The 54,420-nt window shown below is 36.4% G+C and overlaps 3 protein-coding genes across 3 annotated transcripts; 2 read left to right on the top strand and 1 right to left on the bottom strand.

Moving 5' to 3' along the window:
- Positions 1-7,325: 7,325 nt before the first annotated feature.
- LOC121967540 (isoamylase 2, chloroplastic-like) lies at positions 7,326-10,138 on the top strand. Its single transcript, XM_042517836.1, has one exon. The coding sequence runs from the start codon at positions 7,533-7,535 to the stop codon at positions 10,098-10,100; it is 2,568 nt and encodes an 855-aa protein (XP_042373770.1). The 5' UTR covers positions 7,326-7,532; the 3' UTR covers positions 10,101-10,138.
- A 1,438-nt stretch (positions 10,139-11,576) lies between these two features.
- Positions 11,577-44,300, top strand: LOC121967539 (transportin MOS14-like). The gene is made up of 24 exons (XM_042517835.1): positions 11,577-12,050; positions 12,135-12,233; positions 12,485-12,709; positions 12,796-12,915; positions 13,440-13,523; positions 13,601-13,660; positions 14,300-14,428; positions 19,719-19,780; positions 19,969-20,025; positions 20,949-21,069; positions 22,467-22,598; positions 23,132-23,212; positions 24,904-25,017; positions 25,144-25,223; positions 25,323-25,458; positions 26,923-27,072; positions 29,819-29,904; positions 33,844-34,028; positions 34,108-34,200; positions 38,969-39,156; positions 39,258-39,369; positions 39,773-39,930; positions 40,507-40,623; positions 43,559-44,300. Exons 1-24 carry the CDS (start codon positions 11,832-11,834, stop codon positions 43,781-43,783), a joined length of 3,033 nt encoding a protein of 1,010 aa, XP_042373769.1. The 5' UTR covers positions 11,577-11,831; the 3' UTR covers positions 43,784-44,300.
- A 1,111-nt stretch (positions 44,301-45,411) lies between these two features.
- LOC121967538 (acetyl-coenzyme A synthetase, chloroplastic/glyoxysomal-like) lies at positions 45,412-51,857 on the bottom strand. Its single transcript, XM_042517833.1, has 18 exons — positions 51,493-51,857; positions 51,028-51,171; positions 50,798-50,953; positions 50,595-50,717; positions 50,343-50,511; positions 49,812-49,894; positions 49,531-49,632; positions 49,367-49,455; positions 49,156-49,246; positions 48,832-48,945; positions 47,909-47,985; positions 47,741-47,819; positions 47,473-47,541; positions 47,218-47,393; positions 46,778-46,834; positions 46,551-46,641; positions 46,351-46,449; positions 45,412-45,828 (listed from the first exon to the last, which is right to left on the bottom strand). Exons 1-18 carry the CDS (start codon positions 51,712-51,714, stop codon positions 45,643-45,645), a joined length of 2,127 nt encoding a protein of 708 aa, XP_042373767.1. The 5' UTR covers positions 51,715-51,857; the 3' UTR covers positions 45,412-45,642.
- Positions 51,858-54,420: the final 2,563 nt, after the last annotated feature.

Below are 54,420 nucleotides of genomic sequence, written 5' to 3'. Positions count from 1 at the left end.
GCGACGCACGACATGATCCATCCTCTCCTCCCTACGTGCCCTCTCACCCGACATGCTCCTCTCCTCCCCACTGCTACATCCTGTGAGTTTACCCTAAAATTTTTAAGCCAAGTAATTGACAACTCCTATAGAAAATCCACTAAAATTGAGTCAAGCACCAACATTTTGGGGATGGCAAACAAAGTTCTAGTAACTTAGATTGGGTTCACGATGGTTTTGAATGCAGGGAAGTTCTAGTAACAGAATTTTGGGTCAAAACTGTTGGTTCTAGCAATACGGTGTCAAGCACCAACATATTTCTCTTCCAACATTTTGCTCGCATTTGTAACTGCCTTATTGATAGTTTAAGATTACCTTTTACTTCACAACCTATTGTTATTTCAAAAATCCTCTGACTATGCTCCTGCATATTCTATTATTGCTATTAGTTAACCTAGATAAATAGTTTAAGGTTTTACTTCAGAGATTTTCTGTCCGTACTTTCACATCAAGTTGTGCTTTATGGTTAAGCACAAGGCTCCTGTGATTGGTTGATTTTGATGTCTTCTCATATGATAAGTTATCATGAGTTGTTTTACACTACTCATCTTTCTGTATGGTTAAGCACAAGGCTCCTGTGGTTTGTTGATTTTGATGCCTTCTCATATGATGAGTTACCATGAGTTATTTTACACTACTCATATTTTTGTATGGTTAAGCACAAGGCTCCTGTGGTTGGTTGATTTTGATGTCTTCTCATATGATAAGTTACCATGAGTTGTTTTACACTACTCATCTTTCTGTATGGTTAAGCACAAGGCTCCTGTGGTTGGTTGATTTTGATGTCTTCTCATATAATAAGTTACCATGAGTTGTTTTACACTACTCATCTTTCTGTATGGTTAAGCACAAGGCTCCAACTTGTCTTCTTTTTGAAATAAACATAATCTATAGTGTTAGTTCCATAACAAATTATCTTCAATGTTCCTTCTGCAGAATGTTATAATTTTTTTAAATCTAAGTAATGAAAATTTGGTTATTAGGTTGCTATTTCATGGCATCATCAAGTTTTAGCAGCATCGAAAATACAAGACTTCAACCTATAACATGCAGGGACTATTAACAAAGAACATTGGTGTGTGTTTATAGATCAACCAAGAATCCTGGAAGACAGTATTACAACTGTAGGCAACATGGATGGCAAAAGTGGGTGACACCCGATACTAGTTCATCTAGTAATATTGAAAGTGAACACAATATTTTTCATGGACATAACCCAAGAATAATCCAAGTACCGAAATTCATTTGGATATTAGTGATGGTCAACTTGATTCTCTTAGCCATAATCTTGATTGTGTTGTTAGTTCATCTTGTTAGTTAGTGTTAAGTAATGTTCATATTGTAATGTAACTGGCTAAATGTTTGTAATTCTGGACGCAAAATTAATTTGTTAGTTGGTGTTGGAAACATTAAGCACTGTTGCATATTGTTGGTGTTATAATTGTGATATGATAATTGTGTTTGTGTTAAAGATAAAATTTATCTGAGTTGAAGTTGAAAAGGGCAATTAGATAAACTTATTCGATGTTGATTGATGAGTTCCGTGATTTCCAGACTTCAAATTCCAATTTTTTTTCTTCTTCTTTCTTTTCTGGTCTGTAGTTTGTATAGTTTACTGATGGAGATCAACTCCAATCCTTAATATCTATATATGACTATTCTGTTCTAGCAATCCAAATCTTCTCACTTCTCATCTCGAATGATGAAGTTTATCATCATCATCATTTACATTTCATCAAACCAATCGCTGAGCTCGCTGTCGCAGAACAGGGCTTCCACTGCATTGTCGATGAGGGAATCGACAAAGTTGTTGCATCCAAGCGTGATCATCTGCCTGATTCTGGTACGAGCACTGCGCAGGCGATGACCGCCACGCACACCCCCGCCGGCCTCTGCTATCTGTTGCAAGTCTAGCTTCTTGAAGATGGAGTTGCCCGCCACCACCTCCACGAACACCTCCGCCGCGAACGCAACCTACCAAAGCCAATATTTGATTCCCCTCTTCTTCTTCCATGAAAAAATCACAAAATTTAACCTTTTTGAAAAAAATAGATCATATCGAATAGGATCCAATTTAAACAAAGTGCAAGATCAGAGAAATAATGTGAAGAGAGACAAACAACATGAGATTCATCTTGAATAGGATCCAATTCTAGTGCCAACGATGAATATCGATGGCAATTAAAGAAGCACATTGAGTATTGCAAATTAAAGAAGCACATTGAGTATTGCAAATTAAAGAAACACATTAAGTATTGCAAATTCTAGTACCCTTTCCTCGTCTGGCCTTCTTGCTTGCAACTGTTATCCCAAAGATGTGCTTCATATCTACCAAAAAAGGAAGCACATAATAGCTAGCTGAAAATATATAGAAATCCAGAAAAAGGAAGCAATATATAATTAAGATATGAATGCATCATAAATTAACAACAAGTGATCTTAGTGAATATATATTTTGAAAGAACCACACTGACCACAGGCATTGAAAATGTTCAAGCTCATATTGTAAACGCTAGGGAAAACAAAACATGCAAACTCATCTTGTTCTACTCATATATTGGATTAATGCATGAAAAATACTTGCAGAAATCAACAAACCAGTGCAATAAAGATGCTCACATAAATTACCATGAAAAATACTTGCAGAAATCAACATCCTAGCGCATGTTGTTAGAACCTGCAACAATAAAGATAATTTATTAATTTCATTTTCTCAATAAACAATAAATCACTATAATTTAACAAATTAAAACTTTGATAGTACCAGCTATAGATCCCAAATCAGGTTCATATGTGTCGTCAAGATTGATATAATTATTATCTTCAATTGTTCTGATAATTGACACATTGTCATATACAAAATATATTAAAATATAATAAAAATGCAAAATTAATAGATTCATACCCTTGTTGTAAATACGGACAGTAACGTTTGTCATGTGATACTCCCCGACGTCCGCATCCACGATAAAACCTGGAATTTGAGGTTAATGTCTCCTTTGATGAATTTAATCTCTTCTCACATCTCTTAGTTCTTACTGTAGAAGGATCAATAATACCAATGCTCTCATCAATGGATTTCTTTCTTTGACTTCTATCACTGAATGTTGTAATAATGGACATCTCTTGAATTTTGTTGTAGATATAATCAAATTGTTCATCGAAGAAGGTTGCCCTCTCATTACTCAAAGATGCATCATCAACTAATACTGAAGTTTTATAGGATAACCTCGAGTGCCTCGACATTAAATACCTTTCTGAATCTGGATCATCAATGAAATTTTGCTCCCCTAAAGTATATATTGCTCCAACTTTTGCATCTCGTGTCCATCGTTTGAGTATATACGTATCAAGCAAAATAAACACTTGGTTGATACGAAAAAAAGCTAATATATGTCTGCATGGAATGCCCTCAAACTCAAATTTCGTGCAGCTACATGATATGTAGTCTCTTTGTTTGTTATGCATGAGCACTCTTGATTTTGAGGAAGAAGAACTTTGAAATTTTATCACATAGTAAACCGTTGAGGTAACTCCTATAAATGTCTGTTGCACATAATAACTATGGCTCTCGGTCATTTTACTTTGAAACTCCAATCATTTCTATTTTGTGTATAGCTTAACCATTTGAGTTTCCATTGGCCAGGTTGTCTTAACCTTGGGATGCTCATTTATATCAATATGGTCTGCAACTAACTCATTGTGTCTTTGGTGTCTCAGTGCTCTATTAAAACGGGTGATAAAATCAATTAATGAGTTCTTATTTGATATATATTTCTTGAAAAATGTATGTGAGCCTTCAGATCTTTGACTACTTGACATTGCTGCAGAAAATACATGACTAAAATATACTGGAACCCATCTGTGTCGTAATTCATACATCAAGGATAACCAATCATTTTTCTCTAGGTTAGCACACTTGATAGTCTCTTCCCATGACTTCTCAAAATCATTAGGTGTTATAGAATTTATAATGACATTCTTTATGCTGTGATAGTGGTTTCCAAAAGTCAAAGAGTCTAATTTATCTGAAAATTTGTTCAATATGTGTCATAAACAATATCGATGCACTGTTTGAGGGAATACCTGTTCAATAGTTTTTGCCATAGCAGGATCTTGATCAGTGATGATAATATTTGGTGCACCTTTAGGCATGACTTCTAAAAACTTTATAAGCAACCAAACAAAAGAGTCGGGTTTCTCATCACTAATAAATCCACAACCAAAAAAAATCGTCTGATGATGATGGTTAACTCCTACCATTGGTGCCAAAATCAAGTCATATCTGTTGGTGTTATATGTAGTTTCAAATACAACTGCATCACCAAATACACTGTATGCCCTTCTTGATACATGATCAGCCCAAAAACACCTACTAAATTTGTTATCTGAATCAGTCTCATAATCAAAGAAAAAAGCTGAATTCTTTTCTTGCTCAGATGTAAAAAAACTCAATAAGTGTTTCAGCATCAATACCCTTTTGTTCATCGTTAAGATTTCTCTCAAAGTTTCTAATATCTTTTTCTGTGCAACCTACCCACTTAGGGCCTCCATTCTCTATCTCTAATAAATGCATTTGTTGGTAAGTTGGTACATTGGCTTCTGAAAACTGTTTTGTCAATGCTTTCTTGGCTACCGAAACACTACGATGTGAGCGTAGCAAATGCACCTTTGATGGAGTCAAAAGTGGATGATTATAGGTTTCTATGAAGTTACAGACAACCCAATTAGGACCTGTCTATTTCTTGGCAAATGTAATATTTGACTTACAACCCGTTCTAACTGCACCACGTGCTCTTTCCCTTGTTACTTGATTAGGGTTTGGATGTTTATTGTTCCGCATTAGATCTGTATGCCCTTCTTTAAAACATACAATTTGTTTCCATGTTACTTCATTTGTCATCTTGTTTTTCCTGCTCGTGCTATTCCTTGAACTAAATCCGGCTTCTCGAGCATATTGGTTATAGAACAAATATGCATCCTCTAGTGATGGGAATTTCATTCCAATGTTTGGCTTTCGAGGATCTACAACTTGGGGAATGAATTATTGATCATCAACTCTATTTTCTTCCATTCCTGTGCGCCCTTGCATTATATTTGACAATAGATAAATAAATAATGAACAAATTATGCAATTTCTAAAGCAACACAAAGCATGTAATTTCTAAAGCAAAATAAAGAAGCAATCTAACAGTTTTCTAAAGCAAAATAACATAAGCAAAATAATTTAATTTCCTGTTAGTATAATTGTATAAAGCAGAAAAAAGATCTGAGCAAGAACAAGTGGGACATTGTCAGTGACATGAAATACTCAAGAATATAGATTCCCATCGATATGAAATTTATTTCCCTGCTATGACAGAAATACATATCAAGATCCTGCATCACTATTTGATACAGGATCCTACTATGACAAATTTATCACAAGAATTTATTTCAGTGATGTAGGATCCAAAAAATATAGATTTTGGAAATTCAAAATAATACTCATGTAGCTAAGACTGATGTATCAAATATTTGTTGAAATTTACAAAGTAGTAATAGATACTTAACAAATTATATCAAGCTTATCGTCTTATGGAGCAGTGTTGTCAACTTCTATAAAATCTTCAACCACTGCTTGAGTTTATGTTTGTAGCTGTTGCGAAATGGAAAACATCAATTTCTATTGTAAGCAAGGTGTCACATACAACTCGTCCAACTTGGAAAATTTTAGGGTAAACTCACAGGATGTAGTAATGGGGAGGAGAGGAGTGCGTCGGGCGAAATATGTTGGTGTTTGACATCGTGTTGCTAGAACCAACAGTTTTGACCCAAAATTGTTACTAGAACTTCCTTGCGTTTAAAACCATTGTGAACTCAATCTAAGTTACTAGAACTTTGTTTGCCATCTCTAAAATGTTGGTGCTTGACTCAGTCTTAGTGGATTTTCTATAGGAGTTGTCAATTACTTGACTTGAAAATTTTAGGGTAAACTCACAGGATGTAGCGGTGGGGAGGAGAGGAGCGCGTCGGGCAAGAGGTCACGCAGGGAGGAGAGGATGGATCACGTCGTGCGTCGCGGTGAAGGAGCTCGTCGTGTGTCGCGGCAAAGTTGTTCTTGTGATGGCGAGAGAGGGAGGAGCGGCTGCGAAACGGCAAGCTTCGACGATAGAGGGAGGCGGCAAGATTCTCGCCGAGAGAGGGAGGAGTGACGATAGAGGGAACGCGCAAGCTTCTCGGCGGAGAGGGAGGAACACCGCGACGCACGAAACCTAAATGGCGGCAAGAGAAGGAAAAGAAACCCTAGGTCGCGTCTTTGGTTTTTTGTTTTCCATGTGCTTTTTTTGTTTTGTCTTTAACTAAGATGACGTGGCATGTCCAACTCACCGTTGCCGCACCAAACCGCAAGGGAGCAGTTTTGCATATATATATATATATATAAGAGTATTTTTTTATCGCAACCTTAAGGATTTAAGTTGTTGGTAGTCAACTTCTGCGGTCTTCGACGTCTCCTTCCTTGTAAGATCATCTAAAGTTGAATTGGTATTTTGGTTGTGAAGGTAAACTCATGATTTTACTCATGATTTTTTTTCTTCTGTTTGCGAGTATTTCGGTCCACGCTCGTCTAGTTCAATATATCCACTAGTATAGTACCATATATTATTTAGTTCTAGGAGTTTTCCTAAATATTAATGTAAAATATTTCATTGGAGATTTGATCTCTTATATAAAGAGTTGGTCTCTTAGAATAAAATGTCTTTCATAATTTATGTGTTTATTTATTGTGGCCTAAGATATGCTCTAATCATCCACTAATTTTTCTTTCCAAAAATATATTTTTAACAAAACTATTTTAATATTAGTTAAAATTATTCCACTTTGATTAAAATTAGTATACTGTTCCAACATTAATTAAAATTAAATTAGTTAAAAATCTCTTAAAATTATTCTAATGCTAGTAAAAATTACTTCAATTATCATTGTTGAAATTTCTTTAATATTATCAAAATGTTTTAATACGGATAAAAATGTATCTAATATTAATCCAAACTATTTCAATATTAGTTAAAATTTAAAATAATTTTGATCAACGTTGAAATAATTTTTATTAATTTAAAATAATTTTGATTAATATCACAATCATTTTAATTGAAATTATTTTATGTCAAAAAATTGTATTAGAAAAATTCACGAGTAGTTTTGATTATTATCGCTACAATACAAATAAGAAGTTTAGTTTGAAAAGAAGAAGAAAAAATAACGCAGATATAATAGGAGTCCTTTTACTATTTGTATGTGATATGGCAAAGGTTTAGAAGACAAAATAGAAAATAGAAAAAAAATCGCCCTCGCTTGGCGTTGTCTTCGTCTTCCTCCTCCACCGCTACCTCCCATGATCCCTTTTCCTCTCGTCTCTCCTGTACAATACTGCTTCTTTCCCTTATCGCTCCCCCTATACGCGCTCCATCCATCGCTTTCCTTGTTTACTCCCAAATACCCATAGTCTTCTTATGGCGAGCATTTGGTTGCCTACCGCAGCGGCGCAGGCTCGCGGCGTTCCAATTGCTGAATTCTTGGGACGGCGCCGTCCAAATTTGACACCCCGCGGAAGATGCATCTATAAAGATAATTTCTGCCTCAGAGCTGCAGTTTTCGGTACGCCTACATCCCCTAATTCAGTATCTTGCGCAGCCCCCTTGATCTCTCTCCGCCAACAGCGGATCATGGCGAAGATAAGAGACGTAGCTCAAGAAGTGAAGACGAGGGAGTTCTCCTACTCCTTCAGGTCGGAAAGAGGGGACCTTGTGAAGGCGGTGGTGGTGGGAGCTGAAGGTGTGAGCTTTGCGGTGCATATTGAGGTTTCCTCCAGCTTTGATGATGGCCTAGTCTTGATTTATCAAGTAGCCGGGCCTGGTTCCTCGCGGTCAGTTGTTGAAGATGCCAAAAGTGAGACGAATTTGATTAGCGTTCCTTTTGTTCGAATTTCTTTTGGGAGGTACGCATTGGATTTGGAGTTTGCTTTCGCAAAAGCTCCCTTTTTTCTGTCATTTTTGCTGCATTTATCTTCTGGCGACGCGGAGATTAGAACTCATAGAAAGACGAACTTTCGCGTGCCTGTGGGCTTTGGACGAGGGTGTCCTGCTCCCTTGGGCGTATCCTTTTCTGATCATGGAATGGTCAATTTCTCTTTGGTTTCAAGGACTTCTGAGAAGGTTATACTATGTCTCTATGATGAGAAAGCCGAGGTTCCATCACTAGAGATTGAATTGGACCCTTACGTCAATCGCACAGGCAATGTTTGGCATATCGCTGTGGAGAGCATTGAGGGCTATGCCATCTACGGTTATTACTGCAAGGAACCATCAAAAAGAGGAGATGCATTTCATACACATCGCCCGCTGCTAGATCCATATGCAAAAATAGTTCGAAATCTTCATCCTCAGCAAGGTGAATCTTTGCTTCTCGGTTCACTGGAGAAGGAAACCTTGTTCAATTGGGATGGTGATTCCCATCCATTTTTGCCAATGGAGGAACTGGTGGTCTACAGATTAAATGTGGAGCAATTTACCAAGGGTAAGTCTAATGGGCTATCAGAAGATCTTGCTGGGACTTTTGTTGGTGTGAGCAAGAAAGTACAACATTTTAAAGAGCTTGGTGTCAATTCAATCCTGCTAGAGCCAATATTTCCATTTAATATTGAGAAAGGCTGTTACTTTCCATATCATTTCTTCTCAGTGGCACATCAGTATGGTGAAGAGCGAAGTGCAGCTTCATCCACCAATTCTATGAAGGAGATGATCAAGGCACTGCATGCTGAAGGTATAGAGGTCCTGATGGAGGTTGTTTATACTCATACTGGGGAGGGATGTCAAGTAGTATCACTCTGTGGCATGGATAGCTCTTTGTGTTACAAAGTTGATAAGGGGAAGCGTGGATCAGAAACTAATACTATACTGAAATGCAATAATTCCTTCATCCAAGAACTGATTATTGACAGCCTCCGGTATTGGGTGATTGAGTTCCATATAGATGGCTTTTGCTTCCTTAATTCTTTTTTAATGTCTCAAGGAGAACATGGGAATCACTTATCGCGGCCACTTTTGATGGAAGCTATAGCATTTGATCCTGTGCTGTCAAAGACAAAGATTATTGCTGATTGCTGGTCTCCTCTTAACATGTCATACAAGGAATTCCAAGTTCCTCACTGGAATCATTGGGCAGAGATGAATGTGAGATTTTGCAATGATGTGAGGAACTTCTTGAGAGGTAATGATCACTTGGGTGATTTTGCTTCTAGACTTTGTGGTAGTGGTGATTTATTTTCTTCCAGGGGCCCAGCTTTTTCTTTCAATTTTGTGACAAAGAACTTTGGGCTTCCTCTTGTCGATTTGGTCAGCTTCAGCGGTGCTAATCTTGCTTCAGAACTAAGCTGGAATTGTGGTGATGAAGGTCTTACAAATACAAGTGCTGTGCTTGAAACACGCCTTCAACAAACAAGGAATTTCTTGTTCATCCTGTTTGTTTCGCTGGGTGTTCCAGTGCTGAATATGGGGGATGAATTTGGTTACTCTACTGGAGGTTCACCATTATACAAGGACAGGAAGCCGATAGATTGGACTCGTGAAGGAACAGGCTTTAGTAGACAAATAAGACAGTTCATTGCATTCTTAAGCTCACTTAGAGTGCGGCGAAAGGATATTTTCCAGAGAAAACACTTTCTGGAAGCAGAAAAGATTGTTTGGTATGGAAGCAATCAATCTCAACCACAATGGGATGACTCGATATCCAATTTCTTGGCCGTGGTCTTAAAATCAGAACTGCAATCTGATAACTCAAATTCGAGTATTGGCGATTTGTTTATATGTTTTAATGCCAGTGATCAACCAGAGACTACTGTTTTACCCGAGCAGTTGGATGGAAGCGTTTGGCTTCGTCTTGTTGATACTTCCCTTGAATTTCCTGGATTCTTTTCAAGTAGTTCTGATACAAATGTACACGAGTACGAAGGATCATCATCTTATGAACTGAAGCCTCATAGCTGTGCCTTATTTGAAGCTGAAATAAGTACTCCCAAATGAGGGAATAACTAAAGAATCGATAGTACATATCCGTTTTCTTTTTGGGTTAAAAACACCAGTATATTTGTTCTTTAGATTGCAGAAACTGTTTTTCTATATTTACTATCTCTTGCTGCCAATAAATGAGCTTTCTTGCTAATAAGCATTGAATATGTACAAAAGTCACAGCTATCAACAGAGATCTGCTAATCATGCAACCTTGTGTTCTTGTTTCATCATGTTAAGGGAGTTATTAAGAGTAATCCTTAATTCCATGTTCTTTGTATAGAAATCTAATGGGGGGAAATTGTTTGGTGAGGTTACAATGCTTCCTCTTTAATTTCAGTTTGAAGATTAAATTCTATCAATTTGATCTTTGTAAGATTTAATCTAACTTAGTTCTGAGTAATTGATGATTTTGAATTAAGCAGGTTGAATTTTTAAGTATAGATAATGTATCAAATTGAAGTTTTGTGACTTAGGTCGGTATCTATTGGATAGTGTATTTTTGGTGTCATAAGGCTAAGGCGGTAAACGAACTAAATATTTGTGAATTTAATATGTCTAAGGTCAATTAAATGAATATTATTAAACAACTTAAATAAATTTGATTTTATATATATCATGAGTAAAATTATAAATTATCTGTAACTAATATTTATGAACCATGATGATAAATAAAATTTATAAGGAAAGTTCTTAGTAAATTTTTAAGACTAAAAAGCCCTCATAAATAAGTTTTAATATAAAATTTAAGATGCACTTAGGGCTACGGTGCAACGGCAAAATATCCAGATTGTCATCCAGACGATATGAGTTTATCATTTTTTAATATAAAATTTAAGATAATGAGTCAATATTTTATTTTATATTATATATCAAGTATTTAAATCTTACGATTTAACTAATTTTATAATAGACGATCCGATTTCACATTCTGCGAAAAAGTACCGTGCCTCCTGAAGTAGTGCATCAGCTTCATCAATACACTGCACCAGCTTCATCAATAGTTCAACTGTAGTAAGTGTGTCTTGTATGATAATTGAACTCTATTTGAGTATGAATTGAGCCTAATGATCCAAAATCATACCGTATGATCTTATTTGATTCATTTAATTAAATAAAAAATATTGAATTAGATAACATCGTATTTGGAGTAATCCATGGAAGTATCCCATCGATCATCAGAGTAATCAGGAAATATTCATGATGGGTGATCTAAAAACCTAGCTCTCTGTGATTGTAAATATAATTTTTTTATGATTACACGTCCTATTTGAAAAATATAAATATATATAAATATGCTGTATTTACTACATGTTTCTCTACGTAAATATTTGTAAAATAATTTAATATTAATATTAAAATAACAATATTAAAATAACAAAAAAAGGGAAGCCGTGGTTATTAATATTCAGAAATATTGAAAATATAAATATAAAAAAGAAAAAATTTGTTGAAAAACTTTTATATTATTTGCGCCCGATCGACGCGTAGGAGTAAAAAGGGTGGAAGAGAAGCCCCAATCAGGCGACAAGAAGGTTCATCAAAACCCTTGGATGCCAGAGAAGCGCCTCTCTCTCTCTCCCGCCTCCGCTGTCAGCAAAGTCTCCGATCCCCAACCGTCCGATCCTTTCCCCATCATCTCTCCCCTTCCCTGGCAATTCCTGATACAATCTGGTAGCAGGAGGGCGAATCCGGAGCTTCGGCCTTCCGTACGGCTTCTTCCGTCACTGCCGCTGGATTCGTTCCATGATGAGCAGCGGCGAGCTGCAGAGGAAGGTGGCCCAGGCAGTGCACGTCCTCAACCACGACGGGGAGTCCTGCAACCGGGTGGCGGCCAACCAGTGGCTGGTCCAGTTCCAGCAGTCCGACTCTGCCTGGGAGGTCGCCGCCTCCATTCTCACCTCCACCACCGCCCCCTCTGACTTTGAGGTCGAGTTCTTCGCTGCCCAAATACTTCGCCGCAAGGTGCCTCTGCATGAACTTTCAACTCCTCCGCTCCTCTTCTCGCGTCGAAGGTGCGATACTGATGACGATGCCCTTGTTTCCTAGGTTCAAAATGAAGGCTATTACTTGCAGCTGGCTGCCAAAGACGCCTTGCTCAACGCACTTATTCTCGCTGCGCAACGCTTCTGCTCGGGACCCGCACAGGTGTGCCTATATATCTGGCTCTCTTCTTCTTCTTATGGGAAGAAGACACGTATTGCAACTTGATCCTCAACAGATGTCCATTGGTGCTTGCCGTCTCTAAACTGTTTGTGGATTTGGTCCATTGATGGTTTTCTCGGGATCTGATAGTCATAATAATTGAAGCATTATTGTCTGTCATTCGTTCATTCTTTTGGTCAGGTTCAAAAGTGCAAACTTTAAGGATTTGTTTCGTCTTCTCTTGATAATTGCAGCTTCTAACCCAGATATGTCTCGCACTTTCTGCTCTCATTCTACGGTCAATTGAGCAAAGCATGCCCATTGACCAGCTCTTCTCCAGCTTGCACCAGCATGAGACCCAGGAGAATGGGAACCTTGCAGTGCTAGAGATGCTCACTGTTCTCCCTGAGGAAGTAGTAGAGAACCGAAATTGGGATTGCAATATTAGCACAGAGAAAAGAAGCCAATTCACACGAGAGGTTTGATGAAAGCTTCACTCAGTAAGTTGAAGTTGCAGTCGTTTGTTTTAGATTCTTGTCGTCAATGAACTTTCTATGTTTTGCAGCTCCTCTCTCATACTCCCACTGTTCTTCAGTTCCTTTTGCTTCAATCGGAGCAAAGATTAGACAATGAGATTAAGCTTCAAGAGAAAAACAGGAGGGTATTACGATGCTTGCTTAGTTGGGTGAGTGCTTGTACCGTTGTCGTTCTTAATTGCATTGTGGTCAACCATTATGAGTCTATCTGATGTTTGCTAATTAGGTTGACAATCAAGAGTATGCTGAGTTAGGCCAATTGGACATTGTTTTTCTTTATGAGTTGATCTCCCAAAACATTAAACATTTGAATTTGGACTTCACCCAACTTACTTCTAAGAAGGACATATGACTACTCCTCCTTACCTACTTAGTTAAGTATGTCATTAGGGTTAGTAATATTCCCCAGAAGATATGTTAACCTTTCATTTATTTTCTTCGACAAGCTTTCTACTCTATGTGAGTTTCACTTATGCTGTGAACTGGCTAAATAATTCTGCAGCATTCATAATTTCCTTAATTTTCTTGGATCTACCTCTGTGCTAACTGATGTATCTACTATTTCCTTTATTTCATGTCTTTGTTACCTGTTCATTTTCTTTCTATAAAAATCATAAAGTCTTTATTCTACCTTTCCTTCTTATCATCTCTGTAAGATTTTTATGGACTGCAGGTACGTGCGGGATGCTTTTCAGAGATTCCACCTGCTTCCTTACCCACACATCCACTACTTAGCTTTGTATTCAATTCCTTGCAGGTTAACTTTTCATTCCCATCCACAGTAAACTAATGCAGTACTCATTCACTTAAACATGTAGGCATAATTTTGGACAGGTTTCATCCTCATTCGATGTGGCTGTTGAAGTTTTAATTGAGCTAGTTAGTCGGTATGAAGTAAGTCTCCTTTGCATTTTATATGTTTATCAAAGAATTTTGAGTTCTCTTGAAGATTGATTATTGGAATTTATTACAATTCTATTTCTATATTATGATGTACTGCTTTTTAAAACCATGTTAGTCTGAAAGAAAAAAGAAAAGTTTCATCGCTCCCCTCCCTCCTAACTTTACCAACTTACACAAATTACGCTCATAGATTTTTTAAAATAATTTCATCTTATACAAATAGAAAACGTATGGTCAATGCTGACAAATACTTGTAGATTTAGCTAAAACTAATATTAGTGGCAACCCTGGAGGATGTAGGTGTTAGCCATGAAGTGGGACACTTGGCAAGTTAATAATAGTCTCTTGTGATTAGATAATTAATTGAATTGAAATTTTAGGGAAACAAGCTATCTAAAATAAAAAAATAAGTACTTGACACGTGTTGTAGCATGCCAAAGTGTGCCAAGTCTCAGCATAACCTGTACTCATCAGCATGAGCGACATAGGTTGCACATGCGAGATTACATGCCAATCATTATCAAATTTTGATAATTTACGGAATGGATACAGGATTTCAAGTTATAGTTTTTCTTTCATCTGCTGCTAGTATTCTGACTTTAACTGCTCAACTTATCTTGATCTCTACAGGGCTTACCACAGGTCTTATTGATTAGAATACAATATTTAAAAGATGTGCTTCTGAGATCAGCTATTCTTAATAAAGATGAGAAAATAATTGGTGGCCTTGCATGCTTGATGTCTGAAATCGGACAAGCTGTGAGTCTTTTTCTTTTTTAAATTCAAATAGTACATGTTGTATTTACTTTCAACGGAAGTTCATTTTATTGGATTAACTTAGTAAATTATTTTACATTTACTAACTGCCTTTAACTGGAATCACTTGTAAATGAGGTGGACTAGTTGGTTTACTGATTCCGTCTAGAACCTAGCTGATTCTCTGAAGGCAGGAATACATTCTTATTTGATTAGGACAGAAGTTGATGCAACTGATTGAACATGTTTTCTTTCGATGATAGTTTCTAAAGGGACCAGAAATTTGTAACATGCTGAATTATATATGGGACAGCATAATGTTTATTTATTGTGGTTTTCTCCAGAAAACTTCACCTTTATTTCAATAACCTTGCCTCCTTTTATATACAAATTACATAAATCCTTACCTCCTTTTATATACAAATTACATACTCCTATTTGAGAAATTGAAATCACATAATATCTCTTAATCAATTACAGCTATTATCTAATCAAATCTTCCTAATTATACAATATCAAATCAAATCTGTAATAATCAAATCTGTGCAATAAATTTGCAACAAATTTACAGTAATTTGCCTAGATTGGTTCTCCACATTCCCCCTCAATCTAAGCGGTAGATGCTTTCCAACCCAAGGATCGTGTTCATCTCACTTAGACTAGGTCTGAACAAGGCCTTGGTAAGGATGTCAACTAGCTGCTTGATGCTTTGATGGAATGTAGTTTAGGGTGATTGATTTATCTTCAATTTTCTCGCTAATGAAATGTCGATCAATTTCCACATGTTAGGTACGATTATGGTGGACAAGATTCTTGGCAATTGTGATAGTCGACTAGTTGTCGCAAAAGATTTGAGTAGGGTTTGATGTCTCAACTTTGAACTCGTTGAGCAGCCGCTTTAGCCATATCCCCTCACAAATACTCGAGGCTAGTTCTCTAAACTCAGCTTCTGCACTGCTTCTAGCGACCACAGTTTGCTTCTTGCTTCGCCATTTTACTAGGTTTCCCCATATGAAAGAGCAATATCTTGATGTAGACCTTCTATCATTTGGAGACTCTGCCCGCTCAATCAGCATTTGTATATACTTCTAAAGATCTGCTACCTGATTTCCTAAACATAAGACCTTTCCTTGGATCTTTCTTCAGGTATCTCAATATATGATTCACTGCCTCAATGTGATCTATAGATGGATTACTTAGAAACTCACTCATCCGACTCATTGAAAAACTTACATCGAGACGTGTATGAGTTAGGTAGATTAGCTTACCCACTAACCGTTGGTATCGGCCCTTGTCAGCCGCTAATTCATTAGTTCTAGGCATAAGCTTAGTATTGGGATCCATGGGAGTTTCAGTCGGCTTGCACCCACTCATTCCAGTTTCACGCAACAAATCAAGTATGTATTTGCGTTGGGAAATAGATATGCTTTTGTTGCTCTGGACCATTTTCATTCCCAAGAAATACTCTACGTGCCCCAAGTCTTTGATCTCGAATTCTTTGGACATGAGAGACTTGAGTCAATTAAAACTATGAGAAGTACTTAGTGAACAAAGTGTGATCAACTTGTGACTGAGTATCCATCATTCTTTAAGACTTTTGTGAATATGCCAAATCATACTCTCGGTGACTTTCAGGCCATACAATGCCTTTCTAAGTTTGTATATTTTTCCTTTTGTATCACTTATCTCAAATCCTGCTGGCATGTCCATATATACTTCTTCAGTCAAGGCTCCATTAAGGAAGACATTTTTAACATCGAGCTGATATAGTGGCCACTCCAAGTTGGCAACAATGGATAGTAGAGTTTAACCACTAGCGGAAAGGTCTCCTGATAATTAATTCCATATGATTGAGTATATCCTTTCGCCACTAGGTGTGCTTTGTATTGATCTATGCTCCCATTTGCATTTTGTTTAACTGAGAACAACCACCTACACCCATAGTTTTCTTTCCTAGTGGTAGCCTTGTTATCACCCATGTGCCATTCTTTTCTAGTGCATTATATTCCTTAAGAGTCGCCTTCTTCCATTCAGGAATGTTAAGAGCTTCATCCACAGAATTAGGAATATTGATTCTGTCTAAAGATATCAATAGGAAATGCAACTGTGAAGAGGGTGTTGAGTGCACGATCATCTTTCATGTGTGCAAGTGCAATTGATAGATTTAATGTAAAATTCAGCTATCGGCTAGAATCTGTTATCTCCTGTTGTGATTCAAGTTCAACTTGGCTTGGGGAATTCTCTTGGAAGTGTTGAGATAGTACCGACACTCGATGTTTCCTTCTTTCATACACCTGGCGAATGAGGAGGGTGACTATCAAGATTTGGAGATGGTGGATCACTACATTTTGGGGAAGGCTAAACAGAAGACTCAAACGATGATGACCCGAGAAGGGTGTCCATTCCCAATACTGCAATTCACTGGTATTGTCCCCCCCCCCCAAATTGTAGTATTATAGTAAGGAATAGTCTCAAAGAATGTAACATCCATAGTGTTGTAGAACTTTTTGGACTGGTGAATAACATTTGTATCCTTTTTTTTAAAGGAATAACCAAGAAAGATACATTTATGAGCCTGAGGATCAAACTTGCTTTAGTATTGAGAGTGAATATGCACAAAAACAATGCAATCGAAGAGTTTGAGAAGAAGTTAGAGATAAGGCGAGACCGGGGAAACAATTTTTGTAATGTCTGCAATGGAGTGTGATGTTTGAATGAGGATTGCTTCTCCTCAAAATGTGATTGGGCCATTAGCTTGAAATAGTAGGGATCAGGCTACCTTAAGAATGTGATGATTTTTCCATTGAGCCACCCCATTTTGTTGCAGCATGTCAGCATAGGAGCTTTGTTGGACAATTCTATGAGATTTAAGATATGAGCCAAGTTCAAAATTGAAAAAAATCTTTGGCATTGTCGGTCTTGATTATTTGAATATCACTTTTGAATTGGTTTTTACCATGACATGGAAGTTTTGGAAGATGTGCTTGTCTTCTGATTTGTCTTTCATTAGGAATGCCCAACATAATCTAGTGTGATCATTAGCCAATAGTATGAACCACCTTGAGCCTGTGACTCGGGGTACGAAATAGTCCCCAGATGTCATCATGGATGAGAGAAAAAGGATGTGTAGGCTTATATTATCGGGGAGAGTAAGTGTTTCGAGTATGTTTTGCAATTTGACAAACTTCACTGAAATAAACTTAGATTTTTATTAATAAAGGGCAAGGGAAATGAGTACCTTAAATATGAAAAATTGGGATGACCAAGTCGAAAGTACAACATCATAATATCACTTTCTTTATTGGACTCACCAGGACTCAACTCAACTCAACTCAACTCAACTCAACTGACATTTGTGACTAACTAAATGACTTGAAGATAGATAGGCATTAAGGAAATAAAGGCCGTCACGAAATTTAACACTACCAATCGTCTTCCTCGTGCTCAAGTCCTGAAACACACAAGAGTTTTAAGGAATTTAGTCTCAGTTGAGATCTTTATTTAATCTATTAATAGACACAAGATTACAATCAAGTTCAGGAACAAATATCACAGAATGTAGAGTTAGTGTGCTTGAGAGATGAACGGTTCTTGTCCCAACTACTTTAGCACATGTCCCATTTACTATACACACTGATTGGGGTTTGTCACATAGTGAAAAAGTGGAGAAAAGTGATCTATCACTTGTCATGTGTTCTGAAGTGCTAGAATCCACAATCCAAGGGAAGTGGGTAGATATGTGCATTTCTGATGGAGGTGATATGTTTGCCTTCTAAATGAGCTATTGGAGAATATCAAGTTGTTCCTTAGAGAAAGGAACTGAGTTGTCACACTGTGTTATGGGTGTGACTACAACATTTCCCTTTGCTTCGCAGTCTGAGGAGAACTTCTAATCCACCTGTTTCCTATAAAGCTTCCAACACGTGTCTTTTGGTGTGTCTTTGCTTTAGTCACACCATGGGTGTCCCTTCTTCGGTCGATTGTCATTCATGTTGTTAGCGGGATTCTGGGTAGCGAGAGTACTTGCTTCAGTTGACTTGAGAGACTGAATTTGGGGTTTGGCTGTCCCAATACTACCCACATACGACTTTCTTCCTTTTGGACTTCTGAAAATGCCTCTCGAAGACTTGCTAGTGGTTTTGTGCCGAGGATTCTGCCCCTTACTATATCCAGAGACTGATGAAGTCGCATCAGAAACTTGAACACTCTCTTGGTTTTCACAAATCTCTTGAAATATGTTTGGTCTTCGGAACACTTCCAGTTATTGGTTTTAAAGAGATCCACCTTTTGCCAATACCGATTGAGAGTTGTGAAATAGGTAGTTACTGATGATTACCTTGCTTGAAGTCTTGGAGAGTGCTTTCAACATGAAATAATTCAGCAATGTTGTCTTGATTAGAGAAAGTACCACGACGAACTGCCTCCCATATATCTTGGGCAGTTGTCAACAATAGAAATTTTTTACCAATTTCTGCATTCATAAAGTTGATTAGCCATTATTAGGAATACAATCAAAGTCCCACGTTGAAAATATCATATCATTATAGATATATGTGAATTCTTTTGGCCGCCATGCCATAACAAGGTTGCTTTCGGCCTTCTAGACTCGATACTCCGGACTGCCTTTTTTGGTTCTCGAATACCCATGAGATAATCATCTTTTCCTCGTCCGCAATGAGCATCATTGCCGATTGTGACCATTGAAGATAATTGTGGCCATTCAGTTTGTCAATGGTAATTGAGCCAAAGATAGTTTCTGGTTGAATTCGAAAGTGCGGCATGATGGGGTGATTTGGAGCAAAGTTGATTGTGGAAAAGTTTGTCGGCATCATGGGGTGATTTGGAGCAGAGTTGACTATGGAAGAGTTTACCGGCATTTGCTCGAAGTCCGACATGATTGGCTGCAGTCTTAGTAAGTAGGTGGAAGAGATACTGAAAGCATTGTTGCCCTCGAAGATCAGAATCCCCGATGGTTGATGAAGACCAAAACCCTAGAGGCGGCTGGGCAGCACAAGGAAACTTCGCTCTGATACCACGTGGTTTTCTAAAAAAAAAGTTCACCTTTATTTCAATAACCTTGCCTCCTTTTATATACAAATTACATATTCCTATTTAAGTAATTGAAATCACATAATATCTCCTAATCAATTACAACTATTATCAAATCAAATCTTCCTAATTATACAATATCAAATCAAATCTGTAATAAATCTGTGCAATAAATCTGCAACAACTCTGCAATAATCTGCCTAGATTGGTTCTCCACAGTTACTGACTTCTGCTCACATAGCAGGCACCAGCTCTTATTGCAACAGCTACTGCTGAGGCACTGACACTTGCGGATGCACTCTTGAGGTAATATTGTTATAATTTTGAGATGATATATTATTACTATACACTTGATTTTGACCAATATTTGTTCTGTGCATGTTGAGATGGAATGTCCTAGCATACTTGGCACTTGAATCTTCATTTATCAAGTGAACTTTACTTTGTTTTCTTTGTGCTGTCAGCCTCTGCTGATAATTTCTCTTTCATCACAGTTGTGTGACTTATTCTAGCTGTGACTGGGAGATTGCAGATTCAACCTTGCAGTTCTGGTAATATCACATCATGCGTCTTCATTATTATCTAAGAAGTTGCAAAGTTAAGCAGTTTCATTGCTAGTTCCAAGTGGCTGTGGAGTTTCTCCTGCTATTGAATTAAAGCTCAGATAATTTGATTTGTGATCTATTTATACTTGTTTTTAGACTACCAAGACTAACATTCTGGAGTACCCTATGCCAGACTGATTTTGTAAGTAAATAGGCCAATCTCGAGTAAAAGTTTGCTAAAGAAGTATACTACAAAACTCATATAAGATTTGGCTCAGAAATTTTCAACTCAAGCTAATTCATATTTATTCTATGTGGATGTGCACTTCTGAGTATCAGAGGCTATATATTGTTCCTATCAAGTTAAACACTTCTAGATGCTATCTTGGTCTTGTGCTTTAATCTTCTAATGGTCAATATCATTGGCATCTAAATGTGATTCAACATAAGCCCAAATGGAAGCAAAACTACAATGAAAATTGGACATCTTGCACACCTTTTGCAAGAGCACTTTCATTCTTCTCTCATTATTGGTGGAAAAAAACAATGAAATTCCCATGTTTAGTGCTTTCCAAACACAGACTATTGAACACTTCCACAGTGAGAAAATCCACATTCATATAAAAAAAAAGCCAAAATCCCATTAAGAATAACTCCAAAAAGGAGTTTCCACTTTCCAAGTGATTGGGCCTTAATTGCAGTACAGGCCTAGGGCTCTATGCCTGTGCACATCTGAAGCTAGTAGATGAATTGTTGATCCAGTCTATCTCACCTATTTCCCCAATAGTTATGATCAATATCTTTGTTTCAAAAAGTTGTAATATGAAATACTGAGATAAGCCCTATGCTGTTAATTGCTGATGGATGATTAATTATGTTCATTCTTCTAGACTGAGATATTTAATATGGTTATGTTCTTCTAATTTCAGGTGCTGCTTAGCAAATTATCTTCTGGGAGTAGATTTTCAAAATGCAAATAGGAAAACTGTGGAAGACATGTTCTTCCCTGTGTTCTCAGCATTGCTAGATGCAGTGTTATTGCGTGCCCAGGTTTTATATCCTTTTCTCCCCTTTGTTGTTTTTCTTTTTGTTGAAATTGTAATCGTGCTAAGAACTTGCAACTATGTCGTTGTTTTTTCTATCATGTAATTCACCAACTATTTTGCATGTGGTACTATTAACAATAGCGACATAATACTGAATTTATCTGTTGTTGGACATGTCATTCTTATTACAGTTGAGAAAAATAAGGTCTTCCTCTTGACTTTAGTGTGACTCATTTTAGGTAACGTGTTGACTATGATTCAAACTTCAAAGTATATAGACAAAGGGTATGCACCAAACAGTTCACAGTAGTTGTGCTCGCGATAAAAAATTTAAACCAAATAATGTCTAAAAGAACTCTATGTCAGAGTGTAATGTGTTTTTTTGCACCATATTGACACTAATATCCATCTATTACAGGGGAGCTTTGGCGCAATGATAAATTTATTGCCGTGTGACCTTGAGGGGTTTGTGTCGCAGAAATAGCCTCTTGCAATGCATTGTAAGGCTGCATACAATAGACCCAATGTGGTCCAACCCTTCGTGTACCAAACTACCCTCTATTAGACCATGCGCCTGAAATTAACGATTAACTGTACCAATAAAAATGACAAATGTCATATGGTGAAGACTCATTTCTTTAAACCTTGCTTGTACTGATTGAAGGAGGGATTATGTTGTTCTTTATTCTGTTGCTACTTTTGATTAAACATGGTCACTTGCCATCTTTTTAATAACAAGGAAATTGGACAAGAAAATTCAGCAAGAGAAACAATCAGGAGAAACAGGGGGATCATTTCCGGACATAACCACCAAAGCATTAGTATACCAATCATTGCATGTGTACATCCTTTTCCCTGACTCTAGGTTTCTCTCAACTACTACCTCTTATTCTTCCTTTCATGCTTTGCTTCACCTCTTAGGATCCATAGCAATTCCATGGTTCATCCTAATGAGTATTTAGAATAGTCTCGTCTTACCTGAATGTGATTTTGTATGATAATATGCAGCTGATCAAACAAAATGGCAGTTTTTTACCTGATATGATGAAACATTTAATTTTAATATCTGAAGATGTGACAAATTCTAGCTAAATCATTTTACTCTTCATCGCATAATCTTATTCTTGGCATGAGTCTTCCTTTGATGTCTATCGGACAAGGTTTTTGAATAAAAAACGTATGAATTTTAACATATTCCTTTGGCTTCTATCTTCTTGATTTTTCACAAAGAATATGTCTGGCAAATGTGGGCTTGGGTCTATATTTTTCTAATATTGGTGGTTGTGTAATCTCATTTTGTTGACTAACATAAGCCTTGAATTTTTTTTTCCATAAAAAGGTTTTTCTAGTTTTAATAATCTTATTCTGTTGACTAACATGGATGTGCTATCTTTCTGCTAGGTTGTTGGTACTGGATCAGACAATGGTGATAGCCTAGACATACCCGATGGGTTGGTTCACTTCAGATTGAACCTTGAGGAACTTTTGATTGATATCTGTCAAATTCTGGGTCCTGCTGCTTTCGTTCAGAAGGTGAGAACATTATTTTGCATGGTAGGAAGCTGAGATGGCATGCCTTATGTCAGGTTTGGTTTACCATTCCAATTAAACCATTCCAATGCCATTTGAATTGATTCATATTCCATGCTATTTGCGTACGCTAAAAACACATGTCAACTTAAGTTGCACAATGCAACCATAAGACTTGCTGCCAAAGCTATTCCATTATTTTTTTAATTTATATGGTTAAAATGCCACTTCAATTTAGATAAATCTTTAACTTTAACATTAAAGAATTTAAGATAGTTGGGACACATGATTAATTGAAACAGTAAAATAAAACTGAGGTTCAATCTAGTTGTTTGAAATTATTTTGCATTATTAAAATTAAATCCTTCTACTGATACCTAGAATAAAAATTCAGTTACTGATACGGCAATGTCCATTCATTGCCTTTATGTCTACCTATGTTTAAATCTGAACATTTTCTTCTTCTTCTTCTTCTTCTTCTTCTTTTTTGAAAACTAATACTAGTGCAATAACTATTTCACAATCATTTGTTGCAGCTTTTCTCAATTGGATGTCCTTCCTTTGATTCATTTGTCCATTGGGTAGAATTTGAAGCTAGAATGTTTGCCTTGAATGTGGTAAGCGATTTGGAAATGACTGCAATATCCTTGATCATATAACATGCTAAATAGATTATGAAAACAACTGCTTGATTTACCTTGGTTGTGCATTTATATAATTATACCTTCTCAAGTCTTGACATAGAAGCACAGTGCAATATCTGCAACTGGAATATTTTTTTTTCACAGTAGTAGTTCCAGGAAAATGTTAATTAAGTAGTTTTGGGAATATGATAATTATCTATTTCATCGGTAAATTTATTAATCATGTCATGATAGGGCAATTTTATTGAACTTGACAATTATTTTTATTCCTATTGACACAGCATTTTCATATCTTTTATCTTGGAGTGCATTTGTTGATTGATGGTTTGTATCAATGTAACCATAGTTTATGAAATCTGTAATGATATGATAAATCCAGAAATTTATTTTCCTTTTCATATTGGTAGGATTAGTGATATCAAAATAGATAACAAAATTTTTAAAAGATAGTCAATAGAATAAAATTGTTTGATGTGTGATGTAGGAAAAGGTTAAAAAATTATAACAATGATGAACATTGTGCTTCACCAAATGATAAGAACACTATGCTGATATAGAGTTAATATATTAAGTTTGCGCCTTTCTCAAGTATAGTACAAACTTTCGTTTTTTCTCTAATGTAGCACGATGTTCTTATTTAATGTTAAAATCAAGCATATGTTAATTTTCCCTCAATTTGCCACTTAAAAAATGATTTGACATCCACACAACATCTTACATCTAGAATATGGAATATTAAGGTGCCCATATGGAATATATTTGTAAACTCTTCTCCATTCACTTCCATTGTGTAGCAATGAGCCTGACCACTATCATTCCCACAGACATGAACATGCTCACCTTATTCTTGCTCCTCTCGGTTGTTGTACCACTGAACAATTCCACTAGCATACTGACAAATGTCCACAGGTAAGATAACACTTTTTTTGAATGGGACAATCGATCAACTTCCATACCTACTCCATCATCACCTTAAAATCCACAAATGCCCTTCCCAGCCGATGCGCCACTGTCATACTCCCTCATTGTAGGCTGTATGATCTCACCATATCCAGATGTGTCCCAGTCTCGAGTTTCCCTTTTTGGAGGATCATAATCTTGGAGCTTGTGGTGCAAGTCATTATGTTCCCTAGGGCAATCACCTTGTCGGAGGACTCCTCTTATCAGCCAAGATTCAAGCTATATATGGGCTTTTGATGCCGATGCTGACCCTTTTGATGCTAGCTTGAACAATGTAATTGGAAGCAATGAGGTAGGGAGCTAGGGCGCTGATGTCGACAATGACAAGGATGCGTGAATTGCTTCGGGTGAGGAATTAGGCAAATGGTGGATACAGTGATCATGTTGAGAAGAGTGAGTTGAGATCCATCTAGGTAGGAAATGGGAACGTGAATGGTGAAGTGGAAGAAGGAATAGGAGATGTGGATGTTAGGGAGGTGGCAGATGGTGGAGTTGGAGGGGAAGGAGGTGATAATTTTGAATGTTGCCCATAGAATCGTATGTGTCTGTCTTTTCAGTATTATGCAGTATATGCTCTTTCTAGTTTCTTGTGAATGTGTTGTAGAACTATTAAAAAAATAATCACTTGTTGCAGTATATGGCTCTGTTATATGGAGCCCATATTAAATTATGCCGGCACATAGATCTTCACCATCTTATATCAGGTTGCAGACACGGTTGTCCGAGGTAGAGATTCAATTGACTTCTCAATGGTAATGCAGCTGGTATCTATTCTATCAAGTAAAGCATCCGATGGGCATGATGACTTTTTTTTCTTTGTAAGATTTACTCTCAAACTGCCTAGGAAAAACCTTTTTCTTCCGCTGCATTATCTATAATTCTATTTATCATTTTTTTGATGTGACACATTGTACAGAGCACTAATGTATCTTGTACCTAGGTAGGTGTACAAAGCTGTAGCAGAGGTTGTTGGTTCCTACTCTAAGTGGATATCTTCTCCCTCAGCCAACATCAGAGTACTGCTGTTAGTATCTTATACTATATCTATTTGAGAACAATCAGGATTGCAGCTTTACTTAGTTCTCATAATTGCAACATCTGCTTTTCTAATCATTTTTTGCAGTCTATTTTGTGCCTCGGGGATTCAAAAATCAATTTCTTCAAATGCTTGTTCCTCAGCATTGCGTAAGCTTTGTGAAGATGCTTCAGCAGTTATGCAGGATCTACAAAATCTTGAAGTTTTGATCTGGATAGGCGAGGTAACAAAATACTATAGATGTAGTTGTAATACATGCAATTTAAGGTGCAACAAGAAACTGCATGATCTATAGCTTGAAATTTTTGTCTGATGCTGATATCCGTCTGCAGCCAAAAATGTATTCATGCCACTATACAGTGTTTTGATAATAAGCAATGAGGATTACCATCCTTGTTCAGAAATGATTGTAAGTTGTAACTGAATTAACATCCGCTATTGCTAGTTCAGGCCATGTTGCCAAGAAACTTCCAATGTATCTCTAGTATTCACTGTTTTACAGTATGTAATCTGTTTGAATAGTTTTTTCCACCATTAAGTTTAAGTTCTTTATCAGTATTTGATTGTAGATGTTGAATGTCCATCTTGTTCTCTGCTGTGAAAGATTTATTGCTGTTAATTTTATAGCAGTACCATATACTTGGGTTCTGCATGATCTGAATGTATCTATGTTATATTCCTTTCACATGAAAATTGGCTACAGTGGCAATGTAAGAATGTGCTATACAGACAGATCCTGTTTTTTTCCCCTCTAAATGAGTATGAAATGATGAGATGCTATGCTTTTACTGCAATTTCCTATTAGTTTTAAATCTTTTAAGACACAAAAGCTACACTTTTACTGATCTTCACATAGATTAGAATATTTCAAAGAATCAAAATCGAACTTGATAGCAGGAAACAATTTATTTTGTCAATTCCCAGAACTTGATAGTAGGAAACAATTTATTTTGTCAATTGTGGCATTATAGCTTGATAAAGTTTGTTGGTATTTATTCAATCTGGAAAACTTTTCATCGTCAATCTTTGTAACTGGATAATCGCAGATGCTTGAGTTAAAGACATTGAGTAAGAGCTCTGGTCCACAAACATATATGTGTGGAAGAAACTTGTGTGTGCTTGTCAAGAATTTTTGGTTTATGGGAGTATTCGATGAGTAATGGGGCCTAGTTATGTCACCTAGTGCCTCATTCATGATGGAAGCAAAATGATGCTTGTCACATGTAGGCAAGGCAGACACCTTCATGCTCATCTAGTGAAATTGTGGTTTTCTGTCTTCTAATCCTGTTGTTATAGGGAAACTGCATGAAAAAATAGATTTCACCGATTACCCAAAAAGTACTTGTATCTTCTAGATAGATAGAACCATTGACAAATTGTAGGCCTGTAAAGATGCTGAAATATCACTTTCATAGTTGTACATGTATTGATGAAACCATCCTCCTAAAGCCTTTATGAATATTTCAGAAGGGGGAGACCATCTGTCTTGTAAGCTATGATCATCCAATGCTTATAAGTCCAAGATTATAAGGCATGTAAACAATCAAGAGTGTTTATCTAAAATATTGGAAGATGTTTGGAAGCTTTCTATTTTTTAAATTTTTATGTATTTGGGCAATCTTGGTGTTTTCTTCAGAAATTGATATTGATCGGTTATTTGTTTTGTGTAACTTCTTTTCATATCTAGGACTTGGAGAAATGGAATCTTTCATATGAAGAGGAAGAGGAAATTGTTAGTGCAATAACTCTTACACTCAATACAATTGTTAACAAGGAGCTGAAGAAGAGTTCACTGTCTAGATTACTTTCTTCTAGCTACAAAGCCATTGAGAAACTTGTATGTTATTTAGCTTGCATTTTTTCCCCAGCTTGTTTCAGGCATTCCTCTCCCTAAGATGTGTTAATTAAAAATAGGTTTTGCAAATGGACTATGGTTGAACTATCCCGTTCCTTATGTCTGAAGATACAATGATTCAATTTAGCAAAAATCAAGAAAAGGTTTAGATGCAAAAATTGATTTGGAAGAATGCTCAATATGCTTATAGGGGAAATTTTCATTGTCCATTTTTGTGTCTACTTGAAACTTCTGGCACTTGAAATTTACAAGACACTAAAAATAATTTTCCAAGTATTTATGAGTTTATTGTGGCAAAAAGGCGAATACGGAGGAGGTAAATCACAGGCGGCTACTAGCCTTTGGAATAGTGACTAGCACATAAGGGAAGTATTTACCTCGGCTTTGCCGAGATTCGAACCCCAAACCTCATTGTGGCAACACCTCATGCGCTAGCCACTAGACCCATCCGAGGGGACTAAGTATTTATGAGTTTATGATCATAGAGGAACAAATGTTATGTAGTTGTTAAATTTTAGGTATAGATGTTGTAAGCATAGCAAACTTTAAAACATAAGTTATATCATGATCTAGGAAATAAGAAAAGGAGAAAGATATTTATTAGATTGCTGATTCTAGTTAAAGATATAGTAATTTAGGTGATATTTGATGCATAAAAGATGAAAACCAAAATGTTTGTTGATTAAGATGTAATTAAGGAAAGATGAGAAGGAAATTATTTTTGCACGTTTTTAATTACGCTACAGAAAAATCTAGCTTTGAAGATTGGAGATTACAGAAGGCTTAGGAATCATTGATATATTTGAAATATTAGATCAAATGTGATATAAAGAAGTTCTAAAGAAACTTGTGGAAAGTAAAACTGTAGTTTAAGATGATATTCCTCTTGAAATAGCTTAGGAATCATAGTATAATTTGGTTAAGGTTGGTATTCAACCGAAGTTTGAGAAATGAGATGCCCAAGGAATAAAGAAAAAAAAATTATTATCAATTTATGAGAAAAGAAGTGATATACAATATTTATCTACTGTAGGGAGATTAAGTTAATGAGTAATGCCATCCAACTTTGAGAAGAGAGTGTTGCATTCAATTTTGAAGAAGAATTATTCAGAGGAGAAAAAGATATGAACAATTATTTTTGTTTTTTCTATTTAGAATATCAAAGATTTTTAGATGACAAGATAACTAATTCAAAAGTACAAAGAAATCGAAAAGATTTGCATATGATTTTTACTGATTTTGCAAATACATGTGATTAGTCCCTAGAAAATTATTATCTTGAATTTTTAGAAGAATAGTAATGATATTTTGTGAGAAAGAGAACGTATGATAATGCCATTATTAATGTTAGAGCTATTGAGAGGGTTTTAAATTACTTCTTTAATCACAGGTTTAGATCACAGGAGAGTTGTAAGTTCTTACCTTTTTATGGTAGTTTTGGATGAATTCTCTGAGTATATTCAAGGTAAAATCTTCATTTCTAATCTTCAAAGATAAAAATTTAGAAGCTCAAAATTTTATTTTAAGTAAAACTACTCTGAATATATAAGATGATTAATTTCAGTTATAGAAAAATAATTGAGAAAATAATTAAGATGGATGGACATGAATTTCATGTTAATAATGGTTTTAGATATCTTGAATTTACTTAAGGAAGATCTCATTAATAGGACAAAGATTGGGTAGTTGAAATGAAGATCGTTGGACGTTTGTGTTCCTTGAGCTAAAATGAAAATTAGATAATCTGTAGTACTACTAACCATCCTTTTATTGATTAGAGTGGTGGATAACAACATGCAAAAACATCTTAATGTAGTAGACATGAAAATGCGATTATAGATGTGGAAGGATTAATAATATTGATATTCAGAAGCACTTGGGTGAATTTTCAACTGATGTTAAATTAGAGAAAATAGATTGCTACAGTGTGAACATATTGAAAGGTAGCAATAGATTTTGTAGATTAGATGAATTAAATTGATTAGAGTAGAAGATACAAAGGGACAAACGGCAAAAGGAGATCAAAGAAAATTCTAGGTAATATAATTTTTATTGATTCGTTTGATTTGACTTGTAGTAAGTGATGTTGGGGCTCAATGGAGATCTGCTTAGAAAACCTTAAATAGTTGGGCCAGAAACATCTTGATTATTACCATGATGACAATTGAATATATTTTATTTATTCAAGAAACTTTGTTGTACTTGAGAACAACTAAGTTCTTCATTTGTGAAGATGACTTTGTCTTGCACCTTCCAACTGATTTTATTAGCGTATCTACTATCTTTTCCCATCAAAAAAATCCAACCTTTTTAATTTGTTGGAATAATTTCATACATCTACACCAAATAAACCTTATGATTGTTAGGCTGCCTAGTGATCTTGACATGGTCTATATATGTGACACTGAGTATTAATATGAATCTGATAGGCTAGGAAAATGAACTGGATTGGATGACAAGGTTAACATGAATTAACATAAAAAGGATAAGACGTGATATCGCTTTGCCATAATTGATACAAGTGCAAAGAGTTAAATATATAATTATTAATGATAGAAGCATTCATGCCTAACAAGAAAGCGAGAGTCAGTGAAAGTCTAAAACTAGCTTGTGGCAGTTTCTCTTTTATTTTTATGTAAACTACATAAATTAATTATGCAATGTTGCCATCTGAATTCACATACTTTTTTTGCTCATGCTGTTTTGACATATTTGTTTCCATTATCAGGTAGATGCCGATAGTCAGCAACTTTTGAAGCACAATCCTTCTGCATATGCACAATCTTTGAGTTCTGCTGTGAGGGGTTTATATAGGTTGGCTCCATTTAATATTTTTTTCTTTCTAACTCTATTATTTTGAGGATATTTGCTCTTTTGTACGATAAAATTGTTTTAAACTCAAGTGCAATATTGCCCCTCTGAATTGTCTAGGAAAGCCTAGTCATAGGTATTGTTTGCTATGCCACTAAGAGATGTATACTGGTTTGACTTGACTACCTAATTCATTGTTGTGCCAAATTGATGGAAGACTGGTTCCAAGTTCTCAAGCCAGCTCATTCTGTTAGAACCTATTGCAAATTTTTATCCACCTCTATTTTACCAGTCAAATCTCTCTTTTCAACTGGTTTTATTTTACATTTTAGTATCTCCGATAAAACTCGGAGGTCCACGTTGTTAATTTCAGTAGGGGACTATCTAGAGTAATTCCCTGTAATATTTTCTTTTCCATCTAACATTGCAAAGATCCATGGCATTGAGTCTCCCCTTGCCCCTCATGTAACTTGGGAATCAAATGCTTGCTCACTCATTTCTTCAATTTAAATGGTTGCTTGAAGCTTCACGTATCTCAACTCCAGCTGACTCATTCAATTCTTCCAATCCTGCTGCTTCTGTGATTGTGAGCAGAGGGATTTCCTTGTTGGTCTTCTAAGGAAGAAGGGACCATGGATATCTTTTGCTGGCATAGACATCTTCCTGTTGGTTTGCTGCCGATATTCTTTGGTGCTATTAGTTTATTTGTGCTTCTGCAGAACAGCAGCCTTTCTCCTGGAACAAAGCCTTCTTCAGCTTTGTTTTCCTTCCAGCATCAGCTTTTAGGCTTCCCAATAAGATTGGCACATCCTGATGGTTCCTCCAGCACACTTCAAATCTGATCTCTGTTTGATGTTGATCTTTTCTGCAATGGAGCAAGATTTTCTGCTCATCTATAGCAGATTCCTGATCTACGTTTGGGATTTACACTGATTCTTCTCCCAAGCCACCTGTAGCAGTTAGCATGCATTCATCTTCCAGGCCGGCAATAGATTCTGGTTTTAACAAATATCATCAGATTTCTTCAGAAATTGTTGGAGACTGCATATCTTATGCTACGCCTCTTCAGTTGTCTTCTTCCCTCTTCCACTTTTCCTGATGCTGTAGTCCTCTAGATCAGCCTCTTCAGTTGTCTTCTTCCCTCTTCCACTTTTCCTGATGCTGTAGTCCTCTAGATCAGTTGTATCTATGCAGATTTCCCTTCTGAGCTGTGAACATTTTTCATCTGCGTCTTGCTGGCCTAGTGCTATTCTTCCTTTCTACATACCAAAATCATATTTCAAGTTACTCAAGTCTATTGGATTCCATTCTTCGTCACTGGTGTTGCTTTTGCCAATTTGGCTTAATCTTATTTGTTCTTCAGCCTACTTAACATACAGAAGAATATTACTGCTATAGCAGTGAAGAATGAGTCAGTTTATGCTAATTGCTTCGGATAATATTCTCGGTAGCAATCCTTCAGACATTAATTTATCAGTTGAGTATCAATAACTCATTAAATGGAAGACCACTTAGTGTACACTATGCTAGTCTTTATCATCATTAGTTCATGGTGGTAATTCTAGCACTTGCATGGTGCAGATTACTAGATTGAGCACTCGGATTCTAGATTCTGGCACCTTTAAGCATATCTTATAGCATATCCCTTTCCTTTGATCATACTTCAATGCCTCATTTGTTTCATACCACTCAAGCTGATGGATTTTCTCATATGTGATGGGTATGGATCAAGTTGCTTGTAATCCATTTTTGCTACTTTTTTTTTTCCTTTCATATAACCGAATTTTCTTTTAATTTATTATTTGTGAGCATACTCGCTAAATCACTGAATTGTTCATTAGCTCTTGCTACTGATTCTGTTTCTACTCATGATTTTAGGATGGAAAAGGCATAATTATAAAAACTGAACTTGAACTCAAACCAGGCAAGCTGTGTTAGTGGTTGGACCAGTGGGTCAATTGGCTGAACTACATGTGGACCCCGCATTGACTCAACTGAGTCAATTGCCTGGATTGACTTAGATTCACTAGTTTAATTGCTAATTTTGTTGATTTTATCATGAAGAATAAATTTAGATAATGAAGAAGATTAAGAAATTATGATACTGAATTCCATGTCACAAAGAAACGCATCCCTTTTATTACATGATAACTTGATGCATAGTTATAAAAAGTACAAAAAAAAAACAAACTAGAGGAGGGTTATATTGAAATAAAAATTACTAATACCTATAATGTTAAAAAAAAATTACTAGTACACATGAAATATTCATTGATACAAAATTTAGAAAATCAAACTGCCCTTATATTTAAATGGAGGATTTGAATTTTTTGTATATATTTATTATTAGGATAGGTTAAGATATGACAAGAAATTATTTTCTTATCCCAAGTTAATTTTTTGAAATTACAAAATGTGCAAATTTTACATTTCAAGTCATGACAAGTTGACATGGACCAACCTGGTTTCATAAAGTCCAACCAACTTTCACAAAAACAGTCGGTCTGACCAGATTTTTGTTTGTGTCTTGTTGCATATGATTGATGAACTAACTCAACATTGAGAAGTATCCGGTTTTGTTCTTTTTGCCGGTTTAAGTGACGGACTGTATATATAACTATGAGAAAATGTGATTGGTACATGGAACAAGCCTCAAGGATTATATCAGTTGGCAAAGGCTAGACACTTATTTGCTCTAGTAGCTGATTCTTATCTATTTCAAATCCCTAGTTGCCTAGGTTATCCTTGCTTACAAAAGCTACAAAAAATGATTCCTGGTTTGTCAATCTCTTGACTTTAGAGTGTGAGCCTTGTCAATTAGGTAAGTAATTAGCATCCTCATTTCCTGATGGTGCCCACAAGTGTCTCTCTACACCTTCTTGTTGCATTCTGATATTTAGGATCCAAGTAAGATTTGTTTAAAATTTGAATTCAAATGCTTTGTTATTGACTATTCTAGAATGAAGTGTCCCTTGTTGAGCATCTTGAAGTTTTTGAAATATTTCTCTAATTAGCTTGCAGTATTTTCTATCTAATCAATTTATCCATTATCAATCTTTGCGTGCTAATACTCCCTATCAAAATAATGTTGTTGGAGGAAAAAAGTTGGTATTTAGTTGAGAAAACTCTCATACATTATTGCTTTATATAAAAGTTCCTCTTAAGTTTTAGGATGATAACATTCTCATTATGTGCTACCTCATAAATTACATGTTGCCTTCTTTAATTATTTATGGTCAAATTCTCTTTACCATTCTTTTTCATTGTGATGCTCTCTACTTTACCTCCGCGTGGTTAGGTGAATATTTCTTATAAATTATCTGCATATTATTAATTTAACACATTATATAATTACTTTAACATATTGTATAACATTTTTATAAGAATTTTTAAACAAAAAAATAATAACATATTGGTTATTTGATTAAACATGGGATATTTTTTCTGTAACTGTCAAATTAGTCATGTATAACATATGTGTTAATTGATTATAGTTTTTAATTAAATATTCTGTATTGCGTTAAATTGTTAATTTTCCAGATTTGTTTCAAACGTAGAGAATGTATATAAATTTTTTAAATTTTACATTCATCCTAGATTTGTAAAAACATCAAAACTTTATGCTAGACATAACCATTAACCCTAAATTAAATAGGGATCATTTATAAGTATATCAACCCAAGGGGTGCAAATGTAAAAAATAAATATCAATAGTAATCTATATTAAGGTAGAGGGTTTACCTAGGGTAATCGTTTTTAATAATTTTTGCTGATCTAACAAAACCAAAGTCCAGATGTAATTTTTTGTGCAATAAATGACCACTTGGTTTAAACGTAACTGTAAATAGTCTGGTTAAAGCTTAAATGAAATGTTGATCTATTAAGCTATTAGTATGTTATTTCAGTATCCACTTTGCCTTGATGAAATACAGAAATGTTCAGGATAGGATCTGTTCTTGGTCATCTAGTGACTCCTCCAGCCGATCAAGTTGAGGATGATACGATTTTGATTCTTCTTGGAGTATTTTGGCCACTTCTAGAAAAACTTTTTGGGTCAGCCCACATGGAAAGTGCTGGTTTATCTGCAGCAGCCTGTCGATCACTTACTCTAGCCGTGCATTCTTCAGGTAATCATACATGTGCCTGCTTAGATATATTTGTGTGGAAGACTTCCATATAGTTACGGAATCTCAACAATGGTTTCAGGTCAACATTTTTTGATGCTACTCCCCAAAATTTTAGATTGCTTATCTACAAATTTTTTATTGTTCCAAACTCACGACTGCTACATAAGAACAGGTGCGTGATACAGATTTATGTTTTCTGATCAGCATGCATCATTGTGTATGGAAACACTATTTCTTGTTAAGAAAAAAAAATGCTAGATTAAAATATTAGATGTAATTTAGTCCAAGGCATTCCTACTACTTAGTCTTTTTCCTAGGTTTTAGATAGAAGTTATTATGTTTATGGGCTATATATGACTTATAACTCTATGCAATAAAATAACATTTCATCCCTCTTAATTTTGAATTAGTGCTAGTTTCTCTTTGAGGGTTATTTTTCCTTCTTCAATCACCCAAGGCGGAGGCCATGATGATGTTACCTCTTCTAGTGTCACTGTCAAAATCATAATTCTTGTTCCTTTTTGTATTCCCTTCTTACATTAACCTTAGTTTTCTTTCCTCTTCAACCTTTCCCTTTTCTCCATTTTTTTAATCTTTTGGCAATCCTCCTCTATCTACCACAACACCTCTAAATTAAATGTTGGGCAAGAATACTTTGATGGATCATCATCTTGTCACAACTTCTTAACTTTCCTCCCTCGGATCATGTGTTCAACCTCCAATCCTATCCACTTTCCAATGGGATCCAAGAGGTCTTTAGATCCATGGAATCTATTTGGAAACTCCCAACTTCTTTTCCATTGGTGACCAAGGAAATAAGATGTCGAGTTGTGTCGGTTGACACAAGTGGAATTTACTGTTCCTCCTACCAACTGACACTGAAATAGGCTCAAAGCCTCGAGCAACAACGACCTAGTGGAGGCTTCGCGGCCAAGTGAGACCCCCGCAACCTTGTGGTAGTCGTCACAATGTTGCAGAGGCCAAGCGTGGTCATTGCGACCTCACGAGATTTTTATGCTTTTTTTTCTTTCCTTGTTCTTTTCCCCCTACTTCCATCTTTTTTTTTTTTTTTTTTTTCCACGATTAATTCCTTCCCCTCTATTAATTTTTTTTTTGCGGTGGCAAGCCATTGCAACCTCTCGATCAAGTTTTTTTTATATATTTTCTTTCCTTTATTCTTTTCCTCCATATTTCCAGCTTTTTAAAATTCTTTCCACGATTAATTCCTTCCTCTCTATTAATTCTTTTCCTCCATCCGTCCACGAGAGTAAATAAAGAGAAAAAACTCTTGACCTCCTTGAGGATGAGTAATTTTTTTTCCCTCTATCCGTCCACAAGGTAAACAGAAAGAAAAAAAAAAACTCTTTAAAGATGGAGAAAACATATAGTTAGGAAAAATAAAAGAAATAAATATAATCTAATTTCTAACCTTATAAAATATACAACTATCGATGAATTAAATTATTTTATATATAACTTTGGGTTAATTTTAACTCGATCAAAATAAATCTAAATTAAATCCATTTTAAATATAATTAATCTTTCTATGTTTACTTGGTGGACTTCAGCTAAACCTAAATCAACTTTTATGACATCAAACATTTCACTAGGTAATATTAAAACTTGGATTTAATATTTAACATTTCAAATATATTTCAATAGTAAACATCTATAATCAAATATTAATAAAAATATTTTTTTGTTAACATATTTTATATTTTAAATAATACTAAAATTGTATTGGCACAGCAAGATACAGTTAGCCCTGACCCGAGGGCGAGTCCAAACTGGGGCGGGCTTGTTTCAGTTCAATCTCAAAAATAATCATGAATCGGCAGTTTGAGCAGTTGGTTCAACTGTGTATGTTTTTTTAGTTATTAGGTCAGGTCTTGCGGGGTGACGGCACAATGTAACGGTGGGGCTTCTGGCGGAGGACATGGAGTGGTGGCTCCACAAGACACGAAGCCTCAAGACCTTATAGTTTGAGATGTTCAGGCAAAGCCCCATGTCGCTTGCCTCCTAGAGTAGCTCTACACAGAAATCCATCTCCTCAAACTTACAGAGCGCCTGAAGGAGTGAATTGAAGGTGGTGACGTCCAGCAACACTTCTTCCTTGGTCATCTGTAGCACCATCGACTTGGCAGACTTGAGGTAACCAACATTGATGAGTTCGTCAATGAGGATGTCACGATTGAGGACTGGAGGCGGCGGTGCGAGTACATGCGGTGCATGCTGACGGGTGAAGCTTGGCCTGCGCGACTTTCGGTTCCAACCGCGATGAGTGGCAGAGGGGTGGGAGGGTAAGCATGCATACTGGCTCCACGCCTGGTCGTTGACGTCGCTACTGTTGGTATCCCAAGGTTGTTTTGATGTGATCAAACAAGTTAAGTTAGGTCATGTCATGTTTAACCCTGTGTCTAAGTGTGCAGGAACTTAGGAGCACAGGAAGTCGAGCAAAAGACGCAACTAGCGAAAAGGACAGCTCAGGAGAGAGCCAACGGTTTCGGTGCGTCTGAGGGATGAGGTGTTGCGGAAGAGTACACCTTCGGACGAGAAGGGAGCGTGCGGTGTTTCCGAGGGACGAGAAGCTGGAGCGGAAGATTGCTCGAGGAGCAAAAGACGCAGCTAGCGAGAAGGTCGGCACGAGAGAGCCGACGAGCTCGGTGCGTCTGAGGGACGGAAAACTGCGAAAGAGTATGCTAGCGGACGAGAAGGAAGCACGCGGCGATTCGGGTGAGCCCTATTCCGGATGACTGAAATCACCCAAGCGAGCGGAGCCGGAGCGGAAGACCTGGACCGAAGCAAGCGGAACCGGAGCGGAAGGCCCGGATTGGAAAAAGTCAACATGGTTGACTTTCAGTCCAGATGCCCGGACTCCGGGCGTCCGGAATGAAGTTTTATCCGGATCACGTTTGACCGCGATCTGTTGCGAAGGGGATAAAATTTTATCCTCCTCCAAGCGCCTAGAACCCTTCCAGGCGCCCCGACCAAGACTATAAATACAGACTTGGTCTAAGAAGCTAAGATATAACAAGCAGTCTTGCAACAACACTTGTAAGCCTCTAGTTTTCATTTAGCTTCTTCTTTTTGTGCGATTATTGCTATAAAGAGGCTTCTCCGCCTAAAGGAGATATTAGTGCGCTCTACTTCCTTGGATTAACAACCTCCACGGTTGTAACCAAGTAAAAACTTCTGTGTCTATGTCTTTTTGGTTTCCTTATTCTTTTTATGCAAGTGGTTGTTTAAGTTATAAGTTGAGGAAGGTATTTTTGTTTGATTTTGTGCAGGGGCTATTCACCCTCGTCTAGTCGGTCGCCAAGGGTCCTAACAGCTACCTTTCCCATCATCCTGTTTCGGGAGTACTTCTCCGTCACGGTGCAGGAGATGGTGTTGCCAAGTGAGGCCGAGATCAACTCTAATGGCGGCGTGGGAGGACCGGCTGTGTGGCGGAGCCAGGCAAGGCCCAACCATGGCGGACGCTCACTCCCGGGCCTTGTTCTCGACATTTTAATTACTACCCTAACTAATCATAATTTTTTAAAATATTTTTTAAAATATTTTTTTAAAAATAAAATAATAATAATCTTGAATCGTCGTGAATTATAAACCGAACCATAATGTTCTGAACTGTGAACCGTAAACATCTTGGACGGTTAAGGTTAAGGGTCAACCTTATTGGACTATCAAATTGACGGTTCTAAACTATCGAACTGTCTACATATTGTACCAAAGTCATATAATTCCGGTCATTAACTGAACTCCGGTGCGGTTCTAAATTTCAAAGCTTGCTGGTGACTACTTCCTTTGCCTCCCACCTCATGCTTCAAGATGGTGTCTGTTTTGAGACTTATTCTAGTTTATGTAACAAAATTGGCACACAGATAATATGTATGTTCCAATTCGAGGAGGAGCATCTGCATACAGATATTAGTGTAAACTAGTTTAAGACATACCTAGTCTTATGCCTAGGTTTTAGATAGAATTAATTACGTTTATGGGCTACAAATACTGTTGTATTTATATGCAATAATACACTACTTTATCCATCTTAACTAGAACAACCAAGAAACAGGTCTATTGTGATTTTTAATTTCAGATTTCTGGAAACAGTGAAATGGAGCAGTAATTAAAGGTCTGTTTCATGAGTTTACTTTTGTCTCCTTTCATGTTGATAACTAAGCTGCAAATAACTAGCACTAGTCTACATATTTATCTATGAAAGTATGTATTGTTGATCAAAAAAGCTAGCTATCTTTCAAAACTATACATACTTTCTAATGTTGATTAAGGCAATCCTTAGTTTTCATTCTGCTGTGCAGTTTTCTCATGATACTGGAAAAAAAAACTTCAAATTCTTTCATGACATGACATCATTCTGAATGTTGGCATGAAAAGTCAATTTCATGCCTTTTTAGATCTCTACATGACATCTCGTTGGTTGTTGATAAAAAAGAATTCCCTTTGGCATTTGTGCCATCTTCTGTTCCTTTCACTTATTTTCTTTTTGTTTATTGTGTTTCTGAGACTAAAATCTTTAGCATTCTTGACTTGTCTTGCTTTCCTATATCCACCAATACAAAATGCAGGGGATATAACTTAAGCACAAAAAGAATTCATGGGATTGTCATATTTAGTGAGTCACTAAAGAACTATTGTGATATTGTTATGGCTTTCTTTTGGTCCTTTTTGGATTTTAAATAAAATTGGTACCGGATCTTTCTTGCCATGATACTATTGGATGAACTTTCATTATCTTCATAATCTCATTGTGCTAGTCATATCAAGAACTGAATTCTCCAATTTAAATTAGGAAAAGTTTTCAAATCAGAACCTCTTGAGAATGGCTATTAATATTTATTTATTTATTTTTGTGGTAGTTAAGTGTTTATTTACCCGTTTTCCTATATTTGATTCTCTGTTTTTCATAAATGAAATCTCAGCTACTGTTGTTATTGAAGAATTTGGTAATATAGAAGAATATGGACAATTATGCATTAGCACATTTGAGAGATTCACCTCGGCATCATCAATAACAGCTCTCAATTCTTCTTACATATGTGACCAAGAACCTGACTTGGTTGAAGCTTACAATAACTTCGCATCAATATTTGTCCACTGCTGTCCCAAGGTCTTCCATCTGTCTGATTAACAGCAGAATGTAGTCATTTAGTTGCAAAAGTTTTTTAAATAAGCAGACAAAAGATCCTTTGCTTATTGATTTTATCTCAGGATGTTGTTGCTGCATCTGGGCCCCTACTTGAATTGTCATTCCAAAAGGCTGCAATATGTTCCACAGCCATGCATCGTGGGGCAGCATTTGCTGCAATGTCATACTTGTCCAGTGAGTGGGACTATAAATTCTTCTATGTGCAAACTAAACTATCATATTTCTTTCTCATTTTCTTTAACCATGTTCATAATAGCCGCTTTTATAGGTCATTCAATTTTTTTTTGCTGCCAGCATGAGAGTGCCATGATTTCTTTATAGTTTTTCCTCTTGAATTCTAGATGATGTGAATATAATTGACCTCATTTTACATGCATTTATAAGTAATTTCTTGGAAAAAAAAAACTAGCAAATGAATCCTAAAAAAATGACACTGAGTATTGGCAATTTGTTTCCCTTTAGTTTATGGTTTTAAAAGACAATTCTAACTGGCAACATTCAACTTCTGAAAATTCCATGTTCTTTTTTTTTTCTTGAAGAAAATAGTACAGCTCTCTGAAGCACTAACTTATTGCAGGTTTCTTGGAGGTCAGTTTCATATCTTTGTTGCCATCTTTGGCTTGTATGACAGAAGTATCATTACATGCAGTAGTAATTCGTATATTATCACAAAATGGGGAAGGTCTTGTATCTAATGTTGTATATGCTCTTCTTGGTGTGTCAGCAATGTCAAGGGTAAGTATATATAGTCACTGCATTGATACATTTTACAGTGGGAACTAACTACTGTGCTGATTTTTCCACTATCAAATTGTTCATGAGAAAGTAGTGATTGATATCTAATATAAGCAAGTATGGAATGCTGAGGATGTGTTTGATTCTCTTATACAGAGTTTAGACTACTGAACTTCTCAAAGATGGAATGTGTGAATATATTGCTCTAATCAGTTGTATTATTACCTCATTCATATGCCTTAATTGTTACTTAACCCTATCTTCTTGTATGTGCTTTTTACAATTTTTTTGTTTGATAAAAGGCATAGCTGCTCTCCTAGGTGAGACCTGGTATCAAGAATGCCATATCATTCAAATATAGCAGTAAGAAAAAGTAGCAGATGAAATAAAATCTCTAGGAATTTCTTCTGCCATTTAGTCTGTAGAAGCACAGAACTTTCATCCTTTGTAGCCCTCTGTTAATAGTAGCTTGATAAGCATTTGAATCTCCAATATGCTTGATATGGCCCATAGTTCGATCTTGCTTAAACTATAATCTATGTCTTGGGATTTATATGACTTTGATCTATTTTTCAGGTACACAAGTCTGCAACAATTTTGCAGCAATTAGCAGCATTTTGCAGTCTCTGTGGGAATAGTGCATGGAAAGCAGTTCTTTGTTGGGACACTCTCTGCGGTTGGTTGCAGTCAGCAGTAATCCACTTTCTCTTTCCGCATACATATATTTATCTCTGAGCATTTGCTTGTTAGTAGTTTAAAATACTTTTTGTTTCTGGAAATCTCAGAATAGTGGATAGGGATTCATCAGCCCATGGGGTCTGGCTGCAAGTCCTCCCCTTCCCCTAGCTCCATCCTATGTTAATTGGATTAGCGTAAATCTTTTACTGTTTGGTCTGGTTCATAAGGCAATGAATATTGCAAAATGACCATTGAGTCATTGGCTGGTTACTTCATAAGTAGTAAAAAACATGCCAAACAGACATATTGATGATGTAAGTTTACTGCAGATGCAAAATCTGGTAGCATTATGTAAAGAGTTTTTGCCTTTATTAAGACCAGTAGACTTATTTCAAGAGCTTGAACCCCTACGAAAATCTTTATCTATATTTTTATTATGCTTGACACTCGTCTGTGGGTATAGTTACCACTTATCAGATCTAGAGTGAAAGCTATCCAGTCGAGTTCTGGCCCATTAATTTATTAGTTTGTCCATATTTCACATGTCCATCCTAGTTGATTGAATCTGTCGAGATTTATTAAATTTATCCAGATTTGATGTATTCATCCAGCAAGGTCTATCAAATTGGCAAAAGTATTTTGAAAAAAAAATCCAATTTTATCTTGGAAAGTCTTTTCATGACCTTTTGCTTTTGGGCAAAATTCGAATTTGATAAATCTGGACTAATTTGACAAATCTGAATGGATATGTTGAATTTGAATCTTTGGGATCAATCCAATTTTCTGACTGCTAGTTTGAATATCCCACACAAGCTTTCTAACAATGCAGTTTGCTATGTTCAGCACTGATGGGACCAACCTGGCGTAGGAAGAGAGGGGATGATGATAAAATAGGAGGAAACAATGTCAAAGTTGTCACTGGGAATTTCTAGATCATTATTGATCTAGAGAAGTGTGAGTATGAATCCAGATTCAGTAGAATTTTGGTCAGAGTGAGGTTATATAATGGTTGTACTGTTAGGTGTACTGTTCTTGATCAATAGTAAAGGACTTATCAAGTAGCAGATTCCATGCTATTCTCGAACTCATGGTGGAAACAGTTGACATTCACACAATTGCAGTTTGGATTGAGGGAACTCACAATCAAATAGAATGGATGAAGTGGGATCTCATAACATCTATGTGATCAGACTACGCGATTCTTGGCATTGAGACCCTTTGCAATGGAGCTAAGGTGACCCAAGGAATTGGATCTGAATCAACTGATTGCACACAAGGTGTTAAAAGTTGGTTCTAAGCAGTAAACGGGGTCTATTGCCTAGTGCCCAGACAGTAGGCCTCCGCAATTATCATTAAGATGTATCAAAATAGAAAAGAAATATGGTAAATTAAGAATGACTAATATTCATGTATGAATTTTAACAAACAAGTAATAAAAAAACATTTTAATTTCACATTGCAACCAAGAAAACTAATTATAAAATTTGGAAAAGAGACCAGAGAAGAGAGAACTCATCTAGGGAAGAGAATAAAAAAGGATGGTAGAGAAATGATCAAAATTTAGTGTAGGACACCAACATCGAGTTAAAAAAATGACATAGAAGTCACATGGGATGCTCAAATAAACAAGGGGAGTGATGTGTGCTAATGGGGAGAACTAGGATTGTTGTTTAATATCAAATGCATTAGCAACTTGTAAATTTTTATTTTATTTGCCTTAGACCCATCTGTGCCTTCTAAGTAGATTGCCTAGGTTCCCTAGATGGTTTATCTGGCCTACTTTTAAAAGAGTTAACTAACAAGGACCATCTAACAACTAGGTGAAATGCTCGTGCCTAAGCTGCCTAGGCGATTGTATTAAACAATGATCGTAATTCAATCAAAGATGACAAGATAGCATCTAATCCTTCTTTAATTCATATCACTACTTCCATAATGTAGGTTGAGGCATACCATGGATTACTAGAAACAGATTTAGAAAGAATCTAGCAGAAAAAACTAAACCGAATATTCAAAATGAAGAGCTAACCAATGCAAAATATTATTTATAAGCATAGGTAAAATGAAACTCGAATAAAGTTAGAAATTATCTAGTTAAATCTCTGGCTAGATGACTCTGTTTAGAGAAAATATTGTGTCCCTCTAGCGCATAAGATGCAGCAATCCTCAGATTCAACAGCCAACTTGCCATGCTTAATTGCACTCCTAGACTTAAGTCGAAAGTTGGCCTCCAATTGCATTAGAGCCTCGAGTAAAGGTGGAAATGAAAAAAAAAAAAAAAAAGTTTTTCACATGGTTGGTCACTGAGAAAGAATTATTGACTTGAAGTTAAAAATGTTTTTGTGGTGCGTGGTGTTGATTATGAGACGGCTTATTGAATGTTGATGTGGTAAACTTAGTGGATATATAATATGGCTTATTGATAGAGTTGAATGTCGTCTATTATATCCACTGGATTTTATTTTTGTTAAATTTTATTGAACAATTTGGCATCCTACATAACAACTCAGTCCATCACATCAGTGTGAATTGAAGATCTTTCAGTAGTTACATTATGAATAAATTATTAGAATTGAAAGATGGAGAATCCTGTAATTCAGGAAAAATATTAATAATTTGCCTGAAATGTTATTTTAGATTCTAGCATGATTTTTCCAAAAAAAACCTGTACTCTTTCGTTTGCAGCATTTGGCAGCATTATGAAACAGTTTGCAAAGAGTGACATTATTTTGTCTGAAAAGGCTAGTCTATGTACTTGGTGTTTTCCTATTCTGCAAATTTACCTGGTCTTTTACTTTGTTATTTGTTCTAGATGAGAGCTCTTTTGATTGTTATTTAAAGCACCTTCAGTATTGACTTCATCTTCTACTTGACATGAGCACAATATAATTTTGTCCATACATCTGATTACAAACGTTACCATTTTAATTTCCATTTTTCATGCAAATAGGTGCAGTTTCTCCCTTCAGAGTATCTGAAGCAAGGTGAGGTAGAAAGTATCGTACCATTATGGCTGAAGGCCCTGTCTAGTGCAGCCTCAGATTATATTGAGAGCAAGACCAGTAAAACTGGTACAAGTGATCATGGCCACATGCTAGGTAAAGGGGGGAGAACTCTCAAGCGCATCGTTAGAGATTTTGCTGACAGGCATCGTAATTTTCCAAACCCTACATAATTGACTGCAAAAAACTTCAATTCTTTTTGCCCTTTTATGGCCTGTGAAACGGGAAGTGTAAATTGGAGGATTATAGCCAGGTCCATTCTGACATTCAACAGATGGTATTTGTTGGCTGTGTAATCAGATTTTGTAGACTGGATATTTAGTGCTAAGATTTTGCCCAAGGGGGCTTGTATTTCCAGAAGGTATATCTGACTGGTTGCAGATTTGAGCCAACTGATGGGATTTTTCAAAACTCCACAAAATTAGTTTAGCTCAAGTGTATTCTGAATGGTATTGCTACTCCAGAACTGGATGTCAAAGATTCAACATCACGTAACGGTAAAGAGAATAATGCATCGGTATGAAGGGAACTGTAATGGATTTTGGGATAATTTTTTTTTTGTCAGATAATGTTACAAATGCTATGTTACGCCTTGTAATTCTAGTTTCCTTTATTGTTCATGAACACCTTGATGGTGCTTGTATTTGTAAAGAGTTTCAAATAAATGCGATGTGGAACGGATTAGTACCCCGGATATAGAATCTCGTATTCTTTGAAAATCTTTCATCACTATAATTTCTCGCATCATATTCCACTTATATATATCCAACACGCTTGTGCGGTTACATTTTTTTTGCTTGAAATTGTTTTTGTTCCTATTCCACATTGCAACACAACCATTTTGTATGTTCATTGCCCAGTTTAGCTATTGACGACTTCATAGGAGTTTGTGAACGAGAATTGTCTAAGATTGATATAGTTAATACCATCTGTCCTTGAAAATTGTTCATATTATTAGGTGTTTCTACAATTAGACCTGTAAATTTGTAGCGTTCTTCCTAGTTTTCAAACTTCATCATGTCTCTTCTATAACTATGTTTTTTTTTCAACATAGTTATAAAATAAATTTAAATAAAATGGAATCTTGTGCTTTAAATCAAATCTTGATCTTTTAAATGGTTTGTGTTTTACCACCGAGCCTTGAACCCTAAAACCATCCAAATATTTTTAATAAGGTGAAGCATTGATGTCCTTGTCCACCTACAGCCATTTTATTAGCCCATTTTAGATAGTCTGATGGAAGTCCAGTTGGCTAGAGCATAAAAAAATAACAACTTGATACATGAAGTTCATTTCATGTGCGGCCGGGAGAAACCGGAGAAATACCTTGTTTTTTGCAAGAGATTATTTTTAGGATTTAAACCCATGATTTTTTGTCACAAAACTACTTTACCATTGCGCCAAGGCTAAAGAGTAACAGATTTATTATAATAGAACAATAAATTAATTTTTGACGGGTGCATATTCTCGAAGAAAAAAAAAATCCTCCTACCTCCTAGTTAACTTGATGATTGATTATAAGTCCTAATTAAATTATGAGAATTATCTAAGATGAACGTAATAACTTTTTACTACAATTAACACATTTTGAATAATTTGAATGTAACCCAACGGAACCACTTCAAAGAGCGCCCAAACCTTTCCATCGTCCTAAGCCTAATCCATAACAGAACTCAGCCACGCTCTTTTCTGTTCAATCTTCACTAGCCAACTTTCTCAATCTAGAACTCAGCAGCACTAAAAGCTGCAATATATATATTTATAAAACAGGACGTCAATATATCTAGATAGATGTTTATACTTTTACTCAAACAGGGTGAAAATCCTTGATCTTTTATTTAATTTTGTAACAATTTCAAATGGCTGCATTGCAATAAGAACATAATTGAAGTAGCATCCAGAAAAACTACAATAAACCAGACACACAATGCCTCACATTTCTTGACCATGCTAAAATTCCCTAAAAGAGCACAAGAAATATGCATTAAGTTATACTCTTGACTGTTTTGTTGTTACAATCACCTTTCCTTCACTAGCAATCGCCGAGTGAAATTAGCTGTTCCACAACACTAGGGTCAGCAAGCGTACTGGTATCGCCAAGCTCATTTAGCTGCCTAGATGCAATTTTTCGTAAGATTCTCCGCATGATCTTTCCACTCCTAGTCTTCGGTAGTCCAGGCGCCCAGTGGATTTTGTCGGGGGCAGCAAATGCACCAATCTGATAAATGAGTGCACTATTAGCTATACAAAATCAAAGCAAAGATGATGGATCCGTAGTAGCATTGACACTGTTCGACCAAGGTAGCATCCATCCATGTTCTGAACATAACCAGGAAATAAAGTAATGCCATCCTTGTTCAGAAATACTTAAATGTGGATAATCATCAGCTAATCAATCCCTAGTTGGCCATTTGAATTTTTAATGCAGTTAGTTTTCAGTTTGAGATGCAAAACTATGATCAGTTTGCTGAATCAGTTTACATAGCATTGATATGCAAAACCTTCATGCATAGCCTGGAAAGTTAAGATTAGAGACGTTTTGTTTCAACTTTCATGAAATAAATATGACACATCACTATCGATGTAGCAAACATAGAGCCAGAAAATTGAACCTAATTCTAGAGCATGAGGCATAAAACTCGAAAACATATCCAAAATAACAAAGAAGCTTTCTGTAAGTCAAATTATTTATAGATGCCCACAGTTGATTGTGTAACCAGGAATGATAAGAAAACCACACCTGATTTCTGACTACCGAAATTAGACTTTTCCGAAGTTCTTCACTGTAAGGAACACCCTCCACTAAAGTCACAAACGCATAAATTCCCTGACCTTTGATCTGAGAACAGGAAAAATTATTGCAATCAGATTTTCTACAAATGAAGTTCTTATTGCTTGGAGTGGCATAGGCTGCAGACAACTAGTATAGTGTTCTTATACCTCATGGTCAACTCCAACTACAGCAGCCTCTGCGCATTGGGGATGAGAAACCAAGGCAGATTCTACCTCAGCAGTGCCAATACGATGCCCACTGCAAAGAATAAAAGAAATTCTCTAACCTGTCAACCCCATAAGATAAAATAACAAACAAATGCTCAACAAATTCTGTGGTTGATAATATCTATCCAAAAAGTAATGATATGTTTGCATCCATTTATTTAGAGTACCTCACATTGATGACATCATCAACTCTTCCAGTGAGCCAAATGTAACCATCTTTGTCCCTAACAAATTAATATACTGTTAATACTGATGAGAACCATGTTATTTTCACAATAAGAACTTTGTGAGAAGATTTAGATGAGCTATAATATTTAAATTCTCAAGTGAGATGGTATCCAGCACTATGTTGGTACATAAAAAAAAAGAGAGTATATTGCACTTCTTAATATCTAACACTTCTAAAAAAAAGTACAGCTAATCAAATAATAAGATATTGACTAGGTGTCATGTTCAAATCATTCCATGTTAGTGGGCATAATTAAATTCAGAACCAGAACACCCATCTGCAATAGAAAGTCTTAAAGAATTTTAGAACACAGTAAATTGTCTCCTAATAGTTTATGCCTATATAAAATTGGCACCCAATAAGGGGGGGGGGGAATACCTGCTACATCCATCCCCAGTAAAATAATAACCAGCAAAAGGTTTAAAATATGTGGTTTCATATCTTTCATGATCACCATAAAGTGTCCGGAATGCACCAGGCCATGAGTTTTTGATGCAAAGATATCCACTGCATTCACCTTCAATCTCATTCCCTTTCTCATCAACTATAACTGGCTGCAGTACTTTCTCAAACAGTATTACTAAATACAGCTTAAAGACTATTTCCATATACATAAGTCTGATTAATACATACCTGAACTCCGAAGAAAGGAAAAGTTGCGGAGCCAGGCTTCTGAGGCCATGCACCAGGCAAAGGCGTAATCTGTAATCAAATTATAGGATTTAAAGATACAGCTCAGATTATCTGTAATCAAATTATAGGATTTAAAGATACAGCTCAGATTAACAGAGAATTAAATTTAATAAGTGATGAACTTAAAACTGCAGGAAACAATACAAGTGTTTCCACCGAAGTAGATAACTGGCAATAGAAAACCATGGATGGAACAGAGCCCACTTACCATGAAGCCACCAGTTTCTGTTTGCCACCAGGTATCCGATATAGGGCATCTTGAATCCCCAACAACATTGTAAAACCACCTAAGCAATGTATATAAGATATATTAAGGAAGCTGTTATAGTGAAAAAAAAGTTAGAAGAAGATAGCTAGTTGAAGGGTCCAGGTGAACCTCCATGCACTAGGATTGATTGGCTCGCCTACACTACCAAGAACACGGAGAGATTTCCGTTGATAGCGAGTGACATACTGCAAACAACGAAGGGTTAGTGAAATAGAATCAGATGGTCAAATTGGTAGTTCATAGATTAATGACAGATTCTGTGAAGTAAACCCCAAAACATACATGAACAAGAAGAGGTCATGAATACTGTTTGAGGTCATGAACAAGATTAATGACAGATTCTGTTTAAAGATACAGCTCAACCCCATTTTGGACGAGGAGCACATAATATTCCATGAGAGGAAAGTACTTCATCAAATTATTGTTTTGGTCAAGAATACAACTGAGGTCATGTATGATTTACCATTACCTTTAACAAGACCAATAATGGCATTCCGCAGTCGGGTCTGTCATTTTGCTGGAATAGGTTCTGTTGCTACATGTGACAGGATAAACATACTACTTTGAGTCTATTAGTTTCTTGGTAGTCAGAATCAGTCATATAGATGTTATTTGACAGGCTATTATGGGATATTGTCTTGTCCATTGTATAATCAATAACCAAACAACCCGTTTTATCACATAGATGGACACAAGAAGTGCACATCTGCTTGGTGAATTAAAGAGTGGTACTTCCTGAGAGGACCAAACAAGAAAAAAAAACAAGTGACAGAAAATTTAGCTTCTACAAAATAGACTTTGAGATGCATATGATAAGAGAAGAAGCTGATTTGATATGTCAGATTACAGGCACATGTTTACTTCTAACACAAGATGCAAAGATATGCATTTCATATATCAGTATCTACTAAACCTAGGAAGTATCAAAGAAACAGGAAACATTTTGCTTGAAGGAAACTAATGATAAATCATAAATGAAATTACACAAGATTCTTAATAAATCATAAATAAAATTACAACAAGATTCTTACCGCATCACCTTCGCGCATTAAGGAGCGCACTAGGGTAGGGGCTGTGTAAAATATTGTCACCTTGTATTTATCAACAATATTCCAACAGCGTCCGGCGTCAGGATAATTTGGAGCCTGAATGAATTGTTCACATTGAATTAGCAAGATGAACTATTTTATTTATGTGATTTTAGAAAGACTATGGAATCACACATCTTCAATAAGATGAATGAAAGTCGCTTCATAATTGGGCTGAAATAACTTCTCTATACATTGCCAATTGCTACAAAGATAATGATAGGTAAAAATTTATGTAAAAATGAGAGGAGGAAAGACACTATTTACCCCCTCAAACACCACAATGGTTGCTGAATTCAAAAGTGGGCCATAAGTAACATAACTGTGCCCTGTTATCCAGCCACAATCAGCAGTGCACCTAATTCAAAAGATAGGAAATACTTAATCCATTTGCAGAACAGATAAGTTTTGTGAAAACTAACTTCAAAGAATACTCTGGAGTCTGGAGTAACCCATAGAGAGAAAGAGGTAAGCATACCAGTATACATCTGAAGGTTTGTAGTCAAATGCATACTTGAATGTTGTTGCTGTATATACCATATATCCCCCAGTTGTATGTAAAACACCCTATATGTTAAGGCATAAGTCTCCAGTACTTAGTACAAAAGAATGGCGAAAACCCATTAATACTAAATTTGCAACCTTTGGTTTCCCAGTGCTACCACTAGTGTACAGGAGAAAGAGTGGGTCTTCTGCATCAACCCATTCCACATCACATTTTGTTGGAAATAGAGGGACAACATCCTGAATTCACAATACAAACACAAAACGATGAAGTCTCTTGTGCTACTTGCTAACCAAAAATAGCCGACTAAGAAAACATTTGGTAACTAAGTTCAAATCCTCAACAATTGACGTCAGAACAAAATAACCCAAAAGTTACAACTGCAATATGTCAATAGTGAGCAGTCTAGTCCACAGACCTGCCACCAGACATCTCTCCCATCCTGCCATTTGGTATCTTCTCTCCTCATGGCTGATTTGTTTTCAAAAGTCAAACACAGGTCTGTTCATGCCAAAAGTGACAAAGGTGCAGAATAAGATTCCATCAATGAAGGAACAAAGATATCAGTCAGACATAAATAGTGCTGAGTCTTGAGAGCAAACACTGACAAACAAAAAAAAATAGAGGTCCAACAATGCATTACATTGCCTTGGGAATGTCATTATACTAAAAACAACATTTAAGAATGACTTGTTACATCTTTCTCATTCGTCGACACAAACTAGACAGGTGAATCAAACACAAAACACTCAGTCATGTACATCATAACCAAAAAACTTAATTTAGTTATAATGAAAAGCTGAGATAAATTTAATAAAATCATCTCAAAATTCAATCCATGTCATTGAGGATGGTAAAAGCAGTTCAAAGTACGAGTTGAACAACGCATCTTAATAGGTATGTGGTGCTCCATACCATGTTCAGAAGATTAATCGAATAAATAACATACCTACTGTAACACCATTTTTGACAGATTCTCTGAGGGCGCTATCAACTATCTCTTTGAGATGAATAGGTTTGGAACCTCTCCTCACAGCATTGCAGGTTATTACTGCTTTAGGTTTGCAGTCAATAATTCTTTGTGAAAGTGATTCAGAAGAGAAGCCCGCAAATACCACCTGAATGGAGCTTGTAATCAATATTTTTTTTTTCTTAAAACCAATCAAAACTGAAAATTTGGGAGAAGATTTCATCGACTTACTGAGTGGACTGCACCAATACGAGCACATGCTAACATTGCAATTGGCAACTCTGTCAGCATAGGCAGGTAAATAATAACTGCATCTCCTTTTCGCACACCGACATGTTTCAAATAATTGGCGAGCTATGACGAGAAAATACAATATAGTGAACAAGATAAACTTCATATTTATTGAACCTAACTTGGAATGCTCCACAGCATACCTGGCAAACCTTCTCCAATAGCTCAGCGTAAGTCAAGCGCCCATCATCACCCAGGTCATTGCCTTCCCAATAGATAGCAACTTTTCCACCATTGCCCGCTTCGATGTTTCGATCCAAAGCATTATAGCTAATGTTCGTTCTGCCTCCTTTGAACCACTGTTATCAGCAAGTCAATGTCTTTTGCAGATCAAAATTTTCCACCAAACAAGATTAAGTGTAAGACAACTCACCTCGAATTTGACGGTTCCCTTCCTCACATCAATGTTTTCGGTGTAGACCTCCGGATTCCACTTCTCCTTCCAGTAGAACTGTGAAGCGATCTCCGACCAGAATCCAGCTGGATCCTCTATCGATTTCTCGTACATGTTCCGATACTGAAGATACGTGATATTAATGCGGAGAAAAAAAAAAGGCAAAACAAGTTTATCCAAGAAACTAAACAACGTTCCATTTTAAAGTTTTCGCATTCTTCCGAATCGGAAAAAAAAAACACACACACAACTAGTTCTGTACAATAGCAAATATCACAATCTCCAGGTTTCCACAAAAGAATAAAACTTACGTAAACCTAAAAAAACCAAAACTTACTTACAAAAACAACGGACTGTCCAACAAAGGAGGAACCTTCAAGCCCACAAAACGAAGTTCTCTCAAGAAAGCTCGAACCGAAGAGTTCAAGGACAAGCAGCACGCACCTGTTCGGGAGAGGAGACGAGGGCCTGGCTGGAAAATTCTTGTGACGGGAAGACGAGGTCGTTCTCCTCGGATTCTAGGGGCTCACCGAGGATGACGGCGTTAAGGTGTGAGATCCGACCCGCGCCCGAGGGTTGCAGGGACATGGATTCCACGTGCCGGAGGCGGTTGCAGAACGCGCCGCCAACCTTGGGAGACGCCGCCGCCGCCTCACCGGTCGTCATCACAAACCAATCACGACACCCTCCGGAAGAGGAAGAAGAGCGGCGTTGAGGGAAGAGGTTTTGGCGAAGAGGGACCGAGCACAAGCAAGGAGAGGAGTCGCCGCTGAGATCTGAGACGACTAAAGCTCTGTTGCGCTTGTTTGACGCCAATTCGGGCAAAACGATAAATTATAGGAGCCGTTGAGGACCATTTTGTAAAATTGAAGAAATTAAGGAAATAAATTACAATATCGTCAAATATTCGAAAGATGTTTTGCTGTGAGGTATTAAGAGATGAATTTTTTTTAATGGGATATTGTTCTAAAAATGGGTTATCTGTATTATCTTGATGAGAAAGTTAAGAAACCAAGACTAATAGACATAAATTAAATATAAATATACAGAGCCAAATATAAATTAAATATGCCAATTAAAAAAAATAAAAAGTTTAAAATTAACTTACCGTTTTAGTCGAGATGGTAAAGAATTTTATAAAGTTTATTTAAATATAAATAATAATAATAATATGATAAAGGATAAAGCATATATACCTGATCCAATGATAATAGGATAAAATTTATTGTTGTTGGACTAATGTCTTTTAAAGCAATCAAAGGATTGCAAAATTATTATATCTTATTTTACTATTTTAATTAAGAATCTATCCCTTTTATTAATTAATTTTGATGAAGTTCAAATAAAATTAAATAAATATTTTTTTTTCTTGAAAATAATTTCAAGATTTATTAGTAATTTTTATAAAAATATTAATCAAAGATCTAGATATTAAATTAATTTTTTATAAAGAGAAATCTTTATATTAGCTTGTTGTTAAAATTCTCGAGTGTCACCCTAGTATTGTGCTATTACATCGTCACCCTTACCCAATTTGTGGGTGTTTTTTTTTTTTGACTAAGATTTATTAAGTGTAATTTAATATTTAATATAAAGAATTAAATTAATTTTTTACAAAGAATAGTTCGTTATTTACACGTATCCATGTATTATATTACATACGCAATCAAGGGCGAGGCAAAGCCATGTATAGCTTTGGTGGGGTTTTTGTAAGTAACTCTAGAAGTATATAAAATTATTAAATTATAAAAATATTAAAGTCGTGTCCACTAAAAAAAATAAAAGTAGGGCAATACTAAACTATTTTCTATAGGTCAATTCTTCTTCCCTCATATCTCTCCTTGTATTATCTCTGTTAGGGTCGATTTGTAGCTAGAGAGTAAATAGTTCGTCACGCTTCGGTTGCTTGCTTTGATGATGTTGTTGCAGCAGAAAACACTCAAGCAACTCTCACAACGCTAACATAAGAGATTTACTTGGTATCCACTTAAGAAGAGGTGACTAATCCAAGGATCCACACATGACACGCTCTCTACTATGAAAAGCACTCTTTCTCGATAACTACTGGAGGTGGAGAAACTTTGTACAAGACTCACACAACAAGATACAACGCACGCAAGAAGGAAATACAAGTATACAAAAGAAAAATCTCTCCTTGCTTGACCTTGTTGTTGAAGAACGCCTCTTGAACTTTGGAAGTGCAACAACACTTGTCCCCCAAGAGCTTCAAAGAACTGGCGGCGAGTCTCAGAGAAGATTGCGTGAGCTGGAGAAGAAGAGTTGCAACGTTTGAACGCTTCGTCGCCTTTATATCTGTGTTCCTAGGGCCTCCAATCGATTGAGGCTCCTCCCAATCGATTGCCACGTCAGATCCCAGCGATCTCGACCATCCAAAACTAGCATCCCTGCGTAACGGTTGTATCCCAATCAATTGACCAATCGATTGAGGAGGTTTGAATCGATTGGCTGATCGATTTAGAGCGTCTTTGTGCTCTTCGCTGGAAAAGCCTGAATCGATCAACTGATCGATTCAGCTTTCTCTCATCACACGCGATTTCCAGCCCCCAATTGATCGACCAATCGATTGGGGAGGCTTCTGTGTGCGCGATATAAGCTCTCAATCGATCTGCTGATCGATTGGACTGCTATTTATCGCAACACTGTGCCCAATCAAGCAACTGATCGATTTGGTTTGGTCTAATTTGATCACCTGATCAAATTGACCAATCTTAGTTTGCCCGAGTCAAGTCTAGGGCTCCCAAACCCAACATCCGGTCAACCGTGACCTATTCGGATTTCTTGTGCCTAGCATCCGGTCAAGCTTGACTTGCTTGGACTTTTTCACCAAATATCCGGTCAATCCTTTGACCCACTTGGACTTACTGTCTCGTGTCAAGTGTCCGGTCCTCCATGACCCACTTAGACTTCCACCTGGCTTCTCTCACCAAGATTTCTAACTGTCTGGCTTCACTCACCAGAACTTCCCCTTGCTTAACCTTTAGTTAGGATTTTCCCAATCAAGTATTTGATCAACCCTTTGACTTACTTGACTCTTCTTCGCATCAGATTGATCAAACCTTGACTAGAGGGGAATTGCTCCAATAATCTCCCCAATCGGATAATCTCCATATATTGTCAAACATCGAAATCTAAACATCAAGACTCAAGTTTGAGTCAACCTGGTCAACCTGACCCAAGGAATATTGCACCAACAGTCTCACCTGATATAAGGGGCCTAGCTCACACAATGCATTACCTCACCTGGTATAAGGGCTTTAGCTCACGTAATGTGTGTATACGATCGCTAGTAATAAATAATCATGTATGTGCATGATGGCTAGTAATAAATAATAATTGTAGTTGAAATTATTA

The sequence above is a fragment of the Zingiber officinale genome, chromosome 3B (genome assembly GCF_018446385.1).
Source record: "Zingiber officinale cultivar Zhangliang chromosome 3B, Zo_v1.1, whole genome shotgun sequence".
Lineage (NCBI taxonomy): Eukaryota > Viridiplantae > Streptophyta > Magnoliopsida > Zingiberales > Zingiberaceae > Zingiber > Zingiber officinale.
This window is presented reverse-complemented; position numbering and strand designations above follow the sequence as displayed.

Bases quoted from the DNA above. Each gene is read 5' to 3' on its own strand.
- LOC121967540 (XM_042517836.1), top strand. From the start codon at position 7,533: ATGGCGAGCATTTGGTTGCCTACCGCAGCGGCGCAGGCTCGCGGCGTT.
- LOC121967539 (XM_042517835.1), top strand. From the start codon at position 11,832: ATGATGAGCAGCGGCGAGCTGCAGAGGAAGGTGGCCCAGGCAGTGCAC. The intron at 21,070-22,466 runs GTTTTATATCCT...TCTTTCTGCTAG, and splicing joins CAGTGTTATTGCGTGCCCAG to GTTGTTGGTACTGGATCAGA. The intron at 39,370-39,772 runs GTGAGTGGGACT...AACTTATTGCAG, and splicing joins TGCAATGTCATACTTGTCCA to GTTTCTTGGAGGTCAGTTTC.
- LOC121967538 (XM_042517833.1), bottom strand. From the start codon at position 51,714: ATGACGACCGGTGAGGCGGCGGCGGCGTCTCCCAAGGTTGGCGGCGCG. The intron at 49,895-50,342 runs GTATGTTATTTA...TGGCATGAACAG, and splicing joins CAAAAATGGTGTTACAGTAG to ACCTGTGTTTGACTTTTGAA. The intron at 47,542-47,740 runs GTAAGTGGGCTC...ATTTGATTACAG, and splicing joins CAGAAACTGGTGGCTTCATG to ATTACGCCTTTGCCTGGTGC.